Source organism: Akebia trifoliata, chromosome 10 (assembly GCF_017979445.1).
Source record: "Akebia trifoliata isolate Shusen 1 chromosome 10, ASM1797944v1, whole genome shotgun sequence".
NCBI lineage: Eukaryota > Viridiplantae > Streptophyta > Magnoliopsida > Ranunculales > Lardizabalaceae > Akebia > Akebia trifoliata.
This window is the reverse complement of record NC_141384.1, coordinates 27,097,528-27,169,616: the sequence shown is the minus strand read 5'-3', so window position 1 is coordinate 27,169,616 and position 72,089 is coordinate 27,097,528. Positions and strand designations below refer to the sequence as shown.

The 72,089-nt window shown below is 35.9% G+C and overlaps 2 protein-coding genes and 1 pseudogene across 5 annotated transcripts; all 3 read right to left on the bottom strand.

Moving 5' to 3' along the window:
- Positions 1-12,540: 12,540 nt before the first annotated feature.
- Positions 12,541-58,330, bottom strand: LOC147393527 (putative rRNA-processing protein EBP2 homolog pseudogene; annotated as a pseudogene). The gene is made up of 3 exons (XR_015182035.1): positions 58,300-58,330; positions 14,628-14,653; positions 12,541-13,765 (listed from the first exon to the last, which is right to left on the bottom strand). The product of XR_015182035.1 is annotated as a putative rRNA-processing protein EBP2 homolog pseudogene (transcript).
- Positions 22,031-66,281, bottom strand: LOC147393526 (general transcription and DNA repair factor IIH subunit TFB5). Of its 2 annotated transcripts, XM_086455617.1 has the most exons (4): positions 66,170-66,281; positions 23,652-23,713; positions 22,799-22,868; positions 22,031-22,382 (listed from the first exon to the last, which is right to left on the bottom strand). In XM_086455617.1, the coding sequence occupies exons 3-4, from the start codon at positions 22,831-22,833 to the stop codon at positions 22,205-22,207; spliced, it is 213 nt and encodes a 70-aa protein (XP_086311743.1). In that variant the 5' UTR covers positions 22,834-22,868; positions 23,652-23,713; positions 66,170-66,281; the 3' UTR covers positions 22,031-22,204. The 2 variants fall into 2 exon arrangements, with proteins under 2 accessions (XP_086311743.1, XP_086311744.1); XM_086455618.1 differs by lacking the exons at positions 23,652-23,713; positions 66,170-66,281 and adding an exon at positions 25,548-25,760.
- Positions 62,845-69,772, bottom strand: LOC147393525 (general transcription and DNA repair factor IIH subunit TFB5). 2 transcript variants are annotated; one of them, XM_086455616.1, is made up of 3 exons: positions 69,631-69,772; positions 63,485-63,554; positions 62,845-63,068 (listed from the first exon to the last, which is right to left on the bottom strand). In XM_086455616.1, exons 2-3 carry the CDS (start codon positions 63,517-63,519, stop codon positions 62,891-62,893), a joined length of 213 nt encoding a protein of 70 aa, XP_086311742.1. In that variant the 5' UTR covers positions 63,520-63,554; positions 69,631-69,772; the 3' UTR covers positions 62,845-62,890. The 2 variants fall into 2 exon arrangements, with proteins under 2 accessions (XP_086311742.1, XP_086311741.1); XM_086455615.1 differs by lacking the exon at positions 69,631-69,772 and adding an exon at positions 66,170-66,313.
- Positions 69,773-72,089: the final 2,317 nt, after the last annotated feature.

Below are 72,089 nucleotides of genomic sequence, written 5' to 3'. Positions count from 1 at the left end.
ACCAAAGGAACCTAGCTCAAATTTTTTCCATTTCTTTGACTACCTTGGCAATGAGGATGAAGCAATTGCACCAATAGACTTTGATGCTGAGAAAGACAGATTTGACAAACTCTAGCCTACCTGCATAAGAAAGGAATCTACCTTTCCAAGACTTAACTCTCATGGACAGCTTCTCAGTCAAAGGCTGGCAATCTCTAAGGATCAATCTAAAAGAGAGCAAAGGGAGCCCCAGGTATCTAACTGGGAGGGACCCTTTCCTAACCTTAAGAACTCTTACTACGTTAGTCACCAAACTTGTCGATATTAACTTCAAGACCAGTGCTGCTACTGAATTCAATAATAGTGGAATGGATAGTCTAAGCCTTCTTTAAATCTACTTTGATTGCTCCTCTAGACTTAGTCTTCTGTCTGTGGTAATTACAGATAAGTTCGTTAGCTAGAAGAATGTTATCTGTGATGTTCTGGCCTTTGATGAAAGTAGATTGGTTCAGCCCTACAAGCTAATGAGTCACCTGACTGATCATGTTGGTTAGCACTTTAGAAATAATTTTATACAAGACATTACAACAAGAAATAGGTCTATAATCGGAAAGCACTCTAGGAGAATCAATTTTAGGAATTAAGGATATGTAAGTTGCATTAGTCTCCTTCAACATCTTCTCACTCTTGAAGAAACTCTTAATCACCTTAAGCAGGTCGAGTTTAATGATGTCCCGAGTTTTTTGGTAAAAGCAAGAATCAAATCCATTGGGACAGGAGCCTTGAAGCCATCTATGCTAAAGAGGGCCCTATGAATCTCTGGGTCTTGAAGCTCAACTGCCAGAAAGTCTCAATCAACTTGATGGAGATGATTTGGGAAAGTTAGGTTTTCCCTAAGAACATGGCTACTAATTGGATTGATAGCTCCCACGAATGATTTATAGTAGTTGACAACTTTAAGATTGTCATCCATGCCAACAATAGTAAACCCTACATAACCTTGGTTTTGTTAGAGATGTAAACCTACATAAATCCCTTTTTATTTTTTTATTTTATTTTTTATTTTTCTTATTTATCTTGAGAATGACCTTTTGGAATAAGAGGTTCCAACCTGAGGTCACTTCAGCATTATTCTTCTTCAATCTTGCTGTGGTGACACAAAGTGGGACACAGGGCTGACACAATGACATGGTGGTGCACACATGAGTAAAATACATCTATGGTTATGTGTGTGCCACCACATCATTTATGACACTCTTGTGTCTCCGTTTGTGTCATTCCAGCATTAGTCTTTTTAAAATAATTAAACTTGATTTGGTGGAATAAGATGCTTAGAATTTAACCTTCAGATACTTGAACCTAGGTAGATATGACAACTTTGACCAATGCTGCCCTCCAATAATGAGCTTCGAAATTGGGGCCACCCCAAAACAACTACCCAGGCCCTAACCATAATTGAACCATTTCGGTCAATCAATCCCTTGAAACTAATCATAAACGATATGATTTAGAAAATATATACTTTTTTTTTTTAATTGAGGTATCTAAGTCTCTTATAGCACCCGACTAAACCTCAATGCCAGTGCAATCCCCTCCCCCCACATGTACCAAGTGATTTCTGGAATAAATCCCTGAGGGTGACTCTTAAGGTGGGCTACGAACTCAAGATCTCCGCTTCCTAGGACATGGTCTTGGCTATCAAAATTATATATATATATATATATATATATATGGGTCCCTTTCAGCAACAAACATTTTGACAAACATTTTGGCAAAACATTTTTCAAAACATGGGTTAGAGGTTTTGGAATGGGCTGATTTTTGGTGAGGATGATCTCTACGGTGAGGAGATCATCCTCATCAAAAATCAGCCCATTCCAAAACTTCTAACCCCATGTTTACAAGTTGAAAAATTGTGGACCGTCCAGTTTTTGTAAACCATTTTTGATGAGTTAGAAGTTTTGGAATGGGCTGATTTTTGGTGATGATGATCTCCTCACCGTAGAGATCATCCTCACCAAAAATCAGCCCATTCCAAAACCTCTAACCCATATTTTGAAAAATGTTTTGCCAAAATGTTTGTCAAAATGTTTGTTGCTGAACATTTCCCTATATATATATATATATATAAAATAAATAAAAACCTAAAATGAAATTATTTATGTTATTAACTAAATTAATAGATACTAAAAATATATATTGAAATCGATCTAAATCAATCCATCCAACCTAGCCAGTAAATTTTTTGGATAAAAAATATTTGGCTACCTCAAAATTGAGGTCGATTCTGACACATCCTAGCCAAATGGGTACTTGTCAAAACGGGGATGGACGTCAAAATTAGATCATGTAATTCAACAAGTACCCAGTCTGAGATCTTTGTTAGTTTGGATTAATCATACAAGGATCTAGTAATATATGTTGTATATGTGAATGTAATTGTAATATTTCCCAATAATTGTAATTATGTTTTGGATTCTAATTTATTATATGTATGCTATGTATTCTACATTCTAGAGTCATACCTCATATAATTGAAAACTTACTGACTTGAAAACCATTGGATTATGATAGTTATATTACTATATATAGGTTGATTCAAAGTATTATTTGTTTCAGAATTTTTTGTGTGGGACGTATAAAACATGTATAAAGTATATGCCACATATTTCCCATTTAACGAATGTTTGACTGAATTTTTTCAACCCAAAATCGAATAAACTTAAAATTTTCATGTTTTGAATTTTTACCATATTCCGAAGGGGTCAGCTGGGCCTTCTTACCTGGCCCAAAAGGGTAGGGGGACTTAAATGAGCCTACAAAGGTAGGTTTGGATTCCAAACTTTTGAAACCATTAAATGAGTTGGACTAATGATACTCAATCTGATAGTATATTTTACGTACGTATAATAGTTTTTTATGTATGATTTTATAACAAAAGATAATTAAAATATATTATTAAATGAAAAAAATTATTATCATGTCTATCCTTCATTTCAATTAGGATGAAAATTGGAACTTTTTTTTTTTTTTTTTTTAAAGTACCTGAAAAAGAATCTGAATTTGGCCCATTTACGTTAGAGTAAGATTTGACACAAAATGGGTTTGGAACTTATCTAAGGTCCAGTTTGCCTCTTTAGGACTTGTTTAGGACTCAACCAAATCAGGCCCAAACTCACCCATTAACAGCCCTAGCTACTATTGGCCCCACACCAACTTTTACTAATGCCGCACCAACTCCTATATAAATCTCCAAAGAATTGCAGAGAGTTAATTGGTAGTGTGGTGTTAGAAAAAGTTGGTGAAATACTCTTTTTACCCCTTGAATTTTTTAGGATATTTTAATTTGTATTTTTATTTAAAATAATTATTTTAATAATCAAAAATCAAAATATCTTTCACATCCAAATAAAAATCAGATTTTATAATAAGAAAAATAAGATTACAAATACAGACACCGACTTAAGGGATTTTAATGGTACAAAATAAGATCACTCGGACGAGTCAACTCGGTATACACATAGAGACGATACGAGACGCGAGACGAAGTTCAAATAGAACCAAGAAACAGAACACCAAAACAGAGTTCAAAATGATCAAAATTCGAGTCACCCAAATGTCTCAGCCTTCCAACCTTTATTGATCTTCTCGATAAATTCTTCAACTCTCCTCCTAAGTTCATCATCATCATCGTTTTTTTCTACATTCTCGTCAATTGGTTCTTCTTCTTTATCATTATCATCAGTAATCGATACATCTAAGACAGCAAATGCAGATGATTCGATGTTGTTAGATGACAACAAAGCTTCATCTCTTACATTATGATCTGTCAAAGTTGTATCGTTAGTCATGGATGCAGAAACATTATCTGATTCTTGATCAGATGGAATTGAATTGGAGTTCGATCTGCCAATGAACACCAGTACGAGTATGATCAAATTGCAGAAACAGTTGACAAGGAGAGAGTTGGAGGCAACAAGAGAGATCAACTCCAATGTAGAATCTAACATGGTTTTTGAAATTTAAAGAGAGGAAGAACAGAGGATGGGAATTGTGTTTCTGTGTGTGGGTGAGTGTGTGTGACAGAAGAAGAAGACGTTTAAGCCATTTTAAAGACCTCTTTCGTTGGGAATTGTGCCAAAGTAAGTTTCTCGTTTTTTTCCTTATTCTTTAAAAAATAGTATCTAGAAATTGGCTCCATGACATGCCCCTTGACCACAATCTTCTCTTATAGATTAATGTAAAATGTCCTAAATGCCCTCATCTTCAAAGTCCAGTGATTTTTCTCCTAAACCACACCAAAGTGATTTATGACTAATGTTAGAAGCATTTTTATCATTTGGTAGATCCAAGATTTTTTCAAAAAACCTTCACTCTCCTATTCACCGGGGCTATTAGAGTAGCCTTTTTTATTTGATGCAACAAAGTAACAAACTATACGCACCTATTGATTGCTTCAAAAAATCAACGATTGCCTTGTACCCTATATATGAACTCTATGAGGACGTCTTCTATCACCCCCCACCGCGCCTAATGCATTATACCCCAATCAACTTGCTCTAGCCCGAAAGGTGAGGTGGACCCCTTCATTGGAGTATTAGGGTTTCAATTTCAATAATAATAATAAGTTCGACGTCAAGAAAGGTTTTATATTCCATAAGTAAATGAGACATACTCATTAGACTTAGTTTGATCCTTTTTTCTATCATTAAGGTGGAGAATTGAACCAAGATTTCTCTTTCATTGATGATCCCAAGGAATGACTGCAATCTTGAGACATTTGTAGGAATTTTCCACACCTCGATAGTACATAATTTTTCGATGTCCATCGAACATTTTCACCTCCAATAAGATGTTGAAGGTTAAAGTAGATAGAATCCTCCAATTCTCCGAGAATCCTATCTCGCCTTGAGGTTTAAAGGTCAAAGTAAGCAAAATCTCAAAGTTGAAAGATAAGGGTAAAAAGGATTTATCCAAAAAATTGAAGATGACCGATTTTAAAAAAAAAAGAGTAAAATCATAGATTGAAGAGGACATTTGGGTCATTTTCTTAGTATATTAGAGAAGTCTAAGGTCAAAGGATATATCATCATTGTTAAAAAGCTTTTGGTGGTGGGGGAGGGGGGGAGGTTGTTTCAAAAAAGAACAATGATGACGGCATTCATTTTGGGTACGCCGTTGGGTACGCAGATAATGTGGCAAGGCCACAGAATCCCACTTTTTTTTTTTTTTTTTTTTAATTATCCTCATGGAAAATCCCATAGTCTTTGTCCTTGCCACGTCAACCGCGTACCTAAATTGCGTGCACTCGTCCCGTTTTGGGAAAAGTAGGTAGGCAGCTTCCTCAGAAGCCAACTCTAACATGACGTGGGCCCAGCCAACTCCAACTTATAGTTAGAGTTAACTTTGTCCATGATATGTCGTCTGACATTATTCTACTCATCCCGACAACATTGGATACCTCGGACGACTTTAATTTCACTTTAAGTCGTGTTAAGGGTGACATTGAACTAGAGGTGTCAATGGATAACCGAAATTCGAATTCGAATTCGAAAATTCGGATATCAAATTCGAATTCGGATAGTTTTGAATATCTGATAAGGTTTTGAATACGGATTCGGATATCGATAAATTCGATTTGATAATATCCGATCTGAAAGCAATAAAATAAATACCTTTTTATTTTAATTTTAAAATCGAATAAACTTCTCATTCGTTAGAGTTAGTAGTTGTTAGAGAAGTTGAACTTCAAGTTCTGTCGAAGAACACTCGGACAGCTCGCGGTGAAGCACAGATCAACGGTTCTGTCGTCGTCTTCAACGATCTGTCGTCGTCTTCAACGATCTCAGGCTGCGGCTCAGCTCAGCTCTTCCTCTTCATCGTGGCGCCGCCTCGCGACCTCAACCCCTCACAGAGTCACAGTCACAATCCCAGGCAACGGCTCAGCCCCTCATCGCCTCACCTCGTCCTCATGACTTCAATAGTTCAACCCCTCGCTGTCACGGCCTCACCTTCGACATCGGCATCGGTATCAGCGTCGGCTCACATTGGGTTTGTTTTCTGTCTCCTCATCAGACCTTCGCCATCGGCAACGGCGTCGGCTCACCTTCGATTAATTTTCGGATAAATTTCAGATAGTTTTCGAATCGGATAATATCGGATATCCGATAATTTTTTCGGATATGAATTCGAATATTAGTTACTGATATCCGATCGGATTCGGATTCGAATTCGGATATCACTAAAAAAATTCAAATTCGGATTTGGATATATCACTATCCGATCGGATATCTATCCGTTGACACCCCTAATTGAAACAGGAGTTACTTTGATTCTTACAATTCTAACGTGAAGATGCATACATAATAATGGGTCCCGTTACCCACCCTAAGTTTTACCCTATACTTTAACAAATGTGTTTTATCTTACATGGGTTAGAAATTTTGGAATAGACTGATTTTTGATAAAGATGATTTTTATGATGAAGAGATCATCCTCACCAAAAATCAGTTCATTTCAAAATTTCTAACCCCATAAAAGGTAGTTTACAAAAAAATGGACTCTCCACGATTTTTCAACTTGTAAATATGGGGCTAAAATTTTTGGAATGAACTGATTTTTGGTGAGGATGATCTTCTAATCATAGAGATCATCCTCACCAAAAATCAACTCATTCCAAAACTTCTAACCCATGTAAGACAAAACATGTTTGTTAAAGTGTAGGGCAAAGTTTAGGGTGTTGAACATTTCCCCATAATCATAGATGATTTTTAATCATTTTACAAAAAAATATATTTATGACTATGTACACATTCCACGTCAAACTTGTGAGAATCACAATAAATACCCTATGTCATTCCAGCATTTTTTAATTTTAAATGGAGTTATTTTTGTCGCGTTGACTCACAACCTGACAAATGTTTGACATGTGACACAATGACATCAGCAATAGAGACCTTCTCTCTCTTTCTCTCTCCTGCACACATATTTAATTTTTTTAATCCACATATTTGACTTTTTAGGTTTCTAATTTTAAAAAGAGTCGTTTGGCTTCTCACGTTGACAATCTAACGACACAATCTTTAAGATTTCATAAAACTATTCATATTCAAAAAGTGACAAAATTAAAAATATATTATTTTTCAAATTTGATCCAAAGTATTAAAAATGGACGGGTATTGTGTATTCAAATTTAAAAGTAAAATTCAATTGTAAAAGATATTTTTCTTTTTATAAAATTCAAATAATTTTGTCCTCTACAACTCTATTGCATCGGATCGTGTTTTTGAATGTCAAAAAATGATCAAATCAAAAAATTCTTTTTTTTTTTTCACTATGAACAAAAAAGAGAAAAGGGCATTGATAAAAAATAACATGCATTTAGCATCACTTGATAAGAGAAATAACTAGTGGTTTTATTCTTATTTAGAGTCGTACTAGAGTAACATTGAAATTGAAATCGTTTCATAACCATAAATGCTTCTTATTCATATCTCAATGAAAAACATTTATGGTTCTATGCATATCCACATTAGCAATGTGTGAAACGATGTCAATGGCAATGTTACTTAGGCATTTTTCTTTCATATTTCTAAGCAAGCTTAATGATGATTTTTCTTTTTTTGGAATAATGTTAAAGCGATCTCATTTCACACATTCTGGAGGTGTATACAAATCATAGGTGTTTTCGTTGAGGTACAAGTGAAAAGCATCTATCGTTCTGTGCCTACCTCCACATCATGAAAGTGTAAAATGTGGTCATTCCAGTACAACTCTTTTTTTTTTTATATATAAATTACACTTTGACCCCTTATAATTTGACATAAATTCATGTTAACCGCCTAACATTTTGATAATGGCACGTACCTCACTTTTCATTGTGTTAAATTCAGATGTTATTTTACTATTTTATCTTTTCTTATTATATATATATATATATATATATATATAAAAATTAAAAATTAAAAATACCCCCATTAATATATTCACACCCTTGCACATGAAGCATGAAACACATTTTTCATTAGAATATTTTTGTTCTTCAAAAAGTGAACATTTAAAAAAGAGTGATGATTTTCTAATTTAACTTGACATAACTCAAAAACTCATTAACGTGGCATTTGTAGGAACTGTAGATGTTTTCCCTCAGGATACACAACTGCATATGCATGGGGATGTCCAGTCGTGTATCCTAAGAGGAAAAAACCTACAATTCTTGCACATGTCACGTCAATGAGTTTGAGTTAGTATGTTTGAGTTGAGTTAGAAAATCATTTTTTTACTATTTGGTTGATGGTAAATAGAAGGAAGAGAGTGTAAGTGAGCCCCTTTGATAACTATAAGGGAGGTAAGTGCAATTGTCAAAATGTTAAGGGGTCGACATATAATTATGTCAAATCACAAATTGTAAAATTGGTATTTCATCAATACCCTACACATATCCTGATGAAAGTACGAACTAAAGAACAACATTAGCAATTACTAAGGACAAGGGATACTCCGAGCAAGTTAGTAATCCAGTTCAGCCCAGTAGAATGGCAAAACACAAAAAGACGTTTGTCATGCTGGTAGGACGGATTAAATTAATATATTCACACGATCTCATACCTCGCGTATCAAACTCCATGATTCTAGTAGAAATCCCAAGGATATTGGAGTACGATAATGAAGATTCCAATTCCACTTAGGATCCCTTTGATTATAGGATCCCCCATGATCAAATCTCATATAATGTTGGAAAGATGACGATGGAGGAAGAAAATTAACTTCTAGGCTCGAAAAGATTCGATCTCTTTTAGACAAATATTCTCCCCTACTGGTTTAACCAAAGTACACAAGGGATCGACGAACAAATGCCTTCAGGATATAAAGAAGCCTTACACTCAATATACTAAATCAGATTATATACGATCTGATTTAGCCTAGAACACTCGAAAAAATAACAAACTGATGATGCCTATATCCTAAGCTTAGAGAGAGGAGAATACAGAAATTTTCGGTGAAGAAATCTGAATCCTGGTTGGCTTTTTATAGCCATTTCTGTGTCTGTTGACCAAGAGTCATGATATAATGTCTCTTGGTCTAATAGCCGTTAGATTGTGCCTTATCTGAGATCTAACGATCTAGATTGCACCCTATCGAAGGAATGTGTCTCATGTCCTTTAACTAATACTTTTTAGTTAAATCTGTTTGATCTAGTGGCTCTGATCGCGTCCAATCAGTTGCCATTTGATCTAACGGATCCGATCGTTTCTGATCAGGTACTATATCAATCCATCACACCTGATCATTCTGATCAGGTACTACCTTAATCCAATGCATCAGATCCTTCTCGATTCGGTATTATTTCGATCCATCGTATCCGATCGGTTCCCGATCAGATACTAACTTGATCGCACCCGATCGGTTCCCGATCAGATACTAACTTGATCGCACCCGATCCATCACACGTGACGGATCAACCACCACCGTTGGATGGTTTCGTATCCCGAAAACTTTAAGGCTCCCCAGCTCCTCGCGACGATGCGAAGTGCAAAGTGCGCCTCAAAGCGCCCAATCGCCCTTTCGCACGTGCGCGTGGGCGTGCGCGGGTGGTGCTTCGCACCACCTCGAAGCACTGGATCAAAGCCTAAAGGTGTGACACAAATACAACTAACTATGTTGGCTATTACTTATAAGGTACACCACTTTCTAACTTGTGAGCGATGTGGGACTAAACCTTATATACACAAAAAACCTCAAAATCTAACTTAAGAAAAACAAACCAAAAAACTATAAAAATTCTTATTTTATTTTGAAAATATACAACATATAAAGGGGAAACCCTGATGCCAGGGAGATCATACATATTGAAGGAATGACTCAAAGTTACGGATCTTTTTGACTACCTCTCGACTCGATTGAATATTTATTAATCATTTCTGCAATTCTAACTTGATCGTCGAAAGATTATTAGTAAATATCACACCGATGCCATCATGAAAGAGCAAGGAGTACTTTTTCAGAGCAACAAGAGGTAAAACTTGAATTTACCCCTGCAGTGATCATAGTATTAACAATGTTGGTGCCAACATTTCAGGGTGGAAGAAAAGATCATGTCAGGTCACAACCGGTTTAAAACCTAAATATTGATTTCCAAAACCAGATGTCTTCTTCTACATAATCTTCAACATCTTGATTTTTATTTATTTTTTTAATTTATTTTTTTATATCTAATCTTCATTTCCATCCTCTTAACCTACGAAAATTTTAATTTCTTCTTCAATCGTAAGATTCTATCTACTTATTGAACCTTCAAACCTCACGAATTCTTGAACACAATAGGATTTTGTGGTAGAAGAAGGAATTTTGGATTGAAAACCCTAATCTTCCATCTTGAGATTCTATTTAACCTTGACAAATTTCTTTTACCATCTTCAATCTCAAGATTCTATATTCTTCTTTAACATTCAAACATCATGAATAGGATAAGGTTTTAATATCTATCCATTATTAGGTTTTGAAGTAGAAACTGATGAAAATTTGGATGGAAAATCATGATTTTTCTACAAAGGATTAATAAGATGAAGTTGAAGGTGATGGATTAAAGAAGAGCTTCAATTGTTTTAAATTACTTTACCATAGAGGTTGAACTGCTTGAAAATAACTTTTTTAGAAGAGTTTCTCAAAAAAGCTGATGGTCTGCACCCAGGGTGGAGAATTGAAATCTCCCAAATCCAGTACACGCCACGTACGGGTGCTACATCCGATCAGATCAGCTTAGCTTGTTGGGTATGATGCATGTTAACTCACAAAATCCAATTAGCCCAATGCTACATGAACAGATGGCAAGAATCATTGGACTCAATAGATTTGCAAATCTATACAGGTCTTAGAAATATAGAATTGAGCCTCTTAACAGATTGAACCATCGATTTCATTCTAGGTCCAAATGCATCATGGAATCGAACGCATCAAGCATTCAACGATCACAACACTTTATTTTGTGCACCATTATCCTTGTTTTCGTAGAGGTTACTCTAGTTCGTTTGATATTTTTTATTAATACCTTGGGTATCCGGGTCTCTTAGAGCACTCTACTTATCACACAGACTTGTATATCACCCCTTCCACATGTAACAGTTTTACAGGGATGAATTGCAGGGGGAGATCACAAGGGTCTTACACTCTAAAACCCTCATAATGTCTTCCTTTGTGTCGAGGCTTTAACAAACAAACACAAATCAAATATACAATAAATAAATAAAATTATTTTTTTAGAAATCTTATGCTTGTCAAAAAAATTAAATTATAGTGTTAAAAAAAAAAATTAATTAAACATGAATGTTTTAGGGTGTCAGTGAGTGATCTAGTTGTCTCAATGACAAGCAGTATGTTCCCGTAGTATTAGTGACACATCGTATCGGTTAACATCACCCTTATGGTACAGGAAAAATGAATGAATTTGATAGTGGCTTTATGTTCACTTCAAGCTTCAGGTGTCTTTATAAGGTTTATGGTCATATGTAGGACAACCAAAATGATCTACATGCATTGGTCTTAGGAGGACTGCCATTAAGTGCTCTGTTAATGTTGCATGTTCTCATATTATTAGTGATAAACCGTCTTGTTACCATGTCCCATTAAGGTTCTTTTTTTCTTTTTCTTTTTCTTTTTCTTTTTTGATAGGTATGTTCCATTAAGGCTCTTGAATAAAGGGGTGAAATTTTTATTTTGACTTTTTACATATGTGACACTCGGGTGACTTTGAGATGCCCAGTATTTGTTCAGGTAATATGTTTTATACGTATGTTAAGGTAATTGTTAGTGACTAATACAATGTCAAGAGAATAACAGAGGTCTATTCATAAAAAACCCATAATAGAAAATTCATGAATATTAACCAAAAGCCTTTAGAGGTATATTCAAAACCAAGAAAATGAAGAAGAAATTATTTTAAAGAAAGTCTACCAATTCAAGTGTGCATATCAGATCTCATACCTCAATGAAAAACATTTCACCAAAAAAAAAATAGTGCTATCTAGTTTCTTGCAACACAAAGGCGTTGATTTTCAGTTTAAGAAGATAATGCATCGAGTGTGGAGAGTTGTTCCCACATCCTAGGTTCAAACCCCCTTGAACCCAAACTTCTTATGCTAGCCACTAACCATATTATCTGTCATTAACCACTAATCAAGCATTTACCAATAATAAAAAAATGCTGGTTCTAAATTCTAATAGTTACACTACAGTAGTCCTCGAGAGTCTAAATATTGAAATGAACCCATAAAAGATTCACAGTCAGAGAACTTAAAGCAAGATATTTCCATTTTAGGAAGAACATGTATCACATTTATCCTCAAAATGCAGTTCATCAAACACTAAACTGTACCCAAAATTTTATAATACAAAACCAAGGGAAAAAACAGAAGAATAAAAAAAGGAAAAGAAAAAGAGGGGGTTGTTAACCTCAAAGGAAAAGGGAGAGAGAGATGAGTTCACCACGTCAAGGAGAGAGGAAAAAGTCATTAGGGATCAGATTCAATTTATTTATAATAGGTTAGATTGGGTACTCAACTCAAATAAGACTTAATTATCATCCATGCATTGCACCAAATAGATCATAAATCAATCATGACATATCCAAGAAAAACATAAGAAATTAAGTTTACTTCAAATGAAACATAGAGCACAAAAGCTAACTAAAAACTAAAGACAAAAATTCTAAAATACATAAGTCGAAATAACAAACAACCTCTACCAGCTACAAAAAAAAGCCCTTATGAAAGCATTTAAAGCACAACTTACGAAGAATTGCATCTTCCACCAAAAATTTCCCAAGAAGCTATAATCAAAACAAAACAAAATTGATCACCTCTTCCTTTTCTTATTCCCTTGGAAATCGCCCTTATTGAAGCCTCTCAAGTCATTTGTTGTATCAGTTGTGTTCTGCTTCTTGATACCTTTTCTTCCTCCAAATCCAAACTTTGAATCCCTATGCTCTCTATTCTTCCTCATTTTGCCCATATCTTTCTTTCCCTTACCGCCACCTCGTCTTGCCATACCTCCTGACCTATCTCCCGGAGCCACCCCGGGCCTCATCTTCTTCGACCTCTCAAACCCATTCCCATCTTCAAACGGCAAACCCATATCTTCATCTTTGTCACCTCCGGCAAACCCACTTTGCTGCCTCTGCTTCCTCCATTTCTTAACAGACTCAATCTCATTTTTCTTCTGCTTAGCTCTCTCTTTCATCTTTTGGGCTTGAACCTCTTTAGATATTTTCTTGGCTTCTCTAGCTTTCCTCCTCTCTTCAGCCTCCTCAATCTTTTTCTTCTCCACTATGAGTCGACCCTTAACCTTCTCCATATGGGTATCCGTCTTCACCATCTCCGCGTAATAGTCGGGTGGCCTAAGAAAAGGGAGACCCATTGATTGTAGCTTCTCGAAGGCCTGTCTAGTTCCTTCCAATGCTTGGGTATAGAAGGCCAGCTCACGTGCAAGGTCATCATTCACATCCACCTCTTGTTCTTGGTTAATATCAACAGATAACCTATGAATCCATTCTATATTCTCTGGCCAGCTTATATCCTCGAGCTTCTCAAGTAGACCATCCTTGTTGTATATGGAATTCTTCGAAGGTTCAATCAACTTCATATCTTCCCCCTCTTCTTCTGATTCTAATTCAGATTCCGATTCCGATTCTTCACCAGTAACATCCCCCGTGTCATCTTCCACAATTGTTTTCTCATGAAACAAGGAAGACTTCTTTTTTAAGATACCCATTTCAATCCAATAAAAAATTTATCTGAAACAGAACAAATATATAAAGATTAAATACCATGAATTGCACAACTTCACAAAAATTATATTAAATTCTCTTTATTGTGAAAAAAAGAATTTCAGTTCTATCAAAAAGCAACGGTACAACTAAATTCCAGACAGGAAAACATTCAAGAATAATTCAAGTTTTTTCATTTAAAAATTCGGAAAAAATATGAAAGAAGAAAGAAGAAAATGATATTGTTAACGTTTACATTTAAAAATGATTTTTTTTTTCAATAACTTGATAATAACTAGTTCAAAATCAAATTAGGAGAAAATTTCTAGAGTTATTCAGTCAAAGTCCAAAAATGGATGATTTTTTTTTTTTTTTCTGAATCTTTGAATATATTTTCTCAGAAATTGAAAATTCGAGTATAGTACGCGAATAATTAGTGAATTAACTAAAAATTGGATGAAGAATCTCAATAAAAACTGTTTGATTAAATGAAACCACAGCCCCCAAAAAAAAAGCCATAGATTCCAGAATCCTCCTCTTCAAATAATTAATAGAACGTCTGTAACTTTCAGGATGAAAAAAAAAATTACAATTGATGGTTAAGAATTAAGATCACGATTGAAAGTTTCGCTCCGTTTAGGAAATTTTTAAGAATCAAACACTAAACAATGATTCGAATTTTGGTTTGTATTGGGAAGTTAGAATTTTAATCGTTTCAGTACGAACTACAAAGTTGAAAACCTAATCTTGAAAAAAAAATGTTTTTTTTTCGATTTAAGAAAGCTATCAGCCTCTTTACCATCCAAATTCTGGTTCGATGCAGTAGACACACACACACACACACACACAAAAACCCACAGACAGAGATATAGAGAGAGAGAGAGAGAACCTGAGCCTCCACTGAAGCTGAAGCTGCTGCCCTCCTTCCTGATTTGGTTTAAAGCGAAGAGGGATAGGGTTTGTCTCCGTAAAATTCTTTTATGTGAAACTTGTTATAAAATCATGTTCAACTCAAGACGGTAAAATTTTGTCTTTTCGAACACACCCCAAACTCAAGTACTATTTACATATTCTCCCTCAATATTGTAACAACTTCCTCCAGAACTCTAATTGGTTTCAAATTACACAAAATTATTATTTTAAAATGAAAGGCTTACTAAATTTATATAATATAAAGCGAAAATTACTTAAAGGCCCTGATGGAGGGATTTCTTTTTAAATAGTCCTTAGATTTTGAATTGTACCTTGATAGTCCATTTAGTAATTTTTTTTATTTGTTAATGGTCCCTCAGTATTGGCGAGCTCACCATTTTTTATTGTCGAGTTTGACATTTTTTATTGTTGATTTCGACAATTTGTAAAAAATGTTGAACTCAGGAATAAAAAGTTGTGAACTTAACGTTGGTAAAACTCATTAATTTTCATTTTTCCTTTTTAATTTTTTTGACTAATATACATTGAAAGATCAACTAAAAAACTAAGCATAACGACTTGTCTAGAGGATTTCAAATCAAAAGATGATCGATTTTTATCCAAAAAGGAAGTAAAATAATTTTTTATATATGTCTTCAAAATATTTTAAAAAATCCTTGAAAATGACTTCTTCTTCCTTCTTAAATCTTTTCTGACGAAATGGAATCTTCAAAATTTAATTGGGATGTCAAAAATCTATTTTATTTTATAAAAACGATGAATTCGAACAATTAGAACATTTAATTATGAGAAATATGGGAAATGAGACTCATGGACTGATTAGAAAGAAAATTTTTACAAAATGAACTACTAAGAGAGACCCTAAAACTTAAGAATTACTTAGAAAAAACTCCCTCCACTGGGGTCCTTCAAATAATTTCCTTAATACCACAGTATAATAACAGTATCCAATGGATTTGGGTATAGAATATTTAATATTATTAAAATACTATTTATAAAATTAAGAGATTGTTGTAGATTTTCTTACTTTTTTTTTTCATAGTGGGAAGTTAAAATCATACAATAAACAAATTTAAAAATAAAATAAAATAATAAAAAATAAAAAGTACACTAAAATGACTAACATTTTGAACATCACATTTAAAAAATATAATTTTTTAATAATGTAAAAAAGGTAAAATTAGGTAAAAGAGTAAAACACAACCTTATTACTCTATTTTGTATTGTGCAAACATCTCTATCTCTAAATTTAGATATTTAGAAACCGGTTGGAGTTGCTTTTAGATGTTAAAATGTAATTGTTTGATCGGAGGTCAAAAATAATATTTTAATGTCATTGTTGGATGCTATTATTATCTCTTGTATATTCATATGCTACCATTTGGAAATAGTGTAATCTTGTGATTTAAAAATAAATTATTTATAAAAGGTGCATTTGTTACAAAGTTGAAGGGGGTTTACTTAAATGACCTTGACGGAGGGATTTCTTTCTAATTAATCCCTAAATTTCAGCGCTTCTCCTAATGATCCATTTAGTAAAACTCTTTTTTCAATCAGTCCCTAAATCCCACACCCCACATTTCTCACCGTTGAAATGTTGAAACAATCCTAACCGTTCGAACTCATCATTTTCATTCAAAAATATTTGATGTCCAACATCCCAAGTCGAGTTTTAGAGACTCCATTCCAACAAAAAAGATTTGAGAAGGAAGAAGAATTCATTTTCAAATATTTTGAAGATGTATATAAAAAAAAGTTAGGGTTTTTCAATATTCTACTTCATTTTTAGATAATAACAATCAATGATGATTCTTTTAATTTGAAATCATCTTATACAAGTCGTTATGTCAAGTTTTTTTTTATCAATCTTTCCATGTATTTTATTCCAAAAAACTAAAAAAATTAAAACAAGTGGGTTTTACCAGTGTCGAGCTCAACACTTTTTTTGTTAAGCTCAACATTTTTTAAAAATTGTCAAATTCAACAATAAAAAATTTCAACTCAACAATAAAAAGTGGTGAGCATGACATTATATAAAAAATTTAGAATCTCAACTTCATTCTTCATTTTTGTTATAAATCATCAAAACAAAAATCACCAAATACATTTAAATGTTCAAAATCAGAAGTATATCATTTCCTTTCGTCATTCACGGTAAAAATAAAAATAAAAATCATCGAAAATGATTGCAATCGCCGTTTAAAAATCTAAATATGTGAAGTAGATGAGAAAAATAGCAGTTTGGGTATTTCAAGAACATTATAATGTGAGAAAAGATTGAGGTACCATTAAGTAATAAAAAATTTATTAAATGGACTATCAAGTTACCGTCCACTACTTAGGGGCCACCTGTGAGGTCGTTCCCTCGATTACTTGGTACGTGTGATGTGCAAGAGTAGTACATGCTCCAGGGAGAGTCCCATATGCCTTTGTTCCGGCCGTGGCTCATCCAGTCCCACTTAGTCGGACGTAAGTCCAAACACCCCCGTTGTAATAAAAAAAAAAAACAAATTTTCCAGTTAAAAAAATAAGGTTTGAAGATAATTGTTTAAATTTAAAACAAACAATTTATCTTATCTTACCTGTGATCTCCAATGATGAATAACTTGCACATTAAGAAAGAACAAGAAAAATTATTAAAAGAAAAATTATTTAATATTTTAAAAAAAAATTATAACCATAATCCACCACAAATGATTTCATTGCTATACAATAATTTCCCTGTTTTTCCATTGCTTAATTCATAATAATAATCTCGAAATCACTGCTTTTGAAAGATTTAGTTCTCAAAAATACATCATTTTCCCATGTCTTCATCATGTATGCCCATTTATAGTGAATTAGAAGCCTCTTAATAAGCATTAAGCAATCCTAATGTCATGCCTGATAAGGAAAAGAGCAATAGCTCTATCTAAAGTGGAAGAAACCATATATCTATGAACTGATGTTGATGTTATACTTCTGAAGTAAAGATATATATATATGGGTCCCGTTCGGCACCCTAAGTTTTACCACACACTTTAACAAACGCGTTTTGTCCTACATGGGTTAGAAGTTTCGGAATGAGCTGATTTTTGGTGAGGATGATCTCTATGGTGAGGAGATCATTCTCACTAAAAATCAGCTCATTCCAAAATTTCTAACCCCATCAAAAATGATTTACAAAAAAAGGGACGGTCCACGATTTTTCAACTTGTAAACATAGGGTTAAACATTTCGGAATGGGCTGATTTTTGGGGAGGATGATCTTCTAATCATAGAGATCATCCTCACCAAAAATCAGCCCATTCCAAAACTTCTAACCCATGTAGGGCAAAAAACGTTTGTTAAAGTGTGTGGTAAAACTTAGGGTGCTGAACATTTCCCTATATATATATATGGGTCCCTTTCAGCAACAAACATTTTGACAAACATTTTGGCAAAACATTTTTCAAAACATGAGTTAGAGGTTTTGGATTGAGCTGATTTTTGGTGAGGATGATCTCTACGGTGAGGAGATCATCCTCACCAAAAATCAGCTCATTCCAAAACTTCTAGCCCCATGTTTACAGGTTGAAAAATCGTGGAATGTCCATTTTTTATAAATCATTTTTGATCGGTTAGAAGTTTTGGAATGGGCTGATTTTTGGTGATGATGATCTCCTCACCGTAGAGATCATTCTCACCAAAAATCAGCCCATTCCAAAACCTGCAACCCATATTTTGAAAAATGTTTTGCCAAAATGTTTGTCAAAATGTTTGTTGCTGAACATTTCCCTATATATATATATGGGAAATGTTCAGCACCCTAAGTTTTACCACACACTTTAACAAACGTTTTTTGTCCTACATGGGTTAGAAGTTTTGGAATGGGCTGATTTTTGGTGAGGATGATCTCTATGATTAGAAGATCATCCTCCCCAAAAATCAGCCCATTCTGAAATGTTTAGCCCCATGTTTACACGTTGAAAAATCGTGGACCGTCCATTTTTTATAAACCATTTTTGATGAGGTTAGAAGTTTTGGAATGAGCTGATTTTCGGTAAGGATGATCTCCTCACCATAGAGATCATCCTCACCAAAAATCTGCCCATTCCAAAACTTCTAACCCATGTAAGACAAAACACGTTTGTTAAAATGTGTGGTAAAGCTTAGGGTGCTGAACGGGACCCTATATATATATATGGGAAATGTTCAGCACCCTAAGTTTTACCACACACTTTAACAAACGTTTTTTGTCTTACATGGGTTAGAAGTTTTGGAATGAGCTGATTTTTGGTGAGGATGATCTCTATGATTAGAAGATCATCCTCCCCAAAAATCAGCCCATTCCGAAATATTTAGCCCCATGTTTACACGTTGAAAAATCGTGGACCGTCCATTTTTTGTAAATCAATTTTGATGGGGTTAGAAGTTTTGGAATGAGCTGATTTTTGGTGAGGATGATCTCCTCACCATAGAGATCATCCTCACCAAAAATCAGCTCATTCCGAAACTTCTAACCCATGTAAGACAAAACGCGTTTGTTAAAGTGTGTGGTAAAACTAAGGGTGGCGAACGGGACCCTATATATATATATATATATATATATATATGGGTAGCGTTCAATGGCAAACTTTTTAGCAAACTTTTTTGCAAAACATTTTTCAAAACATGGGTTAGAGGTTTTTGAATGGGCTGATTTTTGGTGAGGATGATCTCTACGGTGAGGAGATCATCATCACCAAAAATCAGCCCATTTCAAAACTTCTAGCCCCATCAAAAACAGTTTACAAAAAATGAACGGTCCACAATTTTTCAGCTTGTAAACATAGGTTAGAAGTTTTGGAATGAGCTGATTTTTGGTGAGGATGATCTCCTCACCGTAGAGATCATCTTCACCAAAAATCAGCCCATTCCAAAACCTCTAACTCATGTTTTGAAAAATGTTTTGCCAAAAAGTTTGCTAAAAAGTTGGCCATTGAACGCCCCTATATATATATATATAGGGTCCCGTTCGCCACCCTTAGTTTTACCACACACTTTAACAAACGCGTTTTGTCTTACATGGGTTAGAAGTTTCGGAATGAGCTGATTTTTGGTGAGGATGATCTCTATGATGAGGAGATCATCCTCACCAAAAATCAGCTCATTCCAAAACTTCTAACCCCATCAAAATTGATTTACAAAAAATGGACGGTCCACGATTTTTCAACGTGTAAACATGGGGCTAAACATTTCGGAATGGGCTGATTTTTGGGGAGGATGATCTTCTAATCATAGAGATCATCCTCACCAAAAATCAGATCATTCCAAAACTTCTAACCCATGTAGGACAAAAAACATTTGTTAAAGTGTGTGGTAAAACTTAGGGTGCTGAACATTTCCCATATATATATATATATATATATATATATATAGGGAAATGTTCAGCAACAAACATTTTGACAAACATTTTGGCAAAACATTTTTCAAAATATGGGTTAGAGGTTTTGGAATGGGCTGATTTTTGGTGAGGATGATCTCTACGGTGAGGAGATCATCATCACCAAAAATCAGCCCATTCCAAAATCTCTTACCCATCAAAAATGGCTTACAAAAAATGGACGGTCCACGATTTCCCAACTTGTAAACATGGGGTTAGAAGTTTTGGAATGAGCTGATTTTTGATGAGGATGATCTCCTCACCATAGAGATCATGCTCATCAAAAATCAGCCCATTCCAAAACCTCTAACCCATGTTTTGAAAAATGTTTTGCCAAAATGTTTGTCAAAATGTTTGTTGCTGAAAGGGACCCATATAGGGAAATGTTCAGCAACAAACATTTTGGCAAAACATTTTTCAAAATATGGGTTAGAGGTTTTGGAATGGGCTGATTTTTGGTGAGGATGATCTCTACGGTGAGGAGATCATCATCACCAAAAATCAGCCCATTCCAAAATCTCTTACCCATCAAAAATGGCTTACAAAAAATGGACGTTCCACGATTTCCCAACTTGTAAACATGGGGTTAGAAGTTTTGGAATGAGCTGATTTTTGATGAGGATGATCTCCTCACCATAGAGATCATGCTCATCAAAAATCAGCCCATTCCAAAACCTCTAACCCATGTTTTGAAAAATGTTTTGCCAAAATGTTTGCCAAAATGTTTGTTGCGGAAAGGGACCCATATATATATATATATATATATATATATATATATATATATATATATATATAGGGAAATGTTCAGCACCCTAAGTTTTACCACACACTTTAACAAACGTTTTTTGTCCTACATGGGTTAGAAGTTTTGGAATGAGCTGATTTTTGGTGAGAATGATCTCTATGATTAGAAGATCATCCTCCCCAAAAATCAGCCCATTCCGAAATGTTTAGCCCCATGTTTACACGTTGAAAAATCGTGGATCGTCAATTTTTTGTAAATCAATTTTGATGGGGTTAGAAGTTTTGGAATGAGTTGATTTTTGGTGAGGATGATCTCCTCACCATAGAGATCATCCTCACCAAAAATCAGCTCATTCTGAAACTTCTAACCCATGTAAGACAAAACGCGTTTGTTAAAGTGTGTGGTAAAACTTAGGGTGCCGAACGGGACCCATATATATATATATATATATAGAGTAGCGTTCAATGGCCAACAGTTTGGCAAACATTTTGGCAAACACATTTTTCAAAACATGGGTTAGAGGTCTTGGAATGGGCTGATTTTTGGTGAGGATGATCTCTATGGTGAGGAGATCATCATCACCAAAAATCAGCCCATTCCAAAACTTCTAACCTCATCAAAAATGGTTTACAAAAAATGGACGGTTCACGATTTTTCAACTTGTAAAATGGGGCTAGAAGTTTTGGAATGAGCTGATTTTTGGTGAGGATGATCTCCTCACCGTAGAAATCATCCTCACCAAAAATCAGCCCATTCCAAGACCTCTAACCCATGTTTTGAAAAAGTGTTTGCCAAAATGTTTGCCAAACTGTTGGCCACGGATAGGGACCCATATATATATATATATATATATATATATATATATGGGTCCCGTTCGGCACCCTTAGTTTTACCCTACACTTTAACAAACGTGTTTTGTCCTACATGGGTTAGAAGTTTCGGAATGGGCTGATTTTTGGTGAGGATGATCTTTATGGTGAGGAGATCATCCTCACCAAAAATCAGCTCATTCCAAAACTTCTAACCCCATCAAAAATGGTTTACAAAAAATGGACGGTCCACGATTTTTCAACTTGTAAACATGGGGCTAAACATTTCGGAATGGGCTGATTGTTGGGGAGGATGATCTTCTAATCATAGAGATCATCCTCACCAAAAATCAGCCCATTCTAAAACTTCTAACCCATGTAGGACAAAAAACGTTTGTTAAAGTGTAGGGTAAAACTTAGGGTACTGAACATTTCCCTATATATATATATATATAATTACTAAGCTTGAAAGCAAAGTTCAGCAGACAAACAAACCTCACATATGCCAAGTGCTTCTGAGGTATAAATACATTTTAAGATAAATGAAGAGTCCAGAAAAGGAATTAATATTTCATTAACTCTAAAACATCCATGATTCAAGAAGGTTTCTCGTAAGAATTCTGATCTCTAAAGTCAGAAAGGGCACTTCGGATCATTTCGGTCACATGGGGTTGCACGAACAAGTGCGTGTTGTCCAGCACATGTATTATGAACTTCTGGGAAGCAGGTAATGAAGCATTCAAATTGATGATAAACTGTGCCATGGGTATGTCACTGCAAGAAACAGCCATAAGCCAAGTCCATTCAGTGACACAAGAAAAATGAATATATATACATTACTCTGTGACATAGCACCTCAAAAATCAGATCAAGTAGACATTCCCAACTGTACGACCCTAAAGTGATAAGGTTCTTATCAAATGGTATCATAGCCAACATCAAGTCCGGGTTTAAACTTTGGATTTGGCAATCTGAGGGCCCAAAAAGAAGGGTACCAGAGTGAAGGCCGCCACAAAGTGAGTCATTCAGTGGAAGGGTGGTGAGGTGGGGGCCATTATTGGATGGTTTGGATGTTTGGTACACAAAAACTTCTAGTCATTGAGCAGTGAGGATCCACACTATATTTCACAGAATAAAAGAAGAAATATGCATCCTAAATCGTAAATCATTTTATGATCAATGTACTTTACCATGAGATGAAGAGTCCTTTTGTGGCATTAACCATTATTTACCAGCAACCCCGAAATCAGAGCCTTTGAACTGTACAAGAACCAATAATATCAAGTTATAAAACTGCACATAAGCATTTATGAGGGATTATCAAGGATATTTTATTTCATATTTTACTAATAAAAAACAAAGCGAGGACTGTTAATTATATGATAAATATCGGATTTATAATGGTCAAGGTACATCCATATGTGATGCAAGACCATGAATGTTGCCCTAGGATGATGAATCTAAGATCAGACTTAATTAATGTAAGCAATGTAAATAAAAATCATGAGCTCATTCATTAATAGATATGCAAGAGAATTCAAGCGATAATCAAAAAACAGTCCTAATGTTTGTCACAATCCCACAGTAAAAGCAATTCAAGTACTAACAATAGGTTCCAATGGTAGACAAGTATTCCTCTAGCCTAAGGTCTCGATTAGATGCCCAAAATAGATTTCTAAGTTCAACTTCAATGCAAAAATATCCAAATAAGTAGTGCTGATATGTTGGACAGCAAATTAAAAAGATTTGAAAACATTGTAGACTAACAAAATGAGAGGTGATTAGGTTTTGAATGGTTGTTCAGGACAGCAAGTAGGGCTTGAAAAAAAAAAGTTTAAGGTGGTTTGGAACGATGCGGTTCGATTAGGGAAGGGTTAGATTGGGTTTCTATGGGCATTAGGGTTAGGTTTCAAAAGGTTTAAGGAATTTCGATGGGGTTTCGAAGTAATAGAATGAAGTGGCAATTTATGGATGAGTTAAAGGTTAAAATGGAAAATTAAAAAGAGGAAGTGGGAAAGAAGATGTTAAGATTACAGTAAATACCTATCTCGATGGAGAAATCAATAGAGAAAAAGAATGTTATCTTGAACTCACTCCAAAATGGCCTCACACCACACCCATTGTTAGGAAAATCAAAGCTCAATCTCTATAATTATTCACCATTAGAGAAAATTACAACAATAAACATGTACTTATAATGTTCTCTAAAGTATAATCTCAGCCATCCAACTAATATAATAAGATCCAATGGTTGTACATAAATTTAAACAACTTAAATAAGACAAAACTAGAAATACCATCTATGTCCCAATCCCGTAATTTTATTTCCCTTGAGTTTTCAGAAAACTCATTAAAAAATCATTATAAAGTTACCAAATTGTCTCTAAACACCTATATTAACATCATAGACTAATAAAACATGAAAATAACCCTAAATACTCCTAAACACTAAAATAGACTCTCGTAAACATAAACTAAATGAAAACATGAAATATAATGACCCAATGAGAAGGGTCCATGAAATGGTGCTTGTCCATACTTCGTCCATCCACAACTCTGAATGTCTTTCCCTCCTCTGGAACACTCCGAAGGGTATGCTCGTAATGTCCTCATCAATATGGCCACCCTAGATTATATGGGTTGGCCACCTCAAGTCCTCCATGTGGTAGAAAAAAATCTTACCCTATACAAATATATGCCAAAATAACAATCCATACAGCATTTTGCCTTCTACAAGTCTAATTGGACACAAAGATTTGAGTACTAATGTACCATAACTTTGTGCTAGATTGGAGCTAAGAAAAACCTGAGTATATCAAGGTCCTTAAACTACAGAAAGCTAATGAATTTATGGAAAACCAAACAATAACTTTTCAAGTTCAGATTATGTAAAACAACAATAACAATAACAAGATCTAAATCATGCCCTTCAACAGAACTGGATATATGCAAACTTATATAACTTAAATGCAAACAAGAGCTGATGTTAAACAAAAATGCCTAAAGAAATTTTACCATCATCAACTAACCAAACATCTCTTTCTTATAGGATTAACCCATTTCCTCATTCGATCAACCCATCTCTCACTCTTTCCCAATGTCCCGAAATCTAATAATGATCTAGGCATTCAGTAAGGGAAGTTAAGTCCGAGTAGCAGGAAGCTTCCACTTCGGAATCATGTTCCCGCTTCTTAACATAAAATAGTTCAATTTCTAATTTTCAAAGGCACCTCCGCTGCCAATATATACCCACATCCAAATGCTTTCGGTAATAAAGGGTTAAGTACCTCATCTCCACCATGTAGTGCAACATGAGTGAAGATAGGATATAAACTCCATGCTTGGTTGGATTCCATGGATATTGCTTCCATAATCTCTTGCACAAATGGGAAAATTTTCAACAAATTTTTAAGAAGTGTTCATGCCCCTCACCCCCCAACCCCAATCTCACAGATAGTGTTTCCATAATTTCTAGCACAAATGGTAATTATTTTACTACCTTCAAGTAGTGTTCATGCAACCCCCAACCTTAATTCGAGATTAAATTATATCTAGGCACTATAGTGTACCACTAATTTTGCCAATTTCTAATAAAAATATCCTAGATTTAGCTCGGGTTCGCAAATCCCACATAAGAAGAGATTCTCCAACATTTATAGAACACATAATCAGCTGGGCTCACCACATTTCAGAATATAAAATTTCTTTCAAGAATTTAGTCAAACAATTGGAATACAATTCAGATTACACTTAGGACTCCTCACTCTTTCCTCATCGCGGCTTCCTGTATCTTAGATTTTATAAAAACCCTTTAATTCATTTTTTTTAAGAAGAGAAATTTCCTACCACATAACATCTAAAATAATTATGATGATCGAAAATCGAATATATGCTTAATATCGACCCAAAAATCTAAGGAAATGGTTTTCGATTTCATACCAGAGAGAGAGAGAGAATCAGAAATCCAATGCCCTTAGATGAAGCTGAAGGTGTCGGTCGCAAGAAAGAAAAACTCTAGTGTCCAACGACGTTGAACACTTTTGAAAGGCTGAGATGGAAAGAGATTCCAAGGGAATCTATCTCTAGGAAATCTGTATCTCTTCCGTTCTGTTCAATCATTAAAAAAAGTATCTAACGTCGTTGGACATAGAAAAGTCCGACATAAAATACTTATAACGCGTATTTCTACGTGGCATGCTATCGGAGCCCATCACCAGAAATATATCGACCCTCTTTGGTGGACCCCATTTCTAGTGCCCACGCTGGTAAAATCTAACGGCCAGAAATGTCTTATAAAATCAATTTTTGATAATTAAAAAAAAATTATTTTTTATGGCAGGTACCTGTAGGACCAACTAGCAGGGCCGAGGCAAGTGGCCTCTTAGAGAATCATATCTGAATTGATAGATATTTCTTATGGTTACAAGTAAGGGTGTAACTTGATCAGATTTAAATCGAGAATCAATCAAATTGATAGTTTACAGATTACGAAAATGGAGAATCGATAAATTGAGTTTGATTCTTGGTTCGAAACTTGTATAGAACCAAATTGAATTCATATATATATATATATATATATTAATTTATGATGAATTATTTTAAGAGTTTAACACATAAGAGTATTGACTTCTTTGTTGATAAATTAATGATTTTTTAAATAAAATTTTATATTTATTTTTATTTCAATTAATTTTATACGATATATTGGCAACCTAAGGAATCGAACTGAACCAAACCAATCTTAATTTATTTTCGGTTGGCACTAAGGTTGGTTTGATTCATTTCTATTGAAATTCTGGTTTAATTCTAATTCTTATTAAATGGAATCGTCCTATGTCAGTACAGTTCTGATTTAGCTACAATCAACAAACTGAACTAAGTTGCACCTTTAATTAAAAGTTAAAAAATGATATATATATATATATATATATATATATATATATATATGTTAGGATGACAAAATACTATCAAAACGTTTGTCGAATGTGACTTAGAAATTTTGAATTGAGCATCCTCACAAAAAATCAGCCGAATCCAAAACTTCTAAATCCAAAATTATTTTAGAATTGTGAACCGTTAATTTTTTATCAAAAATTTGTAAACCACTTTTGATGGACTTAAAATTTTCGGATTGACCTGACTTTTTGTGAGGATGATCTCCTCATCATAAAAATCATCCTTACAAAAAATAACTAAATTCAAAACTTTTAAGTAACATAGGACAAAAAATTTATCATCCTAAGACCCCCTATGGGAAGAGTTCGAAGGCCTCAAAGAGAGCAAAACATTTTCAAAATAAGGGTTAAAAGTTTTAGAATGGACTAATTTGTAATTTTTGATAAGGTCATCCTCACCAAAAATCAACCCATTTTAAAACTTTTAACCCATGCATTTAAAAATTGTTTGGCACAATGTTTGACTCTCTTTAGGGCCTTTAAACGCCACCCTATATACATATATGGGAAATGTTTAGCAACAAACATTTTGGCAAAACATTTTTCAAAACATGGGTTAGAGATCTTGGAATGGGCTGATTTTTGGTGAGGATGATCTCTACGGTGAGGAGATCATCATCACCAAAAATCAGCCCATTCCAAAACTTCTAACCCCATCAAAAATGGTTTACAAAAAATGGACGGTCCACGACTTTTCAACTTGTAAACTGGGGCTAGAAGTTTTGGAATGGGCTGATTTTTGGTGAGGATGATCTCCTCACCGTAGCGATCATCCTCACCAAAAATCAGCCCATTCAAAAACTTCTATCCCATGTTTTGAAAAATGTTTTGCCAAAATGTTTGTTGCTGAACCGGACCCTATATATATATATATATAGGGTCCCGTTCGGCACCCTAAGTTTTACCACATACTTTAACAAACGCGTTTTGTCCTACATGGGTTAGAAGTTTCGGAATGAGCTGATTTTTGGTGAGGATGATCTCTATGGTGAGGAGATCATCCTCACCAAAAATCAGCTCATTCCAAAACTTCTAACCCCATCAAAAATGATTTACAAAAAATGGACGGTCCACGATTTTTCAACTTGTAAACATGGGGCTAAACATTTCGGAATGGGCTGATTTTTGGGGAGGATGATCTTCTAATCATAGAGATCATCCTCACCAAAAATCAGCCCATTCCGAAACTTCTAACCCATGTAGGACAAAAAACGTTTGTTAAAGTGTGTGGTAAAACTTAGGGTGCTGAACATTTCCCATATATATATATAGGGTCCCGTTCGACACCCTAAGTTTTACCACACACTTTAACAAATGCGTTTTGTCCTACATGGGTTAGAAGTTTCGGAATGAGCTGATTTTTGGTGAGGATGATCTCTATGGTGAGGAGATCATCCTCACCAAAAATCAGCTCATTCCAAAACTTCTAACCCCATCAAAATTGATTTACAAAAAATGGACAGTCCACGATTTTTCAACGTGTAAACATGGAGCTAAACATTTCGGAATGGGCTGATTTTTGGGGAGGATGATCTTCTAATCATAGAGATCATCCTCACCAAATATCAGCCCATTCCAAAACTTCTAACCCATGTAGGACAAAAACGTTTGTTAAAGTGTGTGGTAAAACTTAGGGTGCTGAACATTTCCCTATATATATATATATATATATATATATATATATATATATATATATATATATATATATATATATATATATATATATATATATATATGGGTCCCGTTCAGCACCCTAAGCTTTACCACACACTTTAACAAACGCGTTTTGTCTTGCATGGGTTAGAAGTTTTGGAATGGGCTGATTTTTGGTGAGGATGATCTCTATGGTGAGGAGATCATCCTCACCAAAAATCAGCTCATTCCAAAACTTCTAACCCTATCCAAAATGGTTTACAAAAAATGGACGGTCCACGATTTTTCAACGTGTAAACATGGGGCTAAACATTTCGGAATGGGCCGATTTTTGGGGAGGATGATCTTCTAATCATAGAGATCATCCTCACCAAAAATCAGCCCATTCCAAAACTTCTAACCCATGTAGGACAAAAAACGTTTGTTAAAGTGTGTGGTAAAACTTAGGGTGCTGAACATTTCCCTATATATATACCACACACTTTAACAAACGTTTTTTGTCCTACATGGGTTAGAAGTTTTGGAATGGGCTGATTTTTGGTGAGGATGATCTCTATGATTAGAAGATCATCCTCCCCAAAAATCAGCCCATTCCGAAATGTTTAACCCCATGTTTACAAGTTGAAAAATCGTGGACCGTCCATTTTTTGTAAATCATTTTTGATGGGGTTAGAAGTTTTGGAATGAGCTGATTTTTGGTGAGGATGATCTCCTCACCATAGAGATCATCCTCACCAAAAATCAGCCCATTCCGAAACTTCTAACCCATGTAGGACAAAACGCGTTTGCTAAAGTGTGTGGTAAAACTTAGGGTGCCGAACGGGACCCATATATATATATAGGGTCCCGTTCAGCACCCTAAGTTTTACCACACACTTTAACAAACGTGTTTTGTCTTATATGGGTTAGAAATTTTGGAATGGGCTGATTTTTGGTGAGGATGATCTCTATGGTGAGGAGATCATCCTCACCAAAAATCAGCTCATTCCAAAACTTCTAACCCCATCAAAAATGGTTTACAAAAAATGGACGGTCCACGATTTTCAACTTGTAAACATGAGGCTAAACATTTCGGAATGGGCTGATTTTTGGGGAGGATGATCTTCTAATCATAGAGATCATTCTCACCAAAAATCAGCCCATTCCAAAACTTCTAACCCATGTAGGACAAAAAACGTTTGTTAAAGTGTGTGGTAAAACTTAGGGTGCTGAACATTTCCCTATATATATATATATATATATGGAAATGTTCAGCACCCTAAGTTTTACCACACACTTTAACAAACGTTTTTTGTCCTACATGGGTTAGAAGTTTTGGAATGGGCTGATTTTTGGTGAGAATGATCTCTATGATTAGAAGATCATCCTCCCCAAAAATCAGCCCATTCCGAAATGTTTAGCCCCATGTTTACACGTTGAAAAATCGTGGACCGTCCATTTTTTGTAAACCATTTTTGATGGGGTTAGAAGTTTTGGAATGAGCTGATTTTTGGTGAGGATGATCTCCTCACCATAGAGATCATCCTCACCAAAAATCAGCTCATTCCGAAACTTCTAACCCATGTAAGACAAAACGCGTTTGTTAAAGTGTGTGGTAAAACTTAGGGTGCCGAACGGGACCCTATATATATATATATATATATATGGGAAATGTTCAGCAACAAACATTTTGGCAAAACATTTTTCAAAACATAGGTTAGAGGTTTTGGAATGGGATGATTTTTGGTGAAGATGATCTCTACGGTGAGGAGATCATCATCACCAAAAATCATCCTCACCAAAAATCAGCCCATTCTAAAACTTCTAACCCCATAAAAAATGATTTACAAAAAGTGGACGGTCCACAATTTTTCAACTTGTAAACTGGGGCTAGAAGTTTTGGAATGAGCTGATTTTTAGTGAGAATGATCTCCTCGCCGTAAAGATCATCCTCACCAAAAATCAGCCCATTCCAAAACCTCTAACCCATGTTTTGAAAAATCTTTTACCCAAATGTTTGCCAAAATGTTTGTTGCTGAATGGGACCATATATATATATATATGACAATAATTCAATTACAATTTGGATTTTTATATCCAGAAAAACTATTAAAATATTTGGGTATAATGTACGAGAATGGTATGTTTTTTAAGAAAATTGATACAATTTGGACATACAACTATTTGAAAGTGATATTAAAGTAATAATGAAAATCAAACCATGTTACAAATTTTAAAATTAAAGGAATAATGAAAATCCATATGCAGATGAATAACAAAACATCTAAAATTTCCACGTAATGCACATCAAAAAATCAAATAAATTCAGATCTGGAGGGGGAAAAAAAGGACTATGGATCTATAGATAATTATTTATTGTATTCGAAATAAATAAATAAACGACAAACCTATTAAAATTGTAAAAAAGAGGACAGACCACGGTTGGCTAGTTATTAGACAAAAATGATGAAGCGATGAACAATAGATAAGTACAAAACTATGAATAAAGTGATGAGCATTGCATGGCCATATGTTTTTTTTTTTTTGAATTATTCTTTCAACTAATTCAATCGCAAAATACTCAAACTTTTATTATAAAATTCATCAGTTTGGCATTTTTTTTCCATGAGACAAGAAATGCTGAATATTACATTTTGTTTGCAAATTATAAACCATGTCTTTGGATCATACCATTTGATCTCCTGCAATGCAAACTTTTCTCACTCAATGCCACAATAGACCATAAATAAGTATGATTTAAATCAAGTGGCAACTTTTTGTACAATACATCCATGACGGAGCATTGCATGAACTAAAACTTCACGACATTATTGTCCTTGCGACATTGAGACCGCAGTTAATAAGCTCTAATTCCTTTCGGTATTTCTTGACTTTATCGATGCCCTGCAGCCCAGAAGAAAAAGCACAGTGACGAGTAAACCAAACAAATTAAAATTTCAGGAGTTCAACTTAATAGGCAAGAAGTAGAATGAAAGAGAATGTGGGGTTGTTTGAACCTTTTGGGTTTCAGTTGAAATGGGTGAAGAAGTCTGACCCCCCCAAAGTTTCAATCCAGTGAGACCAACACTACCCTTCCGCTGCTCTGTGTCCCTACTTTCCCCCAGAGACCGTAATACCTTCTCTAACTGCTTTATCACACCAGCAAACCAGTGTAGCCCATCAAATGACTTCTCTTGTCCTGTAACCTGCAATAATTGTCATAGACAAAACATAATAACATCCCACTTATTGCACCCCAATTTCTTAAATTCATCATCACATCCTACTTAAAGATTAAGACACACTCTTCAAACATTACAAAGGTTTGGATCAAATTATAATCTCAACATTACAAAACATAATAACACTCACTCAAACAATTTCAGTAGTTGTTTACCATTATGATTAGGCTCATATAAAATCCTAAACCCAAAAAATAGAAATCTAGCAGGAGAGAGAGAGTATGAGAGAGAGAGAGAACTTTTATTGGCACCCCAACTTTTACTTATTCTCAACCATTCATTTGTTTTCGTGTAATAAGTAAAAGTAAAAGTTGTGGTGCCAATAGCAACTCTCTATAATAAAATCACAAAAATTGGGCGGGGGGGGGGGGGGGGGGGGAATGGTTTGCAAGATCAACGTGCAATCAAATAAAGGAAGCATTACATAAACATACATACCCTGAGAATGAAAGCAACACCCAACATGAATCCATCGTTTGTAGTTACTTGGTTTCCGACGTCACTGCCCCTTCTCAACAGATTACCCTTGCAATTGATTTTGGAATCTACTGAGTTGATTATAAGTGCTGGAATTGTGAGGAATAAATCCTTCAAAAGAACACTTTCACCGCTCTCTAGTTCCTACAAACATATGAATCAGCTAAATAACTATTAGCCATAAAGGTAAAGCAAGTCAAGTGATGGATATAGAAACTGCAGATAATATTTTATTTAAGAGATTATGTTGACAGTTATGTATGATTGGAGTTACTTTCAAAGTTAGTAACACGTGTCAAACACTTCTCTACTTGTTTAAAGAATCGTGGCTTTTAGGTGCTCCCTGAATATAATTGTAAAACTGAGAAGTATTTCATTAGTCCACATGCCAACTCTGTAATGGATCAGATGAAAAAATAATAATAATAATAAAAGGGAATTGGTTATGTCAAGGCTTAACTTATAGTCAAACGGTTCACTTAGACAAACATATTTAGGGAAAAGTGGGATTTGCTGATAGGAACAACTCTAGTTTTACAAATATCCTATTTCATAGACTCGGTCCCAATAAGAGTGAGATGATAGAGTAATGTTTTAACTAACTTTAGATATATGTTTGTTACAAATCAAATAGAATTTGAAGTGCGTACAACACAGTCCAGGGAAGGTTGTGTGATTTAACCTTTTGCACATTTTTAGAGGACAAGCACTATTGGCAGGACTCTCTAGTGAATTCATTGTTCTACCTAGTATTACTATGTAGCGTGTAACCATCTATTTCAAATGAAGTACAACATTGAAAAACTCCACAAAACAGAGTTAACTTTTAACTGCCATGACTAAGGCAATTGCTGGACATCATTCTTATAATACACACAACTCAAGCTGATCAATAAAGATGTTGAATGTAGTGTCAAAATAGAGGTCGATTTTTCTTTTCAATACATTTATGTTATTTCATCATCATCAAAGCCTTAACCCAACAACTAGGCGTCGTATATATTCTTTGAAAAAGAAAATATTTTCCAATTCGGAAAAAAAAATCTTCAGCTTGAAATAGAGATAGATTCAAAAGTGCACAACTTGGTGATGGTTCTCCCATGGGCTACTTCAAAAGCTCTAGGACTTTGAGGCAAGCGGGCCTTCTTTCTCCCTTTCTATTTAATGTGGCGATGGATGCTCAGGGAAAATGATGGAGAGAACAGTGGTTAGAGGATCTCAAGAAGGTTTTGAAATATTTAAAATGTGATAGAATCTCATCTATAGTTTGCAGATGACGAATAATTTTCGTGAGGGTCTCTTGTTCTTCTCTTTTGCTCCTAATTTCTGCCATATTTTTTAGATGTTGGGACAAAAATTCATTCAGACTATAAAATCAAAGGAAAAGTCAAACTTAACCTTTGAAAAAGCAGTCAAGAGAGAGAAGAAACAATCCATGTGCTCTTCAGCTTGGTACTTAGTCTCTATTGCCACATCCATTGTCTTTCCAGCTGTAACTGCTCCATCGGTAAAACCCAGCTTTTTAGAGTTTTCAGCAAAGCTTTTAACTCCAGTAGGCCTGCAAAGAAACCTGCAGATAAAAAATGAGGACTTCATAACGAATAAATTGATAACAAGAGACAAATATGAAAGTTATCTAGAAGTTGTACTTCATTCATACCGAGATATACCGCAAGTATGACGAGAAACACCTGCTTGCAAGATCCTTGCCAACCCTAACACATTACCCATTTCAGTGATGATAGAGAATAGTGATTCTAAGAACCGTAATTCATGATCTCCAAATGGCAGTTTTCCCATGACTAGGTTATGATCCTCCACTTGTACCAAAGGATAGTTGTTTATTGTCCCTTCATCGATCTTCAAGAAAGAGAGAGAGGGAGGGAGAAAAAAAAAAAAAACATCATTCAGTATAGCTTTAGCATGCCAAGTATTTATCCAACATTCCTACGTATGGAAAACATATATTCTCACAATTAGTAATTAAAAAAGGAAAACAACCATTCTGCTATACTTGAAACAAATTCAGTGATGAAAAATGTCGGAAGTTGGGCAAGATTCAAGACCATGATGAGATGGCATAGCAGGCTTGGTCTAAGTGGTGAGTAATTTAGGGCTCAGGAGTAAGGTTACTTCTTCCAACTACTTGGCCTCCCTTTGGAGGGCAAGGAAACTATAGTTACTTCAAGGGTGAGTCCAATCTCTAGGTCATAAACACATGAAAAGTTCTTCCTCTAGCCATTTGTTTGGCCATATGGAATGAAAGAAACAACAGATTTTTTTTAATAAGTAAAGAAACAATAGTATTTTGAAGGATATAATTGGGGACTTCAAATATTTCATCTTGAAGATAAAGCCTGGCTCTCTCATTGGACCTCAATCATCACATAGTTCAAAGAATTGTGTTTTTGAAGATTTTTTATATGTGATTAAATGATACTCATTTGGGATCTAGCTAGTTATGTTTTTCTCCTTTTTGTATTTTCTTTTGTGAGAGATGGCCTTCCTCTTCTCCTCTTTCTATTATACAGTGAAGTTTCCCCTTTCTTTAATGAATACATGTATACCATTTAATTATCAAAAAGAAATATACAAAATTAGGGATGAGAAACAATGACTGTTCATCTTGCCACCAACTTCCCTATATGATCTTTATTATTCATAAATTAACCAATCTCCATAGCCAGGTTGCCTTTTGCACAACAAACCAAAAAAGTATAACAAGAACTTGTGACCATAAGCTTGCTAATGAGTAAGGTGTGCAAATTTTGGAAATTTAAGTGAAATACAGCACGTTGCCTCCCCCTCTCTATTCATTAACTACCACATGTTTAGCTACTAATATACTCCACAAATATATATGATGTAAATCATACCCTACTGGAAGAGAAGGAAACATGATCAGTTTCTTGCAAATACCAGAGTTAAAAACATGTTTTCTCATGCAAAGAAAAATGACTAAATGATTTAAAAATTTACAAGAAAACAGCATACCTTCCAGAATTTGAATTCTTTCACAGAATGAAAACTGGCAAAATAGTTTTGAAGGAGCTCAGATAAAGCTGCAATCTTCTGGCTAACAAACTTGTGCACAGAATCTAAAGTAGTTGGTATTGTTCCTAGACCATGTGAAGTCATTGTAGAGGAAACATGTTCCACTCCAAAAACTCTCAAGGTCTTTCGACCTTGACAGCTGGAGATCTTCTCAACGAAAACCTTCAAAAAAATCCATGGAAAAAAAAGGAGCATCTAAGATAAGTACATATCAACAAAAGATCGGAAAAAATAAAAAATTGAAAAATCATCAGACTTAAAAGGAAAAAAGAAAGCTTCAATTATGTTAGCCATCAACCCAAATAATTAAACAAATGATTGTTATTTTGGTATACTTTTACAAACAAATTTTGCATATTTGACGACCTGAAAAGGTAAATCAGGTTTTAACACTCAAAAAGCAACTCATTACCTGATTAGTAATGTTATATGAGTAGTTTGTAGAGAACTTTGGGAGATTTTGCACAATTTCAGTCACATCGACACTATAGTCCAAACAACGCTCAGGGAAATGAATATCATCTACCAGGCCATATTTCAGTTCTGCTAGTTGTCTCATCTCTGAATATATCTGAAGTAAAGAATGTCGGAATCAGCTCAGACACTTACACTTTATTGATAGAATACTTGACAGTTCATAAAAAAAACTCCAAAGCTCAATTTATAAAAATAAGAAACCATTTGAGCCTAAAGCATGAGATGAGAATCTGCCCACATATTAGAGATATTGATTTAACTATATCCAATAGAAAATGGTATTTGTTAGAGAAATAAATATTTTTCATAGCAAATCTTTCTTGTAACCACTTGTAAGTTCGGAAACAAGGTTATAAAGAAAGACGCGGACTTTTACCTTCCAATCATAAGAGGACATGACCGAGTGACTATAGAAGGCGGAATTCAAATAGTGGTCAACTTCTAACGTAATGTCAATGCACTTAAATGGAAGTCGCAAAGGTTTCAGTTGTAAGTACCAAGAGAGATCACGTACACTAGTCTGATTCAAAAGACCACAATAATACCACATTACAATGGAGGGCTGGATAAAGAACACATTCGGGAGATTCAAGACTTAATATCAGAAACCTTGACTACCTTTCTTGGGTTTACATGTACGGATCCTTTTAAGTGGGTGGAATGCACATGAAGGCGGAGATCAGTCTCAATATCTCTACAAAGAGGTGCAATAATCTCCTGCATTTTAAAGCAGAAACATAGTTATGGAGCGCTTGAGAAGATGATCTGTAACTCTGCCTAATACAAGCAAAGATCTTGGCAAATGTTTACAAAAAATTTCAAGATGTCAAAAGCTAATCCACTAAAGCACGAAGATGATGAATAATCAACTCATACAATGAGAGGAAGTTTTATAAGAAAACACCATGGTACGTACATTTTTCAGAGCATTCTCTATTTCTTCCTCGTGTGACTGTATGGTAAATTTGCCTACATGACCAAGTTTGAGAAACCACAGCCCATCACAGAATGCATCAAGAAGGTACCTGACAATTCAGCAGCTAATTATAACATAATGAGCAACACCAACTTCTATGGTATATAAATTGAGTTAAATTATATTTCACACTTTATAATAATATACAGTAGTGGAAGTAGTGATAGTAACAATAATAATAGTGAGAAAAATGATGGAAGGACGGAGACGCACAAACTATTCTCTGGCAGGGAGGGCCACTTTAGTCCAAGTCGATCAGAAGGTTTTCGAGATTCAAAATTGTTGGGTGAAGAACAACCAAGCAACCAGGGTAATGGAGAGAAGAGATAAAGGAGGGTCTGAACTTGTACTATTTGAGAAAGAGAAATGGTGGTTGGTTCAGAATTTGAAGGATGCAAAGAGATGGAAAACAGATAGATTATTTTGGAAAAAATCAACGGTTTTGGGTCATTGTAAGTTGGCACGAGGATACGAGAATGAGTATGGTCGATTCCTCAAGATATCGGAATACTCAGGACAAGGATGGTTCCCTTCCCTTTTGATCCCTGAAGGAGTTGAAGGAGTAGGTTGGGAGAACCTTGAGGAGGCCTTAACTAGAGGTGGAACAGCTGATGTAGGCCCTTGGAAGAGAGAAGCTGATGACAGTCTTTTGCATGGAAAACGAATGAATGAATCTCATAAATCACCAAAACTCACTAATGAGATTAACGCTTTAGAGAATTTCGGCATTTGGAGATGTGCGATCATCTGCGAAACAGGAGGAAAAACAATTTGTTGGGAAGAGGTGGAAAGAGTGATTAATTCCATAGTTCCTAATCCTAGAAAATTTGTTCTAAGGCCGTGCGGGATTAGCAGGAGAATACTTGTGTGCCACAGGAGGAGAGATTTCGAAGCTTTCAAGAATCTAAAACAAATCGAGATCCAAGATGCCGTGGTCACTTTGAGAGCGTGGTATGCCAACTGCAATAGCATCACGGAGAGTTGGACACAGACCGGTACGTGGATAGACATCATTGGGCTCCCGTTTCATAGGTGGGAGCCGAGGTCTTTTACACTCATCGGAGATATGCTAGGCGGGTTATTGGAAGTTAAGGAATGTACTCGCTCATTGAAAGATCTTACAGTAGCAAGCATCAAGGTTAAGCGGAGGGCCGTTGACATCCCCAGATGGATCGAACTCCCAGCTAGGAATGTACCGTTGTTAGTGGGCATCAAGCTTTCTGTGTACAGAGAGAACGGGTTGGAGAAGATAACGCCTGGCGTTAACAAAGGTGGTTTGGGTTTAGCAAGTCAAGTAATGTCAGAGGCTCTTAATGCACCTTCAGCTAAAAACTCTGTATCATTGGGCAACTCGGAGGTATACATAGAAGCCATGTCAGATCCTAGGATAGGGGGGGCGACTGTACTTGAGTATGAGACAAGTAAAAGCAAGGTTTCAAATGTTACCTGCGTTGAAGAGACAGTAGGGGCCAAAGACTCAGATGGATTAATGCTTGGGCCTAGCCAACTGGGCAGCCACATTTTAGAGTCAGATCGAACTCTAATGAGTACAGACCAGGCCTCATGTGTAATGGACGGCCCATTTGGGCCTACTGGCCCATCGTTGCATGGTTTTAATTCACAGACGTCTGGTTCAGCCGGCCCAATGCCTGCAGAGGCGAGCAAGCAGGCTTTATGCATACTAGATCAATCTTCTGGGCCCGATAACCCACCTTTGCTTGGATGTATTGGACAGCCCGTATGGGAGGTGGGCCAGACCTCTAGATCAGGCGGCCCAGCACTTTCAGATGACAATTGGCAGCCCATTAGTGAGATAGACATACTGTCCATCCAAGCAGGCCCAACAAATGTGTTATCTAAGCCTCAGCCCATGGGTGCAATGGATCACTTATCCATCTTGGATGAACCAACCCATCCTAAGGTATGTCCCCAGCCCACTTTTGATTTAGGCCAAGTTGATGGCCCATTTGGAATTATGAACACAGAAGGTAGATACATAGAGCCAACAGTCAGGTTGCTAGCAAATGGTAACATGGATGAGTTGGTAGGAAGGAAATCCGTGGACCTTTTATTTTTAGAAGGCGACCTCATTCAAGACATGATGAAATCGGAGATTGTTGGGGCGGGTGGTCTGGGTAAGGTCGATCGTCAAGAAGTTAACTCAAAGGCTCTTCCAATAATTGAGAGATCTTTGGCGTTGATCCATGAGGAGCCAATGGTGTGTAAGCGGATATCTAAATTTGGAACTCAGTTAGAAGGTTTTGGGGAGTTGCAACACGAACTGACAGATGGTCGGAGGTGGGGGGACCGGTCCGCCTTGGCACAAGGTAGTTTTCTGCAGCTATTACAGTCTGTTGAAGACTCTAACGCTCGGAGAGATGGATGTGGTAGTGGGGAGGTAACAATTGGAGGAGGACTTGTTAGCACTATCACAGAAGATGTGTCACAGATGGAGTCTGAATTGGACACCATACCCTTAGCCATGGTAGATATAGAGGAGAACTCGAGGAGCTGGGGAAGGAATAAATCAAAGAATCAGATAGTGGAGGTTCTAGCTGACTGGATTATTCACAATTTGAGTGAGGTTAGCTGGGTTGCTGGGCTAAGTAAAGAAGGACAGACAGAAGGAGCTGGTATTATGTTTGAACTAGCACTCAAGAAACGAAATGAGGTTGGTGAATGCTTCAATACAGTAATCAGAGAAGAAGTTTCATCAGATGAGGAACAATACAATATCCGGGATGAGGTGGAACTCATTCTAAGGACAGATGTAGATCGAGAAGAGAAAAGACAGCATGGAAGTTTGGGTAAAGGGAAAGAAATTGAGACGGTCAATGAAAGTAAAGTGAAGAAAATAAGGGTCAGACTGGTTAAAGAAGTTCAGGAATTACAGAAGTCTGGGGATATGGTTAAGGCTGGGCCATCCCTAGTCTTGAGAAACGGGAGAAAACTCAAGGGTGTTAATGTCGATTAGATTTTTCTCATGGAATGTGCGTGGACTTAACAACAAATCCAAAAGGACCTCGGTTAAGGCAATAATTCAAGCTCACAAGCCACACATTGTAACACTTCAAGAAACCAAAATGGACCAAGTGGATAAGGCAGTGATACGTGACATTTGGGGTAGACGGAACTTGGGGTGGAAGTATCTTTCAGCAAATGGGACAGCAGGGGGTGTTTGGGTACTATGGGACAAAAGGGTGATCGAGGTGGATGATTCATTAGTGGGAGCCTTTTCTGTCTCTATACTGTGCCGGTGTATAGGGAAGGAAGATAGTTGGGTGTTCTCGGGAGTATACGGGCCTACTAGAGAATGGGAACGTAAGCAATTCTGGGAGGAGTTGGATGACGTGGGTAGTTACTGGAACCGTCCGTGGTGTTTGGGAGGTGATTTCAATGTCATTAGATTCGCGTGTGAGAAACAAGGTGGATCGAGGATAACAACAAAGATGAGGAGATTTGGGGAATTCGTGAATCGGAATAACTTAATGGACATCCCACTCCAGGGTAGAAGTTTCACTTGGTCCAATCAACATGATGTACCCACCCTCAACAGATTAGACAGATTTTTGGTCTCAGATGATTGGACTTCGATCTTTTGCCAGCTCTCTCAGACAGCTATCCCAAACCCAGTATCTGATCATTGTCCTATTCAGTTGGTAACAGGGCCACTCAACAGGGGTCCCATTCCGTTCCGTTTCGAGTTGATGTGGCTGCAACATCCCAATTTCAAGGAGTTGATAACTGAATGGTGGAGGAGTTTTTCATTTGCAGGATCAGCAGGGGAGATATTCAGAAAGAAGTTGAAGGCTCTAAAAATGGCTCTAAAAGAATGGAATAAAGAATCCTTCGGAAGGGTGGATGCGCAGAGCAAGGAAATTCTTTTGAGAATTGAAGATTTGGATCGTAGGGAAGAGTTGAATCCGATTTCGATGAGCGAAAGGTCAACGAGAGCAAATCTTCGTGAGAAATATCAGCGGCTAGCACTTATGGAGGAGATCAGTTGGAAACAGAAATCCAGAGTTAGATGGCTTAAAGAAGGGGACGGCAACACAAAATTTTTTCACCGCATGGCCAATGCCCGAGACAGGAGTAACCACATCACAAGGTTGTTTGTGAACGGGGAATGGGTGGAAGGTGATGAGGCGGTAGCCAAGGGGATCGTAGAGTTCTACTCGGAGTTATATACCGAAGGGGTTGCTAACAGACCGAAACCCGATTTACTTCAGTTTGATAAAGTCTATGAGGTACAAGGCTAATGGTTGGAAAGACCCGTTGAAGAAGATGAGATATGGGATGCTATCTCAAGCATGAAGAGCGATAAAGCACCGGGGCCAGATGGTTTTCCTGTGGAATTCTACAAAGCTTGTTGGGAAATCATCAAGAGTGATTTTATTGCTCTAATCAATGAATTTTTTAGAGAAGGAGCGCTGGATCGTGACTCCAATTGTACTTTCATTGCTCTAATTCCAAAGGTGGTGGGAACTGAAGATATAAAGGACCTAAGGCCTATTAGCTTGGTGAACACTAGCTACAAAGTCATCACGAGCATCCTTGCTAAAAGATTGAAATGGGTCATCCAAGGGCTAATAGGGTGCAATCAGAGTGCATTTGTCAAAGGGAGACAGATTCTGGACGGGGTTCTAATAGCAAACGAGTGCATTGACTCTAGACTGAAATCTGGGAAAGCAGGTGTGGTGTGCAAGGTGGACTTTGCGAAGGCTTATGACCACGTCAACTGGCAATTTTTGGAATATATGCTGGAGAATATGGGCTTTGGCAAGAAATGGATCACATGGGTTATGGCATGTGTGACTTCCCCTTCTTATTCGGTCTTAGTAAATGGAACGCCCCACGGATTCTTTAAGAGTACGAGAGGCCTCAGACAAGGAGATCCTCTATCTCCTTTCTTGTTTATCATAGTCGCAGAAGCTTTTGGGAAAATGATGGAAAGAGGGGTAGAGCATGGATCTTTTTCAGGGTTTTCAGTTGGTACAGGCACTGTTTCTATCTCGCATCTCCAATTCGCAGATGATACTCTAGTATTCCTGGATGATTCTATAGACCAGACTAGGAGATTAGGCGGATTGCTTTGTTGCTTCGAAGCGGTGTCAGGTATCCCAGTAAACACAAGGAAAAGTAAGGTTCTCCCAGTCGGTTTGGCTAGATGTGCAACTCTTCTGGCAGCTTCGTTGGGTTGGCAAGTGGGTAGTCTTCCCTCTTCTTACTTGGGAATGCCTCTGGGGGCCCCCTACAGGAGGGTGGCGATCTGGGACCCGATAGTGGAAAGAATTGAAAGAAAACTAGCAATGTGGCAAGCCAATTATTTATCCAAGGGAGGTAAGCTGACTTTGATAAAAAGTGTTCTTTCTAGCATTCCAATATATTTTCTCTCTCTTCTCTCAATGCCTCGAAGTGTAGAACTAAGACTAGACAAGTTGTTCCGTAACTTCTTATGGCATGATAGAAATGGGAATAGAAAACATCATCTTGTAAATTGGAAGCAAGTTTTAAGAGGGAAGTGGCTGTGGAAGTTTGGGAATGATGGGAACAATTTATGGAGACAAGTTATAGAAAGTAAGTATAAGTCGAGCCAGACAGGGTGGGAAAGCGGACCAACCAATCAACCATATGGGTGCGGGATGTGGAAGGGCATCATGAAGATTATCCCCCTGTTCAGAGTGAGAATCAAGTACAAAGTGGGCCAGGGTAGCCGAGTAAGGTTCTGGGAGGACACATGGTGTGGTAATCGACCTCTAATGGAGGTATTTCCAACGTTGTACTCCATATCCTCGAAGAAAGGGCAACGAATCACATCCGTGCGTCGAGCTATGGGAGAAGACTGGGCATGGGATCTTGGTTTTCGAAGGGGTATTAATGAATGGGAACTTCAAGAAGTTGGTAGGTTAGTCGGTGACGTTTCAAGTATCGGGCTACGTACGGGAAGAGAAGATGAGAGGATTTGGACGGCAAGTAAAGATGGAAGATTTTCGGTTCGTTCATTTTACCAATCATTGAGCAATAATGGGGTTCCATTCTTTCCCCATGCTTCAATTTGGGGTCCAAAAGTGCCAAGTAAAGTTGTTTTCTTCACGTGGACGGCGGCCCTAGGAAGGATTCAAACGACAGATTTGTTGATGCGGCGTGGTTGGTGTGGGGCGAGTTACTGTGTGTTATGTATGGAAAATGGAGAATCATCGGACCATCTTCTAATTCATTGCAAATTCTCACATGACATTTGGACTCATTTTTTAAAGTTATTTGGGGTTTCAACATGCTTACCAAGATCAGTTAATGATATCTTCATAGCTTGGTCGTCAATTGGACACGCGTTTGATGGTACAAAGAGGACGTTGTGGAACCTTATGCCCTCCGCAATTTGTTGGGAGGTGTGGATGGAAAGGAATAGGCGCATATTCGAGGGGAAGCAGAAAGATAGTCCACAAACAATTTTGTCTATCTTGGGTCTTTTCTTTTGTTGGTCCAAAGTTTTTAAGGAGCTTAGGGATTTATTTTTTGAAGATTTTGTGTTTAGGTGGGATGGGATTTGTTGTTCTGTTTCGTGAGTAATTTTGTCTTGTAAGGTTCTCCCAGACTGGTCATCTCGACCGATTTGTTTTTGATACATGAATACAATACTATTTATCAAAAAAAAAAAAAACAATAATAATAGTTGTTATTGTCAGACTCACTGCAGCCACATTTGTGTATATCCTTATAAATCATGGACAACCAAGTTCCTATCATTTCTTTTCTCCAGTACAAGAAACTGCAATCTGTGACCTCCTCCACCAGGCTCTGAAAATCAGCAACAATATCTACCTTGGATATTAGCTTCATAATTTTCGAGTAGTTAATATCCAGATGACCCTGGTTCATGGAGGAAAAAAAAGCACTGTAAGATGAAATAGAGATACCAACAAAGGCCAAAAATACAAAAATAGATGTGTGGCTTGATTAACATCCAGAGAAGTTAAAGGAATCGGAGCAACAATTCTTACAAGAAAAACCTACATATGCAAACCCCAATGGGTTGGTGAGATGGCAAAGACCACACCTCAGGAAGTGGGGGTCTTGAGTTCAAATCCCCCCTTTGGGCCCACCCGGTGGGAATTTATCCCAGAAATTACCCGGTGAGCGTGGGGGGGGGGGAGAGGGGACTACACGTGCCCGAGGATTACTTGGGTGCTCTAAGATACCTCGGTTTGCATAAAAAACAAATAAAAAGACCTACACATGCACACATTCATGCCCACCATCACATATGCATATGCACATACTAGATCACTTTCTGGGATATCCAAGGGAAGTTGTGTTAAATATCATTAACACTAGTGAGTGAAAGGAAAATGACTTGACTTTTAGAAGCTAACTACGTACAATGCTTTGAAAGGCATCCAGAGCAATAGAAAGAATGAGCAGTCTCTTACTGCTACCCCCTCCACGAAGCATTTGCAATGATAACAAAACCTACAAAAATGAAAGATGTTTAAAAGAGAATATTAAGGCAAAAAAGGCAATGCCCAACTATTTGAACAGATGTGTAATTTAAGGTGTGAATCGCATAGATAGATGGTTCATCCCGTGAAGAGCTTGTTCTATGATTTAACCTAGTAAGTGACATTGTGGATAGTTCTACTTGCTTAGTAAGAGTCTTCTTTGTATTGTAATCATTTTTCCATCTCATGTGTACTCCAAAGACCAAAAAACAAAGATCTTCAGTTGTGAGGAAAAGAGTCGTACACACTTGTCACTACTGGATCATCACTTGTTTTATGGGCACGAGCTTCAAAGATGCCAAGAACCAAGTTCATAGTGGTATCTTCAGTTGGGATGTTTACTTGTCTCTCATTTATTTTGTACTTTAGTTGCCAACAAGTTCACTAGTGATTGTATGTTAAGAAGGTGAAACTCATTGGTTGCCTAAACATTGTAGAAACTCCCTTCCCTTGAGTCGTACAAGAAGTGGCAAGTGGCAACATTTCTCTTTAATCCATTCTAATGCATGGGAGCCATCCCCAATCGCCTTCGTGTTTGGCTTTCGGTATTTTCGTATCTTTTATGGATGATTGCACCAGTTTAACCACTCCGTACTCAATGAAACCACAAGATGAGGAGGCTGATATTTTTCCTTCCTTTCATTAGATGGTTCAAAACCAATAAAATACTTCCGTGAAGGTCCTATGTTCAGAACATGAGAGTGAATTCATCTCTCATCATGTAAGTGACTACCTTAAGGTGCATGGCATTGAGTCTCAAATCACTTGCCAAAAAAATTCATTAAAGGGTGCTTTCTACTCATGGTCCAGTTGGATTGGATTGAAATAGGTAATTTATCTCCAACAATAACAGAGACATCATTCAAAATATAATGTTTCCAATACATTATAGTAGGAAAACCTCGAAGTAGAAGATAGCATCCTCGGTTCATTCATTCTACCAATCCTTGTGCAACAATGGGGATCCACACTTCCCCCACGCTGCTATTTGGGGCCCAAAAGTGCCAAGCAAAGTCTCATTTTTCACTTGAACGACGGTTTTAGGAAGGATCCAAACGACGGATTTTCTAATGCGGCGTGGATGGTGTGGGGCGAGTTGTTGTATGTTGTGTATGGAAGATGGAGAATCATCGGACCACCTCCTAATCCACTGCAAGTTCTCTCAAGCCATTTGGGCTCACTTTTTTAGGTTGTATGGGGTCTCAACATGCTTGCCGAAATCTGTCAAGGACGTTTTTATTGGTTGGTCGTCAATCGGTTACTCATTTAGTGGGCCAAAGAGGACGTTGTGGAGTATTACACCCTTCGCAATTTGTTGGGGGATATGGCTTGAAAGGAATAGGCGTATTTTTGAAGGGAAACGGAAAGAATATTCGGATACGATTATGTCTATCTTGGGTCTCATCTACTGTTGGTCCAAAGTTTACAAGGAGTTTAGGGGACTGTACTTTGAGGACTTTTTGTACAGATGGGATGGGATTTGTTGTTCTATGCGTGTGTAGCTCTCTTTTGTAAGGTCTAACCAAGTTGATCAACTCGACCGACTTGGCTTTGTTTCATTAATACAATACTATTTATCAAAAAAAAAAAAAAGTTAGCCATCTAGTTAAACTAGCATCAGTTTTCACAAATAAAAACTGTTAAAATAACTCTATATGTCCTTTTTAGTCTTTTCCTTCATTTTAGATTATGTAACACCTTTAAAGCCTAATTAGGGCTAATTAATGATTTATCAACTTTTCTCTTAATTCTAACTTGGTATCAGAGCCTCCTTCTCTACCTCCATCGAACTCCTTCTGCAACAAATCCCATCGATCTATTTTTCATTAAAACAACACCATAAAAACATCCTACATGCACACGGGCCACGTAAAGGTCATGTAAGAAACAACAATGTAAAATCAAAACTTAATAGAATGGAAGTGCTATGAGTTCATAAATTGTGACTTATTGAATACAATGTACTGCAAAACAATTTATTCATTAAGTGCAAAGAATATGTCATTTGGATTTACCAAGGAAAGTGAATCTGACAGCCTTGTGTCCACATCCTTGCCACCTAAATCCAGATGAGAAAACTGATTTTAAAAAGATACAGATGTGATTTAAATAACATCAAAATTTTGAACTGAGAGAGTAAAAAGAATGGGAATGGAAATATAAACAAAGTGCAGACACATGGGTAAAAAATTTAATTTAATTTCAAGAATGTGCAATTTACTAGTCTGTGATTCCAGTTTAAAAGATGATATATGTAATCCTTACTAGCACCATCAATGGTCTTCTTTGCACATGACTAACCCACCTCAATCAACTATTTTTTATCACCTACTGGGGATACTCTAAGGTGATGCCCTCATATTTCTTTCCTAGATTGCCAATAATCCATCTACATTTTCATTCTGCACCCTAGCTGTTCTTTATTGTATAGATCAAGACAGATATTGGTTATTAAAAAATTAAAATAAATAAATAAATAAAAACAAAGCAGCAGTTATGTTGGCAAAAGGAAGCACTCAGTGAAAAAGAATGACCCCAGACCAAATTCCAAGAGAAAATTTTTTCTTGCCCCAACAAATCCCATTTTCTTTTAACAAACCACTAGCTAAAGACATGGACAGAACCCCATGTCCTATCTGTGAGTGTCTCTCATCTTCCCTTTATGCTTTTACCAACCAAATGAGAAAAAACTATAGATGAAACTGTAGGAGGAAGACTGCTCTGGCACATAGGTTATAAAAGGCAGATTTCCTCCGGTTCAAAGGTCCTATAAATGAGGGAAAGGCTTTTCTTCTTGTGAAATCTGATTGAGTTCACTAGGTATCCAGCATGCTGCAGCCATACGACAATATACAATACTTTAGATGGTTGTGATTAAGTTTTGGCATGCCATCATCGAGCTTCATTTTATCAAACAAAAATTTTCATATCTTTCAACCTTCAGTGGAAAAAATAACAATCCTTGAACTCATGCTCATGTATATTCTCCTTTATTTAGTTATCTACTCTGGAGGGTGAATAACAAAGAAATTACTCAATAGCAAACTCGCATTTCAAATTAATAGTCCTAATATGAATGGATAAACCCAACAAACATTACAGATGTCCCAACTATCGAGATGCCTATTCCTAGTGGGGAACATTATATAAAAAGATCGCAAGATCAAGATGATGAGCATTATTTCTAATATATGTGAGCTGAGATTAGAGTTTAGTGGAACTATTTTGTGTTATTTTGGACTTTCTTGTATATATTAGCATCATGTGTATTGTGTCTTTTTGTATGTATATGTTTAGAATGTGAGAATTAGTATTTATAATGTAGAAAATTGTCGATCGATATGAAATGTGGTGTTGATGTATGTAACAATCCAAAAAAATGCAGCCTAGACTATCGTTCATCGAAGCTAGCATATCAACAGTCCTGTTAGCTTCTCTAAAAATATGGGTGAAAGAGGCCTCTTGGAATCTTAGGAGAAGGCTCATAATCAAGAGGATCAAGTGGTAAACATGCCAAGGGCAACTCCAAGTGTCATGACAGCATCTTGTATACTTTGTTATAAAGTTCACCGCCATTGGGGAATCAGATTGAATAGTGATTCTCGAGGTATTGGAGGCTGCAGCAAGCCGAATACCTTCAAGGATACCCTATAACTCAAGATGTAAAGCAGACCAAGAAGTATTGCAACCCGCCAATGCAGCTATCACATTACTTTCAAAGTCATGAATGATGGCTCCATAACCTCCTCTTAGAGTAGAAAAAGCCTCATCAGTGTTAATGGTGATCATACCCACTAGTAGTTTTGTCCAAGAACAATAAACTCATCAAAAATGAAAGAAGGAAGCTTGGAACCCCCAAGCATTCATAAAAGACCTGTTGTAGTCCGAGTCTTCAATGAAGTCGATAATATCCTCGAATCTGATTCAAATATCTTCTCAAATATTACAAAATACCAAGTTTGGGTTCTTGTGATTGTTTTAGTAGAGTCGATTGCACCTTCTCTCCAAACATGGTATATAAAAGCATAGAAAACAACTTGTTTGATTATTTGAATAATCAAATGGCCTTTAAAATTGTTGGTAACCCAAGCTATTTCTTCATCCCAAGTACCCAGTACTATGCAAGAAGCATCTATGTGTAATGTTAGCCCAGATACCCTTCGAAAAAAAAGCATTGGCAGAATAGGTGGTTCATGTCCTCTACATGCTCTCTATATAGATTACAAGTAGCATCATCCCTTATCCCCCACTCCTTAAGCTTTTTTAGGGTCTTGAGCCTACCTTTCAAGGCAAGTCAAGTGACAAAACTATGTCTAGGAATATTGGCCTTGTTCCAAACCGAGTAAGCCCAACTTAATCTGGCAGAAGGGAGCAAGGAAGCTTACACTGCTAAGCTAACAAAGAATTTCCCATTTGCATTGCCTTTCCAAATCACCATGTCCAGTTCACTAATGTGGATAGGAACCTGATCAACAAATAGAGATATCTCAAGGAGATGACTTTTTCTACCAATTGGGATACACCACTATCCATTTCGGATAGTAAACAAGACTTTAGCCCTTGGCCCAACTTTAGAGTCGAATGTAAGCTCCTCTCTGAAATATGAATTCAGAATGTTGAAGGGGTGCCACGGGTCATCCCAAAGCTGAGTAGATTTTCCATTACTTATAAGATGTGAGATATTGTTTAAGGTAAACTCCCTAGCCTTGAGAATCTTCCTCTAACTCCAAGAGGCCTCCTTGGAAATTTTCAAAGTCTAGAAGTTCCTACTTTTAAGAAGATGGTGATTGGTCCATCTAAACTAAAGGGAATCTTGGTTCGAACTAATCATCCAAGCATACCAAGAAATGGTTACCTTGTTCCAAGTAGCAATACTAACAATACCAAACCCACCTTCGGTTAAAGGTTTGCAGACATCACTCCAAACCACAGTACTACTACCTTTCTGACTATCTGGCACAGACCAAAGGAACCTAGCTCAAATTTTTTCCATTTCTTTGACTACCTTGGCAGTAAGGATAAAGCAATTGCACCAATAGACTTTGATGCTGAGAAAGACAGATCTAACAAAATCTAGCCTACTTGCATAAGAAAGGAATCTACCTTTCCAAGACTTAACTATCACAGACAGCTTCTCAATCAAAGGCTGGCAATCTCTAAGGATCAATCTAGAAGAGAGCAAAGGGAGCCCCAGGTATCTAACTGGGAGGGACCCTTTCCTAACCTTAAGAACTCTTACTACGTCAGTCACCAAACTTGTCGATATTGACTTCAAGACCAGTGATGTCACTGAATTCAATAATAGTGGAATGGATAGTCTAAGCCTTCTTTAGATCTACTTTGACTACTCCTCTAGACTTAGTCTTCTGCCTGTGGTAATTACGGATAAGTTCGTTAGCTAGAAGTATGTTATCTGTGATGTTCTGGCCTTTGATGAAAGTAGATTGGTTCAGTCGTACAAGCTTGTGAGGCACCTGACTGATCATGTTGGTTAGCACTTTAGAAATAATTTTATACAAGACATTACAACAAGAAATAGGTCTATAATCGGAAAGCACTCTAGGAGAATCAATTTTAGGAATTAAGGATATGTAAGTCGCATTAGTCTCCTTCAACATCTTCTCACTCTTGAAGAAACTCTTAATCACCTTAAGCAGGTCGAGTTTAATGATGTCCCAAGTTTTTTGGTAAAAGCAAGAATCAAATCCATTGGGACAGGAGCCTTGAAGCCATCTATGCTGAAGAGGGCCCTATGAATCTCTAGGTTTTGAAGCTCAACTACCAGAAAGTCTCAATCAACTTGATGGAGATGATTTGGGAAAGTTAGGTTCTCCCTAAGAACATGACTACTAATTGGATTGATAGCTCCCATAAATGATTTAAAGTAGTTGACAACTATAAGATTGCCATCCATGCCAACAATAGTAAACCCTACATAAATCCCTTTTCATATTTTTATTTATTTTTTATTTTTTTATTTTTTTATTTTTTTATTTTTCTTATTTATCTTGAGAATGAGCTTTTAAAATAAGAGGTTCCAACCCGAGGTCACTTCAGCATTATTCTTCTTCAATCTTGCTGGGGTAACACAAAGTGGGACATAGGGCTGACACAATGACGTGGTGGTACACACATGAGTAAAATACATCTATGGTTATGTGTGCACCACCACATCATTTATGACACCCTTGTGTCTTCGTTTGTGTCATTCCAACATTAGTCTTTTTAAAATAATTAAACTTGATATGGTGGAATAAGATGCTTAGAATTTAAGCTTTAGATACTTGAACCTAGGTAGATATGACAACTTTGACCAAAGCTGCCCTCCAATAATGAGCTTGGATATTGGGGCCACCCCAAAACAACTACCCAGGCCCTAACCATAATGAACCATTTCGGCCAATCAATCCCTTGAAACTAATCATAAACGATATGATTTAGAAAATATGTACTTTTTTTTTTTTTTGAATTGAGGTATCTAAGTCTCTTATAGCACCCGACTAATCCTCAATGCCAGTGCAATCCCCTCCCCCCACATGTACCAAGTGATTTCTGGAATAAATCCCTGAGCGTGACTCTTAAGGTGGGATATGAACTCAAGATCTCCGCTTCCTAGGACATGGTCTTGGCTATCAAAATTTTATATATAAAAAAAAACCTAAAATGAAATGATTTATGTTATTAACTAAATTAATAGATACTAAAAAATATATACTGAAACTGATCTAAATCAATCCATCCAACCTAGCTAGTAAATTTTTTGGATAAAAAATATTTGGCTACCTCAAAATTGAGGTCGATTCTGACACATCCTAGCCAAATGGGTACTTGTTAAAAGGGGGATGGAGGTCAAAATTAGATCATGTAATTCAACAAGTACCCAGTCTGAGATCTTTGTTAGTTTGGATTAACCATACAAGGATCCAGTAATATATGTTGTATATGTGAATGTAATTGTAATATTTCCCAATAATTGTAATTATTTTTTGGATTGTAATTTATTATATGTATGCTATGTATTCTAGATTCTAGAGTCATACCTCATATAATTGAAAACTTACTGACTTGAAAACCATTGGATTATGAAAGTTATATTACTATATATAGGTTGATTCAAAGTATTATTTGTTTCAGAATTTTTTGTGTGGGACGTATAAAACGTGTATAAAGTATATGCCACATATTTCCCGTTTAACGAATGTTTGACTGAATTTTTTCAACCCAAAATCGAATAAACTTAAAATTTTCATGTTTCGAATTTTTACCATATTCCGAAGGGATCAGCTGGGCCCTCTTGCCTGGCCCATCCGAAAAGGGTAGGGGGACTTAAATGAGCCTACAAAGGTAGGTTTGGATTCCAAACTTTTGAAACCATTAAATGAGTTGGACTAATGATACTCAATCTGATAGTATATTTTACGTACGTATAATAGTTTTTTTATGTATGATTTTATAACAAAAGATAATTAAAATATATTATTAAATGAAAAAAATTATTATCATGTCTATCCTTCATTTCAATTAGGATGAAAAATTGGAACTTTTTTTTTTTTTTTTTTAAAGTACCTGAAAAAGAATCTGAATTTGGCCCATTTACGTTAGAGTAAGATTTGACACAAAATGGGTTTGGAACTTATCTAAGGTCCGTTTGCCTCTTTAGGACTTGTTTAGGACTCAACCAAATCAGGCCCAAACTCACCCATTAACGGCCCTAGCTACTATTGGCCCCACACCAACTTTTACTAATGCCGCACCAACTCCTATATAAATCTCCAAAGAATTGCAGAGAGTTAATTGGTAGTGTGGTGTTAGAAAAAGTTGGTGAAATACTCTTTTTACCCCTTGAATTTTTTAGGATATTTTAATTTGTATTTTTATTTAAAATAATTATTTTAATAATCAAAAATCAAAATATCTTTCACATCCAAATAAAAATCAGATTTTATAATAAGAAAAATAAGATTACAAATACAGACACCGACTTAAGGGATTTTACTGGTACAAAACAAGATCACTCGGACGAGTCATCTCGGTATACACATAGAGACGATACGAGACGCGAGACCGTGTCGCCGTGCTCCTCTAAAGTTCAAATAGAACCAAGAAACAGAACACCAAAACAGAGTTCAAAATGATCAAAATTCGAGTCACCCAAATTTCTCAGCCTCCCAACCTCTATTGATCTTCTCGATAAATTCTTCAACTCTCCTCCTAAGTTCATCATCATCATCATCGTTTTTGTCTACATTCTCATCAATTGGTTCTTCTTCTTTATCATTATCATCAGTAATCGATACATCTAAGACAGCAAATGAAGATGATTTGATGTTGTTAGATGACAACAAAGCTTCATCTCTTACATTATGATCTGTCAAAGTTGTATCGTTAGTCATGGATGCAGAAACATTATCTGATTCTTGATCAGATGGAATTGAATTGGAGTTCGATCTGGCAATGAACACCAGTACGAGTATGATCAAATTGCAGAAACAGTTGACAAGGAGAGAGTTGGAGGCAACAAGAGAGATCAACTCCAATGTAGAATCTAACATGGTTTTTGAAATTTAACGAGAGGAAGAACAGAGGATGGGAATTGTGTTTCTGTGTGGGGGGTGTGTGGGTGAGTGTGTGTGACAGAAGAAGAAGACGTTTAAGCCATTTTTCCTTATTCTTTAAAAAATAGTATCTAGAAATTGGCTCCGTGACATGCCCCTTGACCACAATCTTCTCTTATAGATTAATGTAAAATGTCCTAAATACCCTCATCTTCAAACTCCAGTGATTTTTCTCCTAAACCACACCAAAGTGATTTCTGACTAATGTTAGAAGCATTTTTATCATTTGGTAGATCCAAGATTTTTTCAAAAAACCTTCACTCTCCTATTCACCGGGGCTATTAGAGTAGCCTTTTTTATTTGATGCAACAAAGTAACAAACTATACGCACCTCCAGACAATCGGGTCATATCCATTATATAAATGGAAACCAACCTATCAAGATGGAGCGAAATGGCGGGTTGACCATAAGGAAAGGAACCCACCACCCATTGATTGCTTCAAAAAATCAACGATTGCCTTGTACCCTATATATGAACTATATGAGGACGTCTTCTATCACCCCCCACCGCACCTAATGCATTATACCCCAATCAACTTGCTCTAGCCCAAAAGGTGAGGTGGATCCCTTCATTGGAGTATTAGGGTTTCAATTTCAATAATAATAATAAGTTCGACGTCAAGAAAGGTTTTATATTCCATAAGTAAATGAGACATACTCATTAGACTTAGTTTGATCCTTTTTTATATCATTAAGGTGGAGAATTGAACCGAGATTTCTCTTTCATTGATGATCCCAAGGCATGACTGCAATCTTGAGACATTTGTAGGAATTTTCCACACCTCGATAGCACATAATTTTTCGATGTCCATCGAACATTTTCACCTCCAATAAGATGTTGAAGGTTAAAATAGATAGAATCCTCCAATTCTCCGAGAGTCCTATCTTGCTTTGAGGTTTAAAGGTCAAAGTAAGCAAAATCTCAAAGTTGAAAGATAAGGGTAAAAAGGATTTATCCAAAAAATTGAAGATGACTGATTTTTTAAAAAAAGAGTAAAATCATAGATTGAAGATGACATTTGGGTCATTTTATTAGTATATTAGAGAAGTCTAAGGTCAAAGGATATATCATCATTGTTAAAAAGCTTTTGGTGGTGAGGGAGGGGGGGGGAGGTCGTTTCAAAAAAGAACAATGATGACGGCATTCATTTTGGGTACGCAGATAATGTGGTAAGGCCACAGAATCCCACTTTTTTTTTTTTCTTTAATTATCCTCGTGGAAAAGCCCATAGTCTTTGTCCTTGTCACGTCAACCGCGTACCTAAATTGCGTGCAGTGGTCCCGTTTTGGGAAAAGTAGGTGTGAAAAGCATCTATCGTTCTGTGCCTACCTCCCTAAATTGCGTGCAGTGGTCCCGTTTTGGGAAAAGTAGGTGTGAAAAGCATCTATCGTTCTGTTCCTACCTCCACATCATGAAAGTGTAAAATGTAGTCCTTCCACTACAACTCTTTTTTTTTATATATAAATTACACTTTGACGCCTTATAATTTGACATAAATTCATGTTAACCGCCTAACATTTTGATAATGGCACTTACCTCACTTTTCATTGTGTTAAATTCAGATGTTATTTTACTATTTTATCTTTTCTTATTATAATATATATATATATATATAAAAAAAATTAAAAATACCCCCATTAATATATTCACACCCTTGCACATGAAGCATGAAACACATTTTTCATTAGAATATTTTTGTTCATCAAAAAGTGAACATTTAAAAAAGAGTGATGATTTTCTAATTTAACTTAACATAACTCAAAAACTCATTAACGTGACATTTGCAGGAACTGTAGATGTTTTCCCTCAGGATACACAACTGCATATGCATGGGGATGTCCAGTCGTGTATCCTGAGAGGAAAAAACCTACAATTCTTGCACATGTCACGTCAATGAGTTTGAGTTAGTATGTTTGAGTTGAGTTAGAAAATCATTTTTTTATGGTAAATAGAAGGAAGAGAGTGTAAGTGAGCCCCTTTGATAATTATAAGGGAGGTAAGTGCAATTGTCAAAATGTTAAGGGGTCGACATATAATTATGTCAAATCACCAAAGGTAAAATTGGTATTTCATCAATACCCTACACATATCGTGATGAAAGTACGAACTAAAGAACAACATTAGCAATTACTAAGGACAAGGGATACTCCGAGCAAGTTAGTAATCCAGTTCAGCCCAGTAGAATGGCAAAACACAAAAAGACGTTTGTCATGCTGGTAGGACGGATTAAATTAATATATTCACACGATCTCATACCTCGCGTATCAAACTCCATGATTCTAGTAGAAATCCCAAGGATATTGGAGTACGATAATGAAGATTCCAATTCAACTTAGGATCCCTTTGATTATAGGATCCCCCATGATCAAATCTCATATAAAGGGGAAACCCTGATGCCAGGGAGATCATACATATTGAAGGAATGACTCAAAGTTACGGATCTTTTTGACTACCTCTTGACTCGATTGAATATTTATTAATCATTTCTGCAATTCTAACTTGATCGTCGAAAGATTATTAGTAAATATCACACCGATGCCATCATGAAAGAGCAAGGAGTACTTTTTCAAAGCAACAAGAGGTAAAACTTGAATTTACCCCTGCAGTGATCATAGTATTAACCAATGTTGGTGCCAACATTTCAGGGTGGAAGAAAAGATCATGTCAGGTCACAATCGGTTTAAAACCTAAATATTGATTTCCAAAACCAGATGTCTTCTTCTACATAATCTTCAACATCTTGATTTTTATTTATTTTTTTAATTTATTTATTTATATCTAATCTTCATTTCCATCCTCTTAACCTACGAAAATTTTAATTTCTTCTTCAATCGTAAGATTCTATCTACTTATTGAACCTTCAAACCTCACGAATTCTTGAACACAATAGGATTTTGTGGTAGAAGAAGGAATTTGGATTGAAAACCCTAATCTTCCATCTTGAGATTCTATTTAACCTTGACAAATTTCTTTTACCATCTTCAATCTCAAGATTCTATATTCTTCTTTAACATTCAAACATCATGAATAGGATAAGGTTTTAATATCTATCCATTATTAGGTTTTGAAGTAGAAACTGATGAAAATTTGGATGGAAAATCATGATTTTTCTACAAAGGATTAATAAGATGAAGTTGAAGGTGATGGATTAAAGAAGAGCTTCAATTGTTTTAAATTACTTTACCATAGAGGTTGAACTGCTTGAAAATAACTTTTTTAGAAGAGTTTCTCAAAAAAGCTGATGGTCTGCACCCAGGGTGGAGAATTGAAATCTCCCAAATCCAGTACACGCCACGTACGGGTGCTACATCCGATCAGATCAGCTTAGCTTGTTGGGTATGATGCATGTTAACTCACAAAATCCAATTAGCCCAATGCTCCATGAACAGATGGCAAGAATCATTGGACTCAATAGATTTGCAAATCTATACAGGTCTTAGAAATATAGAATTGAGCCTCTTAACAGATTGAACCATCGATTTCATTCTAGGTCCAAATGCATCATGGAATCGAACGTATCAAGCATTCTACGATCACAACACTTTATTTTGTGCACCATTATCCTTGTTTTCGTAGAGGTTACTCTAGTTCGTTTGATATTTTTTATTAATACCTTGGGTATCCGGGTCTCTTAGAGCACTCTACTTATCACACAGACTTGTATATCACCCCTTCCACATGTAACAGTTTTACAGGGATGAATTGCAGGGGGAGATCACAAGGGTCTTACACTCTAAAACCCTCATAATGTCTTCCTTTGTGTCGAGGCTTTAACAAACAAACACAAATCAAATATACAATAAATAAATAAAATTATTTTTTTAGAAATCTTATGCTTGTCAAAAAAATTAAATTATAGTGTTAAAAAAAAAAAAATTTAATTAAACATGAATGTTTTAGGGTGTCAGTAAGTGATCTAGTTGTCTCAATGACAAGCAGTATGTTCCCGTAGTATTAGTGACACATCGTATCGGTTAACATCACCCTTATGGTACAGGAAAAATGAATGAATTTGATAGTGGCTTTATGTTCACTTCAAGCTTCAGGTGTCTTTATAAGGTTTATGGTCATATGTAGGACAACCAAAATGATCTACATGCATTGGTCTTAGGAGGACTGCCATTAAGTACTCTGTTAATGTTGCATGTTCTCATATTATTAGTGATAAACCGTCTTGTTACCATGTCCCATTAAGGTTCTTTTTTTCTTTTTCTTTTTCTTTTTCTTTTTCTTTTTTGATAGGTATGTTCCATTAAGGCTCTTGAATAAAGGGGTGAAATTTTTATTTTGACTTTTTACATATGTAACACTCGGGTGACTTTGAGATGCCCAGTATTTGTTCAGGTAATATGTTTTATACGTATGTTAAGGTAATTGTTAGTGACTAATACAATGTCAAGAGAATAACAGAGGTCTATTCATAAAAAACCCATAATAGAAAATTCATGAATATTAACCAAAAGCCTTTAGAGGTATATTCAAAACCAAGAAAATGAAGAAGAAATTATTTTAAAGAAAGTCTACCAATTCAAGTGTGCATATCAGATCTCATACCTCAATGAAAAACATTTCACCAAAAAAAAAATAGTGCTATCTAGTTTCTTGCAACACAAAGGCGTTGATTTTCAGTTTAAGACGATAATGCATCGAGTGTGGAGAGTTGTTCCCACATCCTAGGTTCAAACCCCGTTGAACCCAAACTTCTTATGCTAGCCACTAACCATATTATCTGTCATTAACTTCTAATCAAGCATTTACCAATAATAAAAAAATGCTGGTTCTAAATTCTAATAGTTACACTTGAGCAGTCCTCGAGAGTCTAAATATTGAAATGAACCCATAAAAGATTCACAGTCAGAGAACTTAAAGCAAGATATTTCCATTTTAGGAAGAACATGTATCACATTTAACCTCAAAATGCAGTTCATCAAACACTAAACTGTACCCAAAATTTTATAATACAAAACCAAGGGAAAAAACAGAAGAATTAAAAAAGGAAAAAAAAAAGAGGGGGATTGTTAACCTCAAAGGAAAAGGGAGAGAGAGACGAGCTTACCACGTCAAGGAGAGAGGAAAAAGTCATTAGGGATCAGATTCAATTTATTTATAATAGGTTAGATTGGGTACTCAACTCAAATTTCTAGACTTATTCAGTCAAGGTCCAAAAATGGGTTTTTTTTTTTCTGAATCTTTGAATATATTTTCTCAGACGTTGAAAAATTCGAGTATAGTACGCGAATAATTAGTGAATTAACTAAAAATTGGATGAAGAATCTCAATAAAAACTGTTTGATTAAATGAAACCACAGCCCCAAAAAAATCCCTAGATTCCAAAATCCTCCTCTTCAAACAATTAATAGAACGTCTGTAACTTTCAGGATGAAAAAAAAAAATTACAATTGATGGTTAAGAATTAAGATCACGATTGAAAGTTTCGTTCCGTTTAGGAAATTTTTAAGAATCAAACACTAAACAATGATTCGAATTTTGGTTTGTATTGGGAAGTTAGAATTTTAATCGTTTCAGTACGAACTACGAAGTTGAAAACCTAATCTTGAAAAAAAAAATGTTTTTTTTTCGATTTAAGAAAGCTATCAGCCTCTTTACCATCCAAATTCTGGTTCGATGCAGTAGACACACACACACACAAAAACCCACAGACAGATATATATATATATATATATATATAATATATATATATATATATATAGAGAGAGAGAGAGAGAGAGAGAGAGAGAGAACCTGAGCCTCCACTGAAGCTGAAGCTGCTGCCCTCCTTCCTGATTTGGTTTAAAGCGAAGAGGGATAGGGCTTGTCTCCGTAAAATTCTTTTATGTGAAACTTTTATAAAATCATGTTCAACTCAAGACGGTAAAATTTTTGTCTTTTCGAACACACCCCAAACTCAAGTACTATTTACATATTCTCCCTCAATATTTTTTTTTAATTTTTTTTTTGAAAATTAAGGGGGGGTTAGGCAGACCCCCAACCAGAAAAAAGAAGGACCTTACATTCTTTCATAAACGTACCCACAGGCATCCTTACATATGATGGTCTTAAGATTAGTAGGGAGGCTTAGAGGGTCCAACCTGATGCTACCAGGGGTAGTAAGGTAACTTGCTAAGAAGTCCGCAACTTGATTTGTCTCTCTAAAGCAGAAGGAGAAGTCAATCTTGTGGAACAATAAAACTTTAGCTTTGATGGCTTTGACTATATTCTCTTCTTTCCAAGGGGTCTTGTTTAGTCCATTTATGCAGTCGATAGCTATTTTTGAGTCCGCTCTAACATTCAGGGCCCTAATGTGATAGGAAAGTGCCATGTCCAAACCTTTGAGAATCGCTTGAAGCTCATGGTACAGAACTGATTCCCCATGGGTGGTTTCCGCCAAAGCTCCTATTGTTCTTCCTTGGTCATCTCTGATTATAGCTCCTTCTCCCCCCATATTGCCTCTAAGGGAGCCATCAGTGTTGAGTGCACATTCACCCTGAGTAGGCTTGATCCACTTGCATCTCACAGTGTTCTTTACCTCGAAGCTGGAGTTGATGTTCCATGAGTTCATAAACTCTCTATTTGCAGCGTTGTCTTCAGTGGTTGTATCCATGCTTCTAGTTCTAAGGATGACATCTCTAACAATAAAGTTTTCCAACATATTTGAAGGAAGGAAGCTATTTTTGAAGATTCTTCTGCATCGTTCTAGCCATATATGGTGTATAAATGCATTAAAAGCAAGCTTTTTAACGAGAGAGCATATGGAGTTCCCATTGATGTGGTTACTTAGCCATTCTACCTCGAAATCCCAGTCTCTGTTTAAATGGTTGATGTTACTTTTCTTTAACAATCTCTGCCACAACCCAAAGGCATAGTCACACCCAAGAAATAGGTGGCTTTCATTTTCAGGGGCATTCCTGCAGAAGCAACATTTCGAGTGGTGGGTAATTCCCATGGCCATTAGTCTGTCTTGAGTTTTAAGACCCTTGTTCAATCCGAGCCATGAGGTAGCACTATGTCTCTTGATGTTGTTAGGGAACCAAACTAATTTGTGCCAGTTGACTTGTGGGTTGGGTTGTTGTAAGGCTTTGTAAGCAGATTTCAACGTGAATGTACCTTTCGAGTCCGGTTTCCATATCACTTTGTCTTCTTCAGTGCCATCCAGCTCCAAGGTTCTAATGTTGTCCCATATGGGCCCCAAGGTGGCAGTCATATGCATAGGGAGAGTCCATGATTCTTGACAAATCAAAGAACTCACTTTTGCTTCCCCATGGAGTCTTAATTCTATGCTGGTCTCTTGTTGCCTATTGTGCATTAGGATCCCTACATTGCTCCAAGGATCATGCCATATGTAGGTTTTGTTGCCATCCCCTATTCTATGCCAGATCAACTTTTGAATAGCTTCCCTACTTTGAAGCACTTTCCTCCACATCCATGAAGCTTCAGCGGGAAGGGGGATGGTCCAGAAATGCCTTCCTTTGATCAAGTTTCTTTGGATCCAGCTAACCCATAGGCTTTCCTTGTTTGATGCAATGTCCCAGATCTGCCTAGCTATGGCAGCTTTGTTTTGAAGAGTTAGGTCATGGATACTTAGACCTCCTTCCATTTTATCCCTTACTACCCTTTTCCAACTGATACAATGCATTTTGTTTCCCATGTCAGGCCCTGCCCATAGGAATCTGGAACATAGTCTTTCTAGCTCTTTTAAGACTTTCTTCGGCAACATGAGCACACTAGTCCAGAAGACTTGCATGCTGCTAAGGACAGACTTAATTAGTTCAATTCGGCCAGCCATCGATAGGAATCTTGCCTTCCAAGTATTGATTTTATTGGAGAGTTTGGTAATTAGAGGTTGGCAGTCAGATATCTTTAATCTTGTTGAAGTAAGAGGAATTTCAAGGTATCTTACAGGAAGGTGCCCTTCAGTTATCTGGAGCTCCATGGTTATCTTTCTTTTTTCTCTGTTCTTGATACCTGCGCAGTACACATTGCTTTTGTTCACATTCATCTTGAGCCCGGAGATTTTGCCGAACCAATTCAAAGCCTCATTCACCGCTTCAGCCGAGGAAAGGTTGCCTTTGAAGAAAATCATTAGGTCGTCTGCAAAAATAAGGTGATTGATCTTGGGTTCCTCGCACCTTGCCATTAACTCTAGCTTTCCCTTGTTGGTGAGGTCCATCAATCTATTGGAGAGGAGTTCCATCACAATAACAAATAGGTAAGGGGATAGAGGGTCTCCTTGGCGGATTCCTCTTCTTCCAGGGAAGTAACCTTTGAGGCTGCCATTGATCGAGATAGAGTACATGGGTGAGGACAGGCAGCCCCAAATCCACACAATGAAGTTCTCAGGAAATTTCATTTCTCCAAGCAATAAATGATTACCTCCCAAGATACTGAGTCATAGGCTTTCCTCAGATCAATTTTAGCAACACACTTGGGGGCTCCTCTGTCTCTATGGAAGTTCCTGACAAGCTCGTGGGAGAGCATAATATTATCTCATGTAAATGTTTAATCAGAGGTCAAAAATAATATTTTAATGTTATTGTTGGATGCTATTATTATCTCTTGTATATGCATATGCTACCATTTGGAAATAGTGTAATCTTGTGATTTAAAAATAAATGATTTATAAAAGGTGTATTTGTTACAAAGTTGAAGGTTAAATGTCCTTGATGGAGGGATTTCTTTTTAATTAATCCCTAAGTTTCAGCGCATCTCTCTATAGTCCATTTAGTGAAAAAAAAAAAATTCAATCAGTCCCCAAATCCCACTCCTCACATTTCTCATTATTGAAATGTTGAAACATTCCTAACCGTTCAAACTCACCATTTTCATTCAAAAAAATTTGATGTCCAACATTCTAGTCGAGTTTTGCGGACTCCATTCCAACAGAAAGGATTTAAGAAAGAAGAAGAATTCATTTTCAAAGATTTTTGCACGCCTTTTGAAGATGTATATATATTTTTAAAAAAATAGGATTTTTCAATATTTTACTTCATTTTTGAATAATAATCAACTAAGGATGATTCTTTTAGTTTGAAATCATCTATACAAGTCGTTATGCCAAGTTTTTTATTATCAATCTTTCCATATATTTTATTCCAAAAAACTAAAAAAATTAAAACAAATGGATTTTACCAGTGTCGAGCTCACCACTTTTATTGTTAAGCTCAACATTTTTAAAAATTGTCAAATTCAACAATAAAAAATTTCAACTCGACAATAAAAAGTGGTGAGCTTGGCATCATATAAAAAATTTAGAATATCAACTTCATTCTTCATTTTTGTTATAAATCTTCGAAACAAAAATCACAAAATACATTTAAATGTTCAAAATCAAAAGTATATTATTTCCATTCATCATTCACAGTAAAGATAAAAAATAAAAATCATCGAAAATGATTGCAATCGCCATTTAAAAATCTAAATGTGTGAAGTAGATGAGAAAAAGAGCAGTTTGGATATTTCAAGAACATTATAATGTGAGAAAAGATTGAGGGACCATTAAGTAATAAAAAGTTTATTAAATAGACTATCATGTTACCGCCCAATACTTAGGGGCCACCCGCGAGGTCGTTCCCTCGGTTACTTGGTACATGTTATGTGCAAGAGTAGTACATGCTCCAGGGAGAGTCCCATATGCCTTGGTTCCGGCCGTGGCTCATCCGGTCCCACTTAGTCGGACGTAAGTCCAAACACCGCCGTTATAATAATAAAAAAACAAATTTTCCTATTAAAAAAAATAAGGTTTGAAGATAATTGTTTAAATTTAAAACAGACAATTTATCTTATCTTACCTGTGATCTCCAATAATGATGAATAACTTGCACATTATGAAAGAACAAGAAAAATTATTAAAAGAAAATTTATTTAATATTTATAAAAAAAAAAAAAATTATAACCATAATCCACCACAAATGATTTCATTGCTAAACAATAATTCCCTGTTTTTCCATTGCTTAATTCATAATAATAATATCGAAATCACTGCTTTTGAAAGATTTAGTTCTCAAAAATACATCATTTTCCCATGTCTTCATCATGTATGCCCATTTATAATGAATTAGAAGCCTCTTAATAAGCATTAAGCAATCCTAATACCATGCCTGATAAGGAAAAGAGCAATAGCTCTATCTAAAGTGGAAGAAACCATATATCTATGAACTGATGTTGATGTTTATACTTTTGAAGTAAATATATATATATATATATAATATATATATAATTACTAATCTTGAAAGCAAAGTTCAGCAGACAAACAAACCTCACATATGCCAAGTGCTTCTGGGGTATAAATACATTTTAAGATAAAGGAAGAGTCCAGAAAAGGAATTAATATTTCATTAACTCTAAAAAATCCATGATTCAAGAAGGTTTCTCATAAGAATTCTGATCTCTAAAGTCAGAAAGGGCACTTCGGATCATTTCGGTCACATGGGGTTGCACGAACAAGTGAGTGTTGTCCAGCACATGTATTATGAACTTCTGGGAAGCGGGTAATGAAGCATTCAAATTGATGATAAACTGTGCCATGGGTATGTCACTGCAAGAAACAGCCATAAGCCAAGTCCATTCAGTGACACAAGAAAAATGAATATATATACATTACTCTGTGACATAGCACCTCAAAAATCAGATCAAGTACACAATCCCAACTGTACGACCCTAAAGTGATAAGGTTCTTATCAAATGGTATCATAGCCAACATCAAGTCCGGGTTTAAACTTTGGATCTGGCGACCTGAGGGCCCAAAAAGAAGGGTACCAGAGAGAAGGCCGCCACAAAGTGAGTCATTCAGTGGAAGGGTAGTGAGGTGGGGGCCATTATTGGATGGTTTGGATGTTTGGTACACAAAAACTTCTAGTCATTGAGCAGTGAGGATCCACACTATATTTCACAGAATAAAAGAAGAAATATGCATCCTAAATCGTAAATCATTTTATGATCAATGTACTTTACCATGAGATGAAGAGTCCTTTTGTGGCATTAACCATTATTTACCAGCAACCCCGAAATCAGAGCCTTTGAACTGTACAAGAACCAATAATATCAAGCTATAAAAACTGCATGCTAGCATTTATGAAGTATCATCAAGGATATTTATTTCACATTTTGCTAATAAAAAACAAATCAAGGACTGTCAATTATATGATAAATGTGATGCAAGACCGTGAATGTTACCCTAGGATGATGAATCTAAGATCAGACTTAATTAATGTAAGCAATGTAAATAAAAATCATGAGCTCATTCATTAATAGATATGCAAGAGAATTCAAGCGATAATCAAAAAACAGTCCTAATGTTTGTCACAATCCCACAGTAAAAGCAATTCAAGTACTAACAATAGGTTCCAATGGTAGACAAGTATTCCTCTAGCCTAGGGTCTTGGTTAGATGCCCAAAATAGATTTCTAAGTTCAACTTCAATGCAAAAATATCCAAATAAGTAGTGCTGATCTGTTGGACAGCAAATTAAAAAGATTTGAAAACATTGTAGACTAACAAAATGAGAGGTGATTAGGTTTTGAATGGTTGTTCAGGTGCTGGACAGCAAGTAGGGCTTGGAAAGAAAAAAAAAAGTTTAAGGTGGTTTGGAATGATGCTGTTCGATTAGGGAAGAGTTAGATTGGGTTTCTATGGTTATTAGGGTTAGGTTTCAAAAGGTTTAAGGAATTTCGATGGGGTTTTGGAGTAAGAGAATGAAGTGGCAATTTATGGATGAGTTAAAGGTTAAAATGGAAAATTAAAAAGAGGAAGTGGAAAGAAGATGTTAAGATTACAGGGAAATAGAGAAAAAAGAATGTTATCTTGAACTCACTCCAAAATGGCCTGACCCACACATTGTTAGGAAATCAAAGCTCAATCTCTATAATTATTCACCATTAGAGAAAATTACAACAATAAACTGTTTCTTATAATGTTCTCTAAAGTATAATCTCAGCAATCCAACTAATATAATAAGATCCAATGGTTGTACATAAATTTAAACAACTTAAATAAGACAAAACTAGAAATACCATCTATGTCCCAATCCCGTAACTTTATTTCCCTTGAATTTTCAGAAAACTCATTAAAAAATCATTATAAAGTCATCAAATTGCCCCTAAACACCTATATTAATATCATAGACTAATAAAACATGAAAATAACCCTAAACTAAATAAATAAAAATAGACTCTCTTAAACATAAACTAAATAAAAACATGAAATATAATGACCCAATGAGAAGGGGTGCTTGTCCATACTCCGTCCATCCACGACTCTGAATGTCTTTCCCTCCTCTGGAACACTAATGTCCTCATCAATATGACCACCCTAGAATATATGGGTTGGCCACCTCAAGTCCTCCATGTGGTAGAAAAAAATCTTACCCTATACAAATTTATGCCAAAATAACAACCCATACAGCATTTTGCCTTCTCCAAGTCTATTTGGACACAAAGATTTGAGTACTAATGTACCATAACTTTGTGCTAGATTGGAGCTAAGAAAAACTTGAGTATATCAAGGTCCTTAAACTACAGAAAGCTAATGAATTATGGAAAACCAAACAATAACTTTTCAAGTTCAAATTATATAAAACAACAATAACAATAACAAGATCTAAATCATGCCCTTCAACAGAACTAGATAAATGCAAACTTATATACCTTAAATGCAAACAAGAGCTGATGTTAAACAAAAAGGCCCAACGAAATTTTACCATCATCAACTAACCAAACATCTCTTTCTTATAGGACTAACCCATTTCCTCATTCGATCGACCCATCTCTCACTTTTTCCCAATGTCCCGAAATCTAATAATGATCTGGGCATTCAGTAAGGGAAGTTAAGTCCGAGTAGCAGGAAGCTTCCATTTCGGAATCATGTTCCTGCTTCTAAACAAAAAATAATTCAATTTCTAATTTTCGAAGATGCCTCTGCTTCCAATATATATGCACATCCATATGCTTTCGGTAGTAAAGGGTTATGTACCTCATCTCCACCATGTAGTGCAACATGAGTGAAGATAGGATATAAAATCCATGCTTGGTTGGATTCCATGGATATTGCTTCCATAATCTCTTACACAAATGGAAAAATTTCAACAAATCTTTAAGAAGTGCTCATGCCCCTCACCCCACAACCCCAATCCCACAGATAATATTTCCATAATTTCTAGCACAAATGGAAATTTTTTGACTATCTTCACGTAGTGTTCATGCAACCCCCAACCTTAATTCAAGATTAAATTATATCTAGGCATTATAGTACCACTAATTTTGCCAATTTCTAATAAAAATATCCCAGATTTAGCTCGGGTTCGCAAACCCCACATAAGAAGAGATTCGCCAACATTTATAGAACACGTAATCAGCTAGGCTCACCGCATTTCAGAATATAAAATTTCTTTCAAGAATTTAGACGAACAATTGGAATATAGTTCAGATTACACTTAGGAGTCCTCACTCTTTCCTCATCGCGGCTTCCTGTATCTTAGATTTTATAAAATAAAATAAAATAAAATAAAAACCCTTTAATTTTATTTTTTAAAGATGAGAAATTTCCTACTACATAACATCCAAAATTATTATGATGATCGAAAATCGAATATAAGATTAATATCGACCAAAAAATCTAAGGAAATGGTTTTCGATTTCATACCTGAGAGAGAAAATCAGAAACCCTCGTTCAAGACCTATTGGACTTAATTGAAGAGAAGAAATCCAATGCCCTTTGATGAAGCTGAAGGTGTCGGTCGCAAGAAAAAAAACTCGTGTCCAACGACGTTGAACACTTTTGAAAGGCTGAGATGGAAAGAGATTCCGAGGGAATCTATCTCTAGGAAATCTGTATCTCTTCTGTTCTGTTCAATCATTAAAAAAAACAGTATCTAACATCATTGGACATAAAAAAGTTCGACATAAAATACTTATAACGCGTATTTATCACGGCGTATTTCTACATGGCATATATATAGTGAACGGATCGAGGGACAAATGAAAAAACATATGTAAAAACAATGTAACATTAATAAATTTTCAAAATATGGGTTAGAAGCTTCAGATTGAGCTGATTTTTTGTGAGGATGATCTCTATGTAGGAAGATCATCCGAAAAAAAAAAATCAGTTCAATCTGAAACTTCTAACCCCATTAAAAGTGATTTAGAATGTAAACCGTCGATTTTTTGCCAATTTTTGCTAATGATTTGTAAATCACTTTTGATGGATTCAGAAGTTTCAGATTGAGCTGATTTTTTGTGAGGATGATCTTCTCATCATAGTGACCATCCTCGCAAAAAATCAGCTCAATCCAAAACCTCAAACCCATATTTTGAAAAACCATTGTTTTTACCAAGTAACTTGCCAAATTTTTTGAGACGTTGGATCTTGGCAGATCCAACTGTCTGCAAACGTCTGACGATTTTAAAGATCAAATTATAGATAATTAAAGTTACCCCCCTGTTCAATTTTTAAATTCTTTAAGATATCCCTCCCTACACTCTCTTCTTACTTTCTCTCCCTCTCTCTCTCTCTCACTCTCAAGTTACAGAAAGAGTTCGAAATACGCCAATTTTTTAATCTTCCACAATTTTTTTCTCATTAAACAAGGAAGGCTTCTTTTTTAAGATACCCATTTCAATCCGATAAAAAACTTATCTGAAACAAAACAAAATATATAAAGATTAAAAAATACGATACAAAAAATATATTAATTTCTCTTTATTGTGAAAATAAGAATTTCAGTTCTATCAAAAAGCAACGGTACAACCGAATTCCAGACAGGAAAATATTCAAGCATAATTCAAGTTTTTTCATTTAAAAATTTGGAAAAATATAAAAGAAAAAAAAAAAAAAAAAAGATTTTGTTAACATTTACATTTAAAAATGATTTTTTTTCAATAACTTGATAATAGCTAGTTCAAAATCAAATTAGGAGAAAATTTCTAGAAGTCAAGGTCCAAAATTGGTGATTTTTTTTCTGAATCTTTGAATATATTTTCTCAGAAGTTGAAAAATTCGAGTATAGTACGCAAATAATTAGTGAATTAACTGAAAATTGGTTGAAGAATCTCAATAAAAAACTGTTAGATTAAATGAAAATATAGCCCCCCCCCCCCCCCCCCCCCAAAAAAAAAAAAAAAAAAAATTAAACCCTAGATTCCAGAATCCTCTTATTCAAACAATTACTAGAACATCTGTAACTTTCAGGATGAAAAAAAAAAATTACAATTGATGGTTAAGAATTAAGATCACGATTGAAAGTTTTGTTCCATTTAGGAAATTTTTAAGAATCAAACACTATACAAGGATTCGAATTTTGGTTTGTATTGGGAAGTTAGAATTTTAATCATTTCAGTACGAACTACGAAGTTGAAAACCTAATTTTGAAAAAAAATATTTTTTTTTCTATCGATTTAAGAAAGCTATCAGCCTCTTTACCATCCAAATTCTAGTTCGATCCAGTAGACACACACAGACACACAACCACACACACACACACAGAACCTGAGCCTCCACTGAAGATGAAGCTGCTGTCCTCCCTGATTTGGTTCACAGCAAACTGGGATAGGGTTTAACTTGTTATATGTGAAACTTGTTATAAAATCGATGTTTAACTTAACGGTCTGTTTGGATTGAGAGAAGGGAAGGGAAGAGAAGATATGCAATTTTCTCTTCCTTTCTCCTGTTTGGATTGTTAAGTGGGGAGAGAAGAGAAGAAAAGTAGAGGGAAGAGAGGGAAAAAACGTTAATTTTTGTTCTCTCCAAAAATGGAGAGACAAGGAGGGAAGAGAAGAGAACGAATTTTATATTCCAATGTTGGTATGGGTTGGCCATTTCAAGCCCTCCATGTGGTAGAAAAAAATCTTACCCTATACAAATATATGTCAAAATGACAACCCATACAGCATTTTGCCTTCTACAAGTTTAATTGGACACAAAGATTTGAGTACTAATGCACCATAACGTTGTGCTAGATTGGAGCTAAGAAAAACATGAGTATATCAAGGTCCTTAAACTACAGAACGTTAATGAATTTATAAAAAACCTAACAATAACTTTTCAAGTTCAGATTATGTAAAACAATAATAACAAGATCTAAATCATGCCCTTCAACAGAACTAGATAGATGCAAACTTGTATAACTTAAATGCAAACAAGAGCTGATGTTAAACAAAAGTGCCTAAAGAAATTTTACCATCTTCAACTAACCAAACATCTCTTTCTTATAGGACTAACCCATTTCCTCATTCGATCGACCCATCTCTCACTCTTTCCCAATGTCCCGAAATCTAATAATGATCTAGGCATTCAGTAAGGGAAGTTAAGTCTGAGTAGCAGGAAGCTTCCACTTCGGAATCCTGTTCCCGCTTCTTAACATAAAATAATTCAATTTCTAATTTTCGAAGACGCCTCCACTTCCAATATATACCCACATCCATATGCTTTCGGTAATAAAGGGTTAAGTACCTCATCTCCACCATGTAGTGCAACATGAGTGAAGATAGGATATAAACTCCATGCTTGGTTGGATTCCATGGATATTGCTACCATAATCTCTTGCACAATGGGAAAATTTTCAACGAATCTTTAAGAAGTATTCATGCCCCTCACCCCACAACCCCAATCTCACAGATAGTGTTTCCATAATTTCTAGCACAAATGGAAATTTTTAAACTATCTTCAAGTAGTGTTCATGCAACCCCCCAACCTTCATTCGAGATTAAATTATATCTAGGCATTATAGTGTACCACTAATTTTGCCAATTTCTAATAAAAATATCCTAGATTTAGCTCGGGTTCGCAAATCCCACATAAGAAGAGATTCTCCAACATTTATAGAACACATAATCAGCTGGGCTCACCACATTTCAGAATATAAAATTTCTTTCAAGAATTTAGTCGAACAATTGGAATACAATTCAGATTACACTTAGGAGTCCTCACTCTGTTCTCATCGCGGCTTCCTGTATCTTAGATTTTATAAAAACCCTTTAATTTTTTTTTTTTAAAGAAGAGAAATTTCCTACCACATAACATCTAAAATGATTATGATGATCGAAAATCGAATATATGCTTAATATCGACCAAAAAATCTAAGGAAATGGTTTTCGATTTCATACCTGAGAAAGAGAGAGAGAGAGAATCAGAAACCCAATGCCCTTAGATGAAGCTGAAGGCGTCGGTCGCAAGAAAGAAAACTCTAGTGTCCAACGACGTTGAACACTTTTGAAAGACTGAGATGGAAAGAGATTCCAAGGGAATCTATCTCTAGGATTTCTGTATCTCTTCCGTTCTGTTAAATCATTAAAAAAAGTATCAAACGTCGTTGGACATAGAAAAGTCCGACATAAAATACTTATAACGCGTATTTATCACGGCGTATTTCTACGTGGCATGCTATTGGAGCCCAGCACCAGAAATATATCGACCCTCTTTTGTGGACCCAAGACATTGACTTATGGTTTCTTGTGCCCATGCTGGCAAAATCCAACGGCCAGAAATGTCTTATAAATTCACTTTTGGATGATAATAAAATTATTTTTTTTTTTGACAGGTACTGTAGGACCAACTAGCAGGGCTGAGGTAAGTGGCCTCTTAGAGCACCATATCTAAATAGATATTTCTTATGGTTACAAGTAAGGGTGTAACTTGGTCAGATTTTAAATCGAGAATCAAATCAAATCGATAATTTACAGATTACGAAAATGGAGAATCGATCAATTGAGTTTTATTCTTGGTTCAAGACTTGTATAGAACCAAATTGAATCCATATATAATAAATAAATATATTAATTTATGATGGATAATTTTAAGAGTTAAAACATTTAATGAATTTTTATATAAAATTTTATATTTATTTTTATTCCAATTAATTTTATAGGATATATTGGCAAGCTATGGAATTGAACCAAACCAAACCAATCTTAATTTATTTTTGGTTGGTATTAAGGTCAGTTTGGTTTGATTCATTTCTATTGAAATTCCAACTTAATTTTAATTCTTATTAAATGGAACCTTCTTATGTCGGTACAGTTCTGATTTAGCTACAACCTACGAACTGAACTAAGTTGCACCCCTAGTTAAAAGTTAAAAATGATATATATATATATAGGATCCCTTTCAACAACAAACATTTTAACAAACATTTTGGCAAAACATTTTTCAAAACATGGGTTAGAGGTTTTGGAATAGGCTGATTTTTGGTGAGGATGATCTCTATGGTGAGGAGATCATCATCATCAAAAATCAGCCCATTCCAAAACTTTTAGCCTCATGTTTACAAGTTGAAAAATCGTGGACCGTCCAGTTTTTGTAAGCCATTTTTGATGGGTTAGAAGTTTTATAATGGGCTGATTTTTGGTGATGATGATCTCCTCGGTGAGGAGATCATCCTCACCAAAAATCAGCCCATTCCAAAACCTCTAACCCATATTTGAAAAATGTTTTGCCAAAATGTTTGTTGCTGAACATTTCCCACATATATATATATATAGGGTCCCTTTCAGCAACAAACATTTTGGCAAAACATTTTTCAAAACATGGGTTAGAGGTTTTGGAATGGGCTGATTTTTGGTGAGGATGATCTCTACGGTGAGGAGATCATCCTCATAAAAAATCAGCCCATTCCAAAACTTCTAGCCCCATGTTAACAGGTTGAAAAATCGTGGACCGTCCATTTTTTGTAAACCATTTTGATGGGTTAGAAGTTTTGGAATGGGCTGATTTTTGGTGATGATGATCTATTCCCTGTAGAGATCATCCTCACCAAAAATCAGCCCATTCCAAAACCTGTAACCCATATTTTCAAAATGTTTTGCCAAAATGTTTGTCAAAATGTTTGTTGCTGAACATTTCCCATATATATATATATATAGGGAGCGGTTCGACGGACGTTTTGGAAAACGTCTAAGAAACCCATGTTTTGGAGACGTTAGATGGAGTTTAACGGACGCTTCAGATGGAGAGAAACATCACTTCAACGAAGGAAACGGGATTTCGTTATTTTTCAACGCACTCCCTCAACTTTTCCCTCATTTCTCTTTGTCCCATCTGCTTCGTTTAAACTCGACAGAAACCGAAAATCCCTCTCTTCTTCTTCTTCGTTTTTCTCTTGTTTGAAACCCATACAAACCCATCGAAACCTTCTCTACTCTCGATTGAAAACCCAATCCATCGAAACCTCTCTTTTGTTTCAAACAAAACCTCTCCTCTCCTCTCTGTTTCGTTGAAACTCGACAGAACAGAAACTCCATCTCTTCTTCTTCGTTTGAAAAACATACAAACCCATCGATTGAAAACCCAATCCATCGAAACCTCTCTTTTGTTTCAAACAAAACCTCTCCTCTCCTCTCTGTTTCGTTGAAACTCGACAAAACAGAAAATCCCTCTCTTCTTCTTCTTCGTTTTTCTCTGGACAGAAACCCAAACAAGAAAAAAATCCAACTCTTGTATGATTTTCGCAAGAAGAAAACTCGTCCGTTTGAACATTGAAACCCAACTCTTTATTACTCTTCGTCTCTCCTCTCGACCGAGAACCCATCTCTCCTCTCGACTGAAAAATCAACCCATTTTCTCTCTC

What these genes read in the sequence shown, in the direction of transcription:
- LOC147393526 (XM_086455617.1), bottom strand. Translation starts at nt 22,833, where the DNA reads ATGGTTAATGCCACAAAAGGACTCTTCATCTCATG. An exon ending in AAAGGACTCTTCATCTCATG is followed by an intron (nt 22,383 to 22,798) that starts GTAAAGTACATT and finishes TGTTTCTTGCAG; the next exon opens with TGACATACCCATGGCACAGT.
- LOC147393525 (XM_086455616.1), bottom strand. Translation starts at nt 63,519, where the DNA reads ATGGTTAATGCCACAAAAGGACTCTTCATCTCATG. An exon ending in AAAGGACTCTTCATCTCATG is followed by an intron (nt 63,069 to 63,484) that starts GTAAAGTACATT and finishes TGTTTCTTGCAG; the next exon opens with TGACATACCCATGGCACAGT.